Genomic DNA, 70,569 nt, shown 5'->3' with positions numbered 1-70,569 from the left:
CACTGTCCCAGCAACGTTTCCCAGAAGTCAATGATCAGCCAGAACAGATAGTGTGTCCCCAACGATAAGGAAGGGAAACAGTAAACAATGCTGACGTCAGCACACAGCAGTCCTGTGTTTTCTACCAGAAAGGAAAAAAAAGAGCATTTGTAGGACTCACCATTCTTTGTTGGAGGGCTTCTTGACTCCATGCTTCTTCTTGCTGGTCATTAATGTGAGGATGGAGGTGACCAGGGTGTAGTAGACGCCTGCAGCTCCCATAGCGTGACCAGAGGGGCTTCCTGGGTCACAAAGAGGACAGATATCTTAAATATCAGGGTCTGATCCACTCACACTGAGATTATCTTTAAAAAGAAAGCCAAGAGATGCTCATCTAAATCAATTAAAGGTTCTAGTTTTCTGCCCGTTGCGACTCCAGAACTATCCAATATTTCAAAAAAATGAGAACCAATCTGAAAATCATCTATAAATTTGTCCAACAGACCTAACTTCATACAAATTAACTCAGCCTAACTCGAACTGGACTGAATGTAACATCAATATCAGCAATTTAATGTAATATACAATATTGTATGGCAACTTTTGACCACGTTTGAGTTTTACTGCTCTTTTAAGTACAAAACTTTGGGTACTTTTACTTAAGGAAAGGTTTTGAGTACTTTTTTTTCTGATTGTAGGTTTATTGTGGAATATAATATTCAATATTCAAGCAAAATATCAGCTGGCATCATGAGGTTCTTGAGATTCTTACCTGATTTTGAGAATCTGTGTCAAAATCTAGACCTCCGATGTGTAAATTAACCTGCATTCAGTCATTTTACTGCACAGTAAACCTGCAGCCTGATAATATTCCAGGAGAAAAACATGGACCTATGCATGAACTGTGAAATTTCTCACCTGGTCCGGTCTCACAGGTCATGGGATACTGCTCGATGTGAGGGCGAACGCTGTTTGCATAATAAGGCGTCTCGTGAACCCACCAGTAGGGTCTTTCTCCGAACAGGATCCTGCCAAAAACAGCAGAAACAAGCACCCGGTTAGACTCTAAAAGTGTTTAATGCCACTTTGTTTAGTTTAGATAATAACTGGACTCACCATTTGAACACCAGGTTGAGCCAGTCTCCGATCACGGCCACCCAGATGAGCTTGATGCCCACCGAAACCCGGAGGTGGAACCACAGCGGGAAGAAGATGAAGAAGGTGTTCCTGAGGTCGGCCGCCCAGGAAACCCACAGAAACAAGCCCTGGGCGTCTTTGTAGTTGGTCTGCAGGTAGTGGGTGCTGCTCACCCCGAAGCCCTGCAGGGCGTCCATCACTGCGTCGAGCATCTTCTAGTCTGCTGATGTGTGGAACAACAAAAGGGGACTGTTGCTATCAGTGACACAGCTGGTTGGTTTTATACTGGACAGACCCACAACCCAAACGCATGCTCACTCCGATCTTTGGACCTGACATGTGTAATAAAACACTGAGGCTTTAGTCATGCAAACAGGTTGAAAAGATAGCGGGAGAACGTCAATCGGCATCATTGTCACAGATTTACTGTACCACCGACGGTTATCTTTCACAACCTAAACCAAACATCTTGCAGGGAGACGTTTGCTTTCCTCTGAGCCACAATGCTAAGCTTTAGCCTCACTGCTAAGCTAACTTCCTCACATTTTTTCTTCATCTTCCACTCAACTAATAAGTTTCTAGTTATGTAATTGTTTTTCTGATGATTTGGTGAAAACATCCCACCGCTCAGGACGATGGAGTAATCCTCCAGTACGTTACATAAGGAGATCAATGGTTAAAAGTCAGGCTGAAGGAGATAGTTGGTGATAAAACGGGAAAAGCAGATTGGCAGGTTGTGCATGGGCTCTGTTATGACATATAGATCTGGTTCACGGGGACACGAGCTCACATTTTGTTCTGTTCTGGGGGGAAAGGTAAAGAAAAATGTGTCCCACGTTGGGGTTCCCAAGCACAAGCAGCAAAAAAAGACGATCCAAGAGCCAAAATCGATGGATTTCACAAGCAGCTGGCTTGAAATTGGAACAGAAGCTTCAGTGATCAGAGGTAAAAAAGGGTTTCCTAGAAATATGAGCTCTGCATTCTGTAGTGACGGATTTCAGAGAGGCCCTCAGGGGTGTAAAGGTTAAGGAACCTGTCTGCACTGTCCTAAAGGCAAACAACATTTTGCTAGCCTTGAGTAAAGTCCAATGGGAATCACAGAGAGACAGAACAGCCTGAGAGGCAGCAGCCAAACCGACGAAATAGAACCCAGATTCCTCACATCGTCCTCAAACGGAGGTCTTCTATCATGGATCTTCTCCACAGCTGGGGGGTCCAGCTGGCCGTCCACCTGCAGACGACATACAGCAGCTACCAAGGCTGGTTCGACCTGGCGTCCACGGTGGCAGATCTGCACACCACCTTCTTCTGCTGGTTCCCCGTCTGGTTCTACCTGCAGAGGAACACCGGACTCCGGCTCATCTGGGTGGCTGTCATCGGAGACTGGCTCAACCTGGTCCTCAAATGGTAAATTCTGCTCAGTTGCAACTCTAGAGACACAAAAAGAAGAAAACAAATGAAGGACCAGCTGTATTTTCTTGGTTTCTTAGGGTACTTTTTGGGGAAAGACCCTACTGGTGGGTTCAAGAGACCCAGTTTTATGGAGCAGGACCAAGACCTTCACTGCAACAGTTCCCCATCACCTGTGAAACCGGACCAGGTACAGAGAACTGATTGATTTAGTCTGTTGTAATGAATTTATCTGACACAGTGAACTAAACTAATAACTGATGTCTGGCAGGTACACTTGGATTCCTGTGAATGGGTACGACTTAAACTGTGATAAATGGGTCATAAACTCTACAACCTTTGGCCTTTTGTAGTGGTTTTTATCTTTTTGTCAATGGATTATTGATTGTATTTGCTCTTTTTTTTCTTTTGCACATCTGGATGTATGCACCAGATGAATGTTAACAGATACTTGTATACAATCAAAATTAACAGCAATGCAAAATTTAGATTTATATTGAATTTTCCTATCAGTTCAATGGGTTTCTTCTGGCTAGAAATTACATAAACAAGTGACGAAAGATGGTGAAACACTGTGTTACTGATGTTAGTGATGAATTTTAACAAATGCTACATAATTTTTTCCATTTTTTACCAAGATGGCCATGTCCAGATTTCTTCACACCCCTTGAAATCATCCAATTTTTGAAAAAAATGCAGCTTCCATACCTTCCCAAGTGCTCCTGGTAGTTTTTACCAACACAACATAAAGTGAAAACAGCTGATTCATTAGTTTTCTAGTCAGTTACAAGCCGATTATGAGTCATTCATAGCTGCGCAGCAAAAGGGCTATAAATGGGCTATAGAGTGTTTTTAGGCTTCAGTGGCCACAGTTCAAAGTTTAATTAAAAAGTACAAGGAGTTCCACACTCAAAAAACGCAAAGGTCATGGAAGGAAGACAAAAGTGGCCCAATAAGAATCCAAGAATCAGCACTAAGATTATCCTGATGAATGTGAGCAGTTCTGGTTGAAACATCTCAATCAGACTCTGGACAGGGCTGATCTCCATGAAAACCAAGGAGGACTAAAGTTCTATTAAAGCTCAGCTGGACAACGAAGGAAACTGCTGGTCTCCAGTTCTGTGGTCAGATCAGATGAAAATCAAGGAAAGGAGAAGAACTCAACCCCAAAAACTCCATCGACACAGTCAAACGAGGTGAGAATGTAATGATTTGAGGAGTTTTTCAGCCTCGTCAAAGTAAAACAGCAACGTGAGAAAAGATGACGTGTGTGAAGATTACAGGCGAAAACTTGAGACAATCTACAGAAAAACTTCCAACAAGACAAAGATCTGAAACATGCAGCCAAAGTGGTGAAGAAATAATGAACAGAAAACAATCTGAAGATGTTGGAGTCCAGAATCTGTGGAGGAACTGAAGACCAGAGTGACGAAGAGGAAGATTCAACCTCAAAGAGCTGAAGATCATCACAGGAACAAAACCCAGAGGAGACCTGAAGAAAGACTGTTTGTGATCGGAACAACTGTCTGACTGATGTGGAAGTAGTCAGAATTCATGTTGAACATCTCCAGTGTTTCACCATCTTTTGTCACTCGTTTATGTCACTTCCACCCAGGAGAAACTAACCAGTCAAACAAACATCACTATAAATCACAATTTAGCATTGGAAAAACATGAAAACATGAAGTGTGATTGTTGCAGGAAGCCCTTCAGGTCATGCTATGGGTGCAGCTGGTGTCTGGTATGTGATGATAACAGCGTTGCTCGCTGTCGCAACAGAACAACGATGTCCTCCTTTACTATACAAGTGAGTTTGTGGAAGTTCAGTCATTTATTTCTTCTTAAAAAACATGCTCCTCACCATCAGTGTCCACTCTGTCAGGTTTCTGCAGATGATCCTGTGGACGCTGATGATCCTGGTGATGCTGGTGGTCTGCATGTCTAGAGTCTTCATGGCTGCTCACTTTCCACACCAGGTCATCGCAGGAGCCATCACAGGTCGGTCTGCCTGAATACATCAAAACAATGACAATTTTTGAAGATTTTCATCAAGATCAGTTGAGTTATGAGGTACTTTACATTAAATAATAATACTAAAAACACCAGTTGCAAATGAAAATGCTTTACATCAATGCAGGAGGGTGAGAACAATGTATAGAGATGAAAATATGAGATACGGCAATACAGTAAAATACAAAAATCCATAATAAAAATAATAATTACTATGTCTAATGCCAGTAAATTGCATTTAAAAAAACAACACAAATGCAAGCATCAAAAGACAAGTTTTGAGGTTTTCTTCGGAACTATCTACTCAATCAGAAGCTCTGACTTCCACGGTTTTCCTCTGGAGACCTTTCAAGAGTGTCTTGTGGATCCAGAAGACAGGATGGTGTAATTTTGGTGATTTTTAAAGATATCCTGGTTTTCAAACATGAAGTTGCTGTGAAGGATGCTGCGGCTTTGAGATGAACGCTAGTTTCCCAATCAGACAATGTCGTCACTGTTGGGTGAAGATTCTTCAAGTAGTTCAAAAACCATCGGACTGTTGGACCTGCAGGGATTCCTTGTGTTTGTTACAGTTTCTGGCTGAGACAAATGGTGTCATTTTGTTGATTTTTATTAAAGATAACCTGGTTTTCAAATATGAAGTGACTTTGAGACAAATACTAGTTTCCCAATCAGACAATGTCTTCACTGTTGGTTGAAAGTTCTTCTCTGGTTGTTTCTCAGGCGTTCTGGTAGCCGAGGTCGTCTCCAAGGAGAAATGGATCTACAGCACCAGCATGACCAAGTACTTCTTCATCACGCTCTTCCTCACCTCCTTTGCCGTGGGCTTCTACCTGCTGCTCAGGTTTCTGGGCGTCGACCTGCTGTGGACGTTGGAGAAGGCCCAGAAGTGGTGCGTCCATCCGGAGTGGGTCCACCTGGACTCGACGCCGTTTGCCAGCCTGCTGAGGAACATGGGGTCTTTGTTCGGACTCGGACTGGGCCTCCACTCGCCGCTCTACACCCAGCAGAAGAACAGTAGCAGCAGTTTCAGGATGGGATGTATTGTGGTGTCGTTGTTCCTGCTGCAGCTGCTGGACGGATGGACATTTTCCTCTGAGAACCACATGACTTTCTATGTTCTGTCCTTCGGTAAGAGTGCCGTCGCTCTTTTAATCCCGACCACTCTGGTGCCGTGGGCTCTCTGCAGGATTCTCACGGAAAAGCGAGAAGACAAAAACATGTGATTTAGGTCAATTGCAAGTCAATTTTTTTATATTTACCATCATAGTCTCTTGTCATTTTTAAGATTTTAGAACATTTAGAGTTTCAGGATAATGTCACTGAAGGAAAAAAAACGAATTTCCACTGCAGGAAGTGATGTGGCGTGAATCTGCCCAGGAATCGACTCTTTAACTGCAATGTTGTCAGAGTGCCCCAAAACAAGAATAAATAGCAGTTCCTGTAAAAAAAAAAAAAAAAAAAGGTGAAATAACAGCAAATATCGATGAAATACTGATATTTCAGCAGACTTAAACACAGTAAAACAGTATAATTTCAATTAACAACAGACTCAATAACAAGCAGACATACAACAACTTTCTCTAAATGTAATGTCTGGAAATAAATTTAGCATTTTGATGATTAAATAATAAGTAAGGAAGAATATGAATTGGATCAAACATTCAATGACTGGTAAAATATTTGATGGAATAGCAACATTTTGTTTGGTACAAAATACAGCTGTAGTCAACTAAAGAGAATCCTGATTAACTGAACGTCTGCTCCAAAATCAAGAAGAAGAGTGGACTAAACCACAAAAAATTAGAGTTTTATATAATTTCTGAAATATTTTCTAGTCTAGATTTTCGTGACAATCTGCCCAACCCAAATATAGCGCTACAGTGGTGCTTCGGATGTCAGACCATTTTTGAAAACACAAAACTTTGAACCCATTTTTCTCAAAAACTATAGAAAGTGAGTTAGACCACTCTGCTTCCAAACCTTTCAAGTCATAGAAAAACATTTACTATACAGTTTAAGTCATTAAAGACACTAACAATGTGGCTATGCCATAGAGGAAGGTAACTACACAGCTAAAGTTATAGAAAGAAGCTAACTACATAGCCAAAGTCATAGAAAGAAGCTAGCAATGCAGCTAAAGCTTTAGAAAGAAGCTATCTTCACAGCAAAAGTCATAAAAAGAGGCTCACTACATAGGCAAATTCATAGACAGTAGCTAACAACACAGCTAAAGCTATAGAAAGAAACTATCGATGCACCTAAAGCTATAGAGAAAAGCTATCTTCACCATCCATAGTCATAGGCAGAAGCTAACAACACAGCTAAAGTTCTTGAAAGAAGCTAACTACATAGCTAAATTCATAGAAATAAGCTAACAATGCTGCCATAGCTACAGAAAGAAGCTATCTTCACAGCTAAAGTCATAGACAGAAGCTGACAACACAGCTAAAGTTATAGAAAGAAGCTAACTACATAGTTAAAACGATAGAAAGAAGCTAACAATGCAGCTAAAATCATAGACAGATGCTAACATCACAGCTAAAGTAACTGAAAAACAGGCAATTACAAAGCTGAAGTTCTAGAAAGAAGCTAACTACACAGCTAAAGCTATAGAAAACGGCTAACTACATGGCTAAATTAATACAAAAAACAACTAAATACACAGCTATGGCCATAAAAAATGCTAACTACATAGCTAAAGTCATAGAAACAGTTAACTACACAGTGGCGCTTTGGATGTCAGACCATTCTTGGAAACACAAAACTTTGAACCCATTTTTCTCATAAACTATAGAAAGTGAGTTAGACCACTCTGCTTCCAAACCTTTCAAGTCATAGAAAAACATTTACTATAAAGTTTAATTCATTAAAGACACTAACAATGTGGCTAAGTCATAGAGAATGCTAACTATACAGCTAAAGTTATAGAAAACAAGCTAACTACATATCCAAATTCATAGAAAGAAGCTAGCAATGCAGCTAAAGCTATAGAAAGAATCTATCTTCACAGTTAAAGTCATAGACAGAAGCTAACAACACAGCTAAAGTTCTAGAGAGAAGCTAACTACATAGCCAAAGCCATAGAAAGAAGCTATCTTCACAGCTAACATCATAGAAATAAGCTAACAATGCAGCTAAAGCTATAGAAAGGATCTATCTTCACAGCTAAAGTCATAGACAGAAGCTAACAACACAGCTAAAGTTCTAGAGAGAAGCTAACTACATAGCCAAAGCCATAGAAAGAAGCTATCTTCACAGCTAACATCATAGAAATAAGCTAACAATGCAGCTAAAGCTATAGAAAGAAGTTATCTTCACAGCTAAAGTCATAGACAGACGCTAGCAACACTGCTAAAGTTCTAGAAAGAAGCTAACTACATAGCCAAAGCTATAGAAAGAAGCTATCTTCACAGCTAAAGTCATAGACAGACGCTAACATCACAGCTAAAGTAACTGAAAAACAGGCAATTACAAAGCTGAAGTTCTAGAAAGAAGCTAACTACGCAGCTAAAGTAATAGAAAACAGCTAACTACACAGCTAAATTAATACAAAAACAGCTAACTACACAGCAATTCAGTTTCAGATATTTGCTGTTATTTTCACAATTTTTCCACTTTTTTTAACATGGATTTTCAGTGGGGTTTTTTTTTTTTTTTTACTTTAATGGAATTTTATTTTTGCAGTGTAGAGTTCGTCTACATTCAGTTAGAGATTAAACTAGACATATTTTTAAATAAAAGTTTTTACAAATATATGACAGACGGTTTGTGTCAAAAGAGGCATATTCTCGTAAAAATGAATTTTTTATAGTAAATCAAATAAAAGGAGTTTTTATGATCGTGTAAAGAGTCGAGCCTATTTTCAGAGCTCAGTTCTGCTCCTGATGTGTGTTGTTTTCTTTTTTACTGATTAATTCTTGTGCAGGAACAACCTTTAAACATTAACCAGAACACGCTCCCTCCACTCGGCCGCCTCCAACACTGACAGCCGCCTTTCACCGGCTTCTGAAGAGACACGGAGGGTCAACGATCAGACAACATGCGTGTCCCACAAGGCTTTAAACAGATATGAGTCAGCAGGATTACAGACATAAAAGCGACACACCTCTGTTTTTATGCTAATTAAATTATAAAACTACACTACAATGTTCAGCTGAATGCGTCTGTAGGTCACATAAAGTCAGAGATAACAAAAGTAGGAAAATGATCACTTGAGTTTTTTATGGATTAAATATTAATCTGTGCTTAATCTACTTGTGACAGAAGTTTTGTTTGTCATTTTTGTATCATTTACTATGAAAAAAAAATACAATTTCAACACAATTTCTCCTGTTTGTCTTGTTGCCATGAGTCATAATGAAAGAAAAACCAGAAGTTAACTTTACTTGATTTTACAGAAACTGCATCAGTTTTTCAAAATGTCCACAAATGTTACAAATACTGAGGAAAATAATAGTCACTTTACACATCATAAATATTTTATTGTTTACATTTTCAATTTGCTTCCTTACTACACTGCCTGCAGTTCTGCCGAGAACTCTGAATTTTTGCCACGTGATTGTAGGTCACACCTGAGTCGGTCAAGACTTCCAAATTGTGTTGAAAGTTGCAGAATGTTTTGTTTTTTGCAGAATCTGTTTATTGTAAATGGTTTGTTTTTGGTGAAACTTTAAATGAAAAGAATAAAATAATTTAGTGAAATAACACAATTTTAAGCATAGATTCAGTTGCTTTTTTCTGACAGAATGGCGCGTAAAGAACCACCAGACGTGATTTTCTCTGTTTTTACAGTTTCTGGCACTAGTATAAGTCATTTTGGGGTTAAAAGCGTTTAAAGCTAATAAGCTTTACAGTTGTGAATTTGTATTATTTTGTTGCTGGTAAGGATTCTGTGGCAAGTTTACCTGTGAAACAATAAAGTCTATATCGATCAAAACTCATCGTTCACATCTACTTCACTAACAGCTTCACAGATTGCAGAGTTCTTTTTTTTAGTTATTTTTGCAAAAACTGGGAAAACTTTGTTTGTACAGCTGTTTTAAAGTGCCCACAGGTGTTTCAAAGACTGGAAAAATTACACTGCCTGCAGTTCAGCCAAAAACTCTCTGAATTTTTGTCATGTGACTGTAGGTCACAGCTGACTCAGTCATGACTTCCAAATTGTGCTGAGTTTTGCAGAATTTTTTGTTTTTTGCAAAATCTGTTTAGAGCAAATGGTTTATTTTTGGTGAATCTTTAAACGAAACACGTGGAATAAAATGATTTAGTGAAATATTACAAATTTTAGGCTTAAACTTGGTGTTTTTTCAACAGAATGGCACATCAAGAATCATCAAAATGTGCAAAAATTGGTCCAAAATCATCCAAAATATGACATATAATTTAAAATGGCTGACTTCCTGTTGGGTTTTGGGCCTTTGAGCAGTTGGCTTTATGTGCTTCCTGATGTGTTCCAGATGTGAGCTAAATACTGTAGCTGTAGGTGAAACGCGGTTCGGGGGCTGAATTTCCATAATATTGCAGGGGGCGCTAATGAGCCATGTTGCCATATACATGTGTATTTCCCTTAAAATATCAAATGTTTTTGCTGCTCCTGATGTGTGCGCAAATGTTCACATGTTTTTGAGAATTTTTAGGGTGTTAAAAATGTGTTTCTGTCACTGAAAGAAGAAAGAAAAAAACCCATGGATTACCAGTGGTTCGTTGCACCGTGACGTAACTTTTACTGCCTAAAAACGTGCACGTCTCTTTTTTTACAGTAGAAATATCTGTTAAACCACACAGCAGACAGCGATGACATAATTTGTCCCAGCAGCCAATCCCACGTCTCCTTTCTGACCATCTAGTCGTGTTTTTATCTCTGCTGGTGGTTTCCTCTCTTATCTGTAGCGGTTCTATCTATATGGATCTATGGGGCGGGAGGCTGGAGGTCGTCACTAACAGATGTTGAGAAACTGTTTACTGGTTGTTTGTCTCAGTTATGATGAATCTGATCACCGCTGCAGAATAAACAACAACAGGAGAACTTAATGTCAAAGCATCGTATCGTCACATCTGTAAAACAAATAAGAATCGACTAGAGACATAAAACAAACTGAATCACTCGTGTCGACTATCAATACTTTACCTTGACCTATTTCATCTAAAAAAGTAGTTCAATTTAAAACAATCTCACACATGTGAACTTGTAGTTAATTAGTATTATTACAATTATAATAATAATTATTATTATTATTATTAGTAGTAGTAGAGGTATTAGTAGTAATAAAATAAAGAAAAAAGGCTTCATCTCAGTCTTTTGTGCTCTAAAAATAATGTTTGGGCTCAAAAACAATGAGTTTCATGACTAATTCTGTCAAAATAGTTGCAAAAACATTTTTTTTGCTTCGTTGAGTCATAATTGATGAGATAAAAAGTTAAACTGCATCTATTTGAAGTTTTCTTTTGCCTTTTTTGACATTTTATGCAGAATGAGTAGCCAAATATGCCTTAAATTTGGAGATGTTTAGAGTCCAAGTTGCTTGAATGCTCAAAACTGGAAACAACACTGACATCTGCAAGTCAAAAAGAAACATAACGGGTAGAAAAACTCATTTCTAAGAGGGAATTTACTGCATTTTTGCACTAAAAAACACCAGGAAGTGACACCAACATGCCCAAACCCTCAATATAGTTGCAAAAACTTTTTTTTTCTGCTCCGTTTAGCCATTATTGATTGGATTCAATGTTATACTGCTTCTATTTGAAGTTTTCTTTCACCTTTTTTGACATTTTGTGCAGAATAAATAGTCAAACGTCATAATTTTGGCAATGACATCAGAGTTGTCAGATTTTTAGTCAAGATGCTCGAATGCACAGAAATGGAAACAACACTGACATCTGCAGGTCAAAAGGAAACATAACGGGTAGAAAAACTCATTTCTAAGAGGGAATTTACTGCATTTTTGCACTAAAAAACACCAAGAAGCGACAACAACTTGCCCAAACCCTCAAAGTAGCTGCAAATCCACAATTTTTCTGCTTTGTTTAGGAATAATTGATGAGATTAAATGTTACACTGCTACTATTTTAAGTTATTTTTACATTTTATGCAGAATAAATAGTCAAATATGCCTTAATTTTGGAGATTTTTGGAGTCGAAGATGCTTGAACGCTCAGAAATGGAAACAACACTGACATCTGCATGTCAAAAGGAAACGTAGTTCATTTCTAATATATAATTTACTACATTTTTGCACTAAAAAAACCCCCAGGAAGCGACACCGTGATGCCCAAACCCTCCAAAAACAATCAAAATGTCTTATCAAAAAAATCTTTTATTCAATAGTCAATGCCCCGACATTAGAGATGCTTTGGAGACTTGATGCATTTTCACTGAAAACCATGAAGCCGTGGACCTAAAACCTGCTCAGTCTTTAGATATTTACGCTTTAACATTCGGATAACAGACGGAAAAACAAAACACATCCGACAGACTTTCAGCTCTACAAATGAAGCGATTCCACGAGAAGATCTGAGGACAAGATGTTTAATTAAAATTAAAAAATACATAACGCTTCTTTTTTTTCTGTCTATGATCTATCTCCCCGGGTTCGTACCAGAGAATATCCTCGAAGGGTTTTTAAAACAAGAAAAATATATTTTACATTTAAAACAAACAAAAAAAAAATAGAGAAAAGGATGTGTCCGTCTATGGAAGCTATGCTCTGGGCGGCTGATTGTATCGGAGGAGGTGAGTGTCTGGGAGAGTCCTGCCATGGGGGAGGCGGATCTGCTGGGTCTGGATCAGTACAAGGCGTCGGTGTTGCTGCTCCGAGGCCTCTTGATCTTCTCGATGTTCTTCAGGATCATGTCGTGTAACGTTACCTGTACACCAAGAACAAGCGTCATTCATCCTGCAGCTCTAAAAACCAAATAAATGCTGACAAAAAGTTGATGAAAGGTGACAAAAGTCTCGTACGTATTGATTTCTGAGCTCAGAAACTATGATCTTCAGGCTGATGTACTCCTTCTCATCGATCTCTGTTACTGTACGTCGATAGTCCTCCTGGTTAAAAAAAGTGGATTTGAAGTGAATATTTTTCTCTTAAATGCTTCAAAAAAGCTCAAATTCAGGCTGCATCATGTTAAATCTGATTAATGCAGAATTTTTTAACCCTGTAAAACCCACTGTTGCAAAAATACATCAGCAGCTTATATATATGTATATATATATATATATATATATATATATATATATATATATATATATATTATATATATATATATATATATGTATATACACACTTATTTCTTGCTCATTTTTTTCTGTACAATACATATATTTTATTATTATTATAAAAAATAATTTACATATGTACATACATATATATATATAAATGTGTTTTATTTTTGGCTAATTTTTTTATGATAATTTGAGTGTGTGTGTGTGTGTGTATATATATATATATAAAGTTGGGAGTGTCTGTTTGTTCAGGGGAGAAAAGAGTTAAAAACTTTATTTAATACATTTAGATTTTTGCCCCATTTTGTGTTCGCACCTGATTTTATTCCCAATAAATTTAATTTACTTTAACAGCGTGATTAAAATCAACACAAGTTATCAGACAGGCGCCACAAAAAAATTACATGCAAAAACTAAATAAAGTCATTTAAATATTAAAGTTTTAGTAACCTGGTGATGATTGACAAATTTTTTAGCTAATCTGACATTTGTCTTGTTGATAAAGAACTTTATTTTTTGAAAGGTGCCATAAAAATACCATTATAATTACTTTTATGTTTACCTTTAACGTTGGTTTTTGGGCTGAAGGGAACAACAAGACAAAATCCCATGATATAGCGAAGAATCTGTGACACCAAATACATTTTAAAAATCTGCGATACAGTGAGAAGGCGATCTGGTGAGGGACATTTAGGACGTCATCTTGACTGACATCTTTCACTTCATTCACCAAATAACTATTGATTAAATGAGAAATCATTCAGAGTTTGCTCTTTTTCTTTCTGTTCTCAGTGTAGAATATTAACTCACCACATGTGGATATTTAGCTATTTTCGAAACCAGCTTTGCTCGTGTGATGTAGTATCTGGAAGCAAACAGACAAACACAGAATGAATGTTAGAAGGTATAAAAGGCACCAGATGTGATGTTTTGCTCAGTATGTTGTGGAACATGAACCTGGATATCTGGTCGAGGTAAGAAGCCGCCTCTCCCTCCACCGTTCTGAGCTCAGCTACCGTCTCCTCCTGGATGGACACACCAAAGTTGTTTCCATCTTCTATCCTGGGGATGAGCAACTGAACCCACATTTTAACCTGCAGGGAGGAGAGAAGAAACCAACATCTGGAGGCTTTCAGACGAGTGAACAGAGAGAAAAGCTGCTCAGCGTGTGACGGTTTTACTGCCAGAGGTGAGCTAAGTAAACATGACACGTTCACTGACATCAGGTAAATCTGGAACTGAACAATAAACATTGAAATCTCAACAACAACAACATCATTTTGTTACAATATCTAATCTCCACGGAGACGGCTTTCCTTTACTTTGAAGCATCAGAAGAATCTAACACTTGGGAGCCATAATGAAGGGCAAAAAGTTAGTGAATGTATAGAGCAACTTTAATATAGAGAAACTTTAATTAATATAGAGCAACTTTAATACAGAGCAACTTTAATATTGAGCAACTTTAACTAATATAGAGCAACTTTAACTAATATAAAAGTTGATTTAGTTGCCATAATGAAGGGCAAAAAGTTAGTGAATGTAGCACAATCCAAGGTGGCGTACAACTGGAGAATGTAAACAAAACTGGCTTATAGCGCCGTGTGACGACGTATCCATCCGCTCCACTCATCAACTAGTTACATGGAACCAGTTCCAACGTAACACCATTGGTCGTAAACCTCCTGTATATTTCTAAATATCCTCAATTTATGCTGTAAAAATGTCAAGTAAATCAGACATTTGAGCAGAAAGTTCCTACTTACAATCACAAAAAAAATTGTAAATATTTATTATATAATTTATATATATATTTATATTTGAAAAACATCAACTAAATAATTTTGGCATTTTTCTAAAAAACAAAAAGATTAATGGACACCTAACTGATTTATTTTCTGCCAACAATGCGGTAATGTGATGCGTTTGTGGATGACTAGTTTTGCTGAATTGCTTAATTCTTCTTGCACATGAAGGAAAGTTCTTGAGTGGAATTTGATCAAGTTTGCAGCAAAACCTTCTGACGAAACGCCGTAGGTCGAGGACGTTGTAAACCGAGGACGTCCTGTACTTCTACGTGTATTTCACACGTCTTCTGCTCTAACTATCTGTCCCCAAACCCTTGAAACAATAAAACACGACTCTTACTAAAGACGTTTACTCACTGTGTTGCATTTCTCTATGAGCGTCCTGATCTCCGGTTTGACCTTTTCGATGAGATCGACGAGGTTCCCGTTGCTCTTCATCATCCCGCCGGGCATCACAAACACCTTGGTGCCAGTCACTGCACAGAAATCACAGGTAAATATTACGTCTCCAACCTTTTATCTGTGGCTGATTAACAGACTAAAGCTGCAGCTCTCACCCATGTCCTCCCCACTTCCATCCTCCAGCTTCCTCTTTTTGGCATTTTGCTGTAAAACACAGAATAAAACATTTATTACCTCCACTGTGCACACAGTAGCTTCATGTTTGTATCCTCTGCAGGTTTAAAGCTGAACTCACCGCTTCTAGTCCGTCGTGGAGGTTAGAGAGCAGGATGGGGTCCGGCACCGTCAGATTGATCTCCGAGTGGATCTCCTTCAGCTCCGTGATGTTTATACTGGGATCCTAGAACACAAGGACAACATCTATTGTTTACATTTGTCAGATAGTTTACCAACAAACTAAATTATTCCATGGTAGTGTAGTAAGTCTGCATACACATCCCCGGACACCACCGATTTTTAATTTCTTAACTTTACCTCACTTGAGAGCAACTTAAACGAATGTAGAGCAGCTTTAACTCGTTTTAGAGCAACATTAACTAATATAGAGCAGCTTTAATTCATTTTAGAGCAACTTTAATTCATTTTAGAGCAACTTTAACTAATATAGAGCAGCTTTAACTCGTTTTAGAGCAACTTTAACTAATATAGAGCAGCTTTAATTCATTTTTGAGCAACTTTAACTAATATAGAGCAACTTTAACTAATGTAGAGCAACTTTAACTCATTTTAGAGCAACTTTAACTAATATAGAGCAACTTTAACTAATATAGAGCAACTTTAACTAATGTAGAGCAACTTTAACTCATTTTAGAGCAACTTTAACTAATATAGAGCAACTTTAACTCATTTTAGAGCAACTTTAACTAATATAGAGCAACTTTAACTCATTTTAGAGCAACTTTAACTAATATAGAGCAACTTTAACTCATTTTAGAGCAACTTTAACTAATGTAGAGCAACTTTAACTCATTTTAGAGCAACTTTAACTAATATAGAGCAACTTTAACTCATTTTACAGCAACTTTAACTAATATAGAGCAACTTTAACTCATTTTAGAGCAACTTTAACTAATGTAGAGCAATGTTAAGTTATTTTATCTGTAAGCTGCAGCTCTTCTGGAGCTTTTTCTAGCCACCAACATCTTTCACATCATATAGTTAAAAAAAAAAACATGCATTGAACTTTACAGCCAACATATGCATAAATTAATTGTCATTCTCAACTACAACAACAACTACAACGTGTTTTTAGTTTACTGAACAAGCAACTGACCTTAAGAAAGTGATCAAGCTCCAGTAACTTCTTTGGGAAAAAATTTGCGACTAGATCCTCTGCCTGCAAAGAAACACATTTCATAAGTTTTTATTTTAGATTTAGAGCATTTTTAGTGCATGTTTGAAAACAATTTAAAAGATAAACAACACTTACTTCTGCAGTGATACGTTCCCTGAAAGCATCAACCTGCAAACACAAACACACATGAGACAAGACTCTGATACACAAAACAGCTCTTTTTTTGCCCACCCCTTTGCTAAGAAGCAGCTGTGGGATTAAGTTTAATTAGCCTAAAGTGGGTTTACTTTGGTCTAAATGATCACCACAGATTCTATAAACATGGCTCTGTAGTCAGTATAAGACTTAAAATGGAAAATATCATGTTCTCTACATGATGCCAGTGTTGCTCCAGAAAGTAATTTTAGAGAGTAACTTTAACTCCTTTAGAGCAACTTTAACTAACATAGAGCAACTATACCTAATATAGAGAAACTTTAATATAGAGCAACATATTGAGCACATTTAACTAATAAAGAGCAATTTTAACTAATATAGAGCAACTTTAACTAACACAGAGCAACTATAACTAACACAGAGCAACATATTGAGCAACTTTAACTAATATAGAGCAACTTTAATTAATATAGAGCAACTTTAACTAATATAGAGCAACTTTAATTAATATAGAGTAACTATAACTAACATAGAGCAACATATTGAGCAACTTTAACTAATATAGAGCAACTTTAACTCCTTTAGAACAATTTCAATTATTATAGAGAAAGTTGAATTAATATAGAGCAACTTTAACTAAAATAGAGCAACTTATATTAACAAAGTGCAACTTTAGCTAATATAGAGCAACCTTGTGTCAGCTTGTTTGTCTTTGAGTTTATCTACAGCTGCTTTTATCTCCATCAAACATTCATAAAATGCAAATATACTGAAGTTAAGTTCTCAGGTGAGGGCAAAGGCAGGTCTTTGTGAATATTTATTGGTTCTTGTGACTAAATCAGGCATAAAAAACACAATATAATGGCACGTTTCCAGTGTTTAGGCTGTACGTGTTTAGTATGTTGACTATCATTGTTTACATTTGGAAACCAGACTGATGACACGATTTATGGATGAGTTATAATCTATTAAAAAATAAAAACATTATCTCCTTTGCAGTCACCCTGTGAGCTATAATCTTTAATATAAGGTCCTATTGAGTGAAGTCAAGTCTTTTTGTTGTATTAATAACATCACAGTCCTGATGTATGGGCTGGAATCACTGTTGACAGGCGGATTTTACATAAAGCTGCAGCTGCTTTTATCTCGGTCAGACAGTCGTAATGTGCACATACACAGATCTGTGTGTTTGTGGTGATAGCGAAAGTGTGTTTTTGACAAAGTTTGTTGTAACCGAACAACTGTGACCAAAAATAAATAAACATACAGCACAATCGGGCCTGATGTTTAATATAGAGAAGTCACGTGTTTATATAACATTTAATTTCCAGACGAAAAATAAGCCAGGTGCTGTAAGTTCACCTAACTAGTTTAATAATTGAGGTTATTAATGATGTGAATTCAACAGTAATTTACATATTGAGGATTAAAGCACTACAAAAGCTTAAAAAAACGTAACTTTACCTGATTATAATAAATATTATAACTACAATTAGGCACACAAGGCTGAAAATATAGTATTATTAATGATGCAGTTAGCTAAATTAACTTGAATAGTAAGGCTTTAACGCTCCAGTATTATGAATTATGGAGATTAAGCTGACTAATTTAGAACTAGAGTTAAAACACTACAAAAGTACACATGAAAACCCAACCAATCAAAGGATTATCTAGACTCTTGTTTTAAAATTTAACATTTTAATAGGTAATAGTATACTTCTATAATATACATCATTTCCAATTTTAAAGCTGTATGTGTTTAGTATGTCCAATATTCTTGTTTAGACTGTTATTAACATAATTTAGGGATGGGTTTTACTGAACAAATACAGAAATTAGCTCTCTTGCAGCTATTCTATGGGGGTGTAATCTTTAAAATACAACCCCCATTAATGAAATTAAGTCATTTGGATACATTTATTACACTTAATTCACAATGAATGGGCTGGAAACTGTTTTTGGCATATAGAAAACTGCATTATACGAGTTTAACTAGTCTTTTAAATGTATTTTAACCAGTAAAACGAACAGGATTGGTTCTAGACTGAGAAGGTAACTGTTATAAGAGATATGAGGATAACAGCTAAAGAGATATTTTCTGCACCAGATAAAAGCAGTTGTGGATGTAAATAAAATGGGCACTGTAGCTTCACTAATCAGTTTTTGGTAGTTCAGGCTGCTATTAATATGATTTATGGATGGGTTTACTTCACAAATACAGAAATTAGCTCTCTTGCAGCAATCCTATGGAGGTATGATCTTTAAAACATGACCCTCATGAATTAAATTAGGTCACCTTGATGCATTTATTATACTTAATTCACAATGTATGGGCTGGAAATAGCGTTTGGCAAGTAGAAAACTGCATTATATGAGTTAAACTGGTCTCTTAAATGCAGTTGAACCAGTAAAACGAACAGGATTGTTCTAGACTGAGCACGTAGCTGTTTTAAGAGAAAAGAGGATAACAGCAAAGGAGCTCATTTCTTTTTGTTTGTCTGCACCAGATAAAAGCAGCTGTGGACGTAAATAAAACGGGCGTTGTAGCTTCACTAATCAGTTCTCGACAGACGGTATGACACCGGCAGCTCGCTGAGCTAACTCAGTAGCTCCGGCCTTCTGTTCTCCATGTGGTCCCCCGGTATTAGTTCCGGTTTGTACACACCACGCTGGAACACAAACTCTATTTGGCTCCCCGTGAAGCTTAACGTCACCGTGACACAGCACCTGTCGGCCGGTTCGACGGGTGTAAAGTAGCAGGCGGGAAACAAGCCGGTTAGCCGCCGCTAGCTGCTATTAGCCGGCTAGTAGCTATTAGCGAGTAATAGCTCGGCCTTATCAGAGCGCTCACATCATGCGGCTAACTAGCATGCTAACTAGCAAAGCAAAATGCAACAACAACAACAACACGTCGTCGAATGATGAAGTTTCCCCCGAAGCGCGAATCTCACCTTGGTTTTAATTTCATTGTCCACCTTGAGGAGTGAAGACATCTTATGTGATCAAATATGCGCAGAACGATTGTCCCGACAGCATCAACTTCTCTTATGAACGTGTGGCTTAGTGCTGTCAGCCACACTGTGTGAGCTTAAAGATGACGACGATAAAACGCGACGGAGGCGGGACTGTCACTGCTCCTGCGCGAAACGTCGCCACGCCGGAGAAAGGAAAACAGGAGCGTTAATGATGATAAACAAAACATTTAAGTTAGTCAGGTTAGTTTATATTATATCAAGTTTACCCTAATATTTAAATTACTTACGTAAATATGTATGTTGTGTAGTTTTTGAATCGGGTCTCAACTACAGTATTTAAATAAGTCAGATAAATCTGTATTTTATATAATTGTGTAGTGTCTTTAATAATTAAATTGTTCAGGGAAATTTGTATTTTGTCTAATTTTGTAGGTTCTCAACCTTAACATTCATTTTAGTAAGGTAAATTTGTAATGTTTTAAAGGTATTTTAGGGCCTAAACCCTGATATTTACTATATGTAATTTCTTTAGCTTTAATATTTAAATTACTCAATAATTATTTTTTAATTATGTTATATAATTTTGTAAGGTCTCAAGCTTAACATTTACATTAGTCACGTACATCTATTTGATTTTGTTATAATAATACTACTACTAATAATAATAATTATTATTATTTACCCTAATATTAAAATTTTTTTTAGATGCATTTTGTGGTGTCCTCAACTTAATATTTAAATTAGCTGGGTAAGTTTGCATTTTATATATTTTTCTTATGCCTTAAAATTAACCCTGTAAAGCCTGATCCATCATAAGATAGCCAGAAAATGTTATTTTTTTTGGAACTGAGATGTTTATTAACCCTTTTAATCATAATTCACCATAATTTTGCCATATCATTTTGTTTATGATATATTATTTGCATCAAATTTGATCCATTGGGTGGTTTTGGCAACTTTTTGCTCACAACAATCTAAAGCAAAACTCCACTTGCTCCAGTCTACTAATAGCATTGAGTGAGCTTATTAATATTATAATAATAAATAAAATTAAAGAACAAAACGACAAACTGCAGGGAGCTTTGTCTCCATCTGCCAGTGGGTTCTCATACTGAACATCTGGACTAATCCCACTAAATCTGCTCTATCTCCTCCTTATCCTCATCTTCTCACTGCTCCATGTCACTCTTGTTTTCATCCAGGATCTGGTTGATGGCATTTTAAATGTACTTTCTTTTTCTCTCTTCCTCCTGTATTCTTTTTGACATCTAAAAATGCATCAATATAGTATAGCTATTATGATTTCAGAGGAATTGTTACTGTAAAAATAGTCCAAATGCATTTGAAGATGGCACACACACAAATAGTGTGTGTGTGCATTTTCATAGGTATAATGTAGATTACATTACAAAAATGCTACATGATGATTCAGGAAAAAAAGCACGTTATAAACCTGTAGTATCACACTTGATACAGACATTTAACACGAGTTAATTGAAATATAAACAATGAATAGCTTAGTAAATATGCATTCTTTCAATGCAGAAAATACTTACTGAGTAACAATTTAGATGTTATTTTTACCTTTACTTCTAGAAAGTGAGCACTGATTTTCCTTAAAAAACATATATATATATATATATATATATATATATATATATATATATATGTAGGATAAGATAAACTTTATTGATCCCACAGTGGGGAAAGTTCACCGTTATAGCAGGTCCAAAAGAAAAAGTATAAAGGCAGTGCAAGAATAAATAAGAAAAAAACACAGTGCAAAAATTGCAGAGAACATTATATACAGATCAATTTTTTTAAATACTATGTTTTAGACTATATACAAGAGGATGAGGTATCAGTTATTGCACATAAGTAGGTATATATGTATGTATATATACATAGAAATATTTCGTGTGTTTTTATTCTTATTGTTTCGGTTTGGAACAGGTGCACAAAGCATTTCACTGCGCATTACACTATGTATAATTGTGTTTGTGATAAATAAAGGTCTTGAGTTCTGTTTTTAACTGGACGCTGTAATTCCCATTTGTCACCACTTGATGGCGGAAACGCGTCATTGTGGTGTTTTCCGAGCGCAATTAAACGTCCACGAAAAAGAAGCGGAAACGTCACCGTATTTTTGTGACGATGTAAACAAGAGCAGAGTTTGGAGGGCAGCAGGGATCAGACAGGCCGTTATCACCGGTTATCCGCTGCTGGACGGCCGACATGGGGCTCCCCGTTACCATCAAAGTGAACTTCCGGGGGAACGTGAAGAGGTTTCTGGCTCAGGATCTGGATAAACTCGAGTGGGAGTCCGTGGAAGCCTGGGTGAGCAGCTAGCCGGCTAGTGTTAGCTCACCGCTGGCGCAGTTTGGAGAGAAGGAGGCCCAGCCGGGGCCCGAACAATAGAGCAGCTGAAGGACGGCCTTTCCCGCCGAGAAAACCCGATATTAATACAGTAGTACAGTAATAATACAGTAATTACGCTGACGGGCCGTTAATTAGCACATAAAGTGAGCTAAGTCTGCTTTAGTGCGTTTGTACAAACTGTATCCGGCTGTCGAGGTGATTCTGATCCTGGATCTGTTTTTACAGCCTGAGATCATTAGTCACTCTGAGGTGGGACAACAATGGCTTAATCTGATTTTTAAGCAAATCTGTAGGCCGAACACTCAATATTTTGGTTGTTCTTTGCGTATACAGGCCAGAGTGAGGCGTAGAATCACATACAACAGCTTTGTTTATGAAGTCCGGAACCAGAGTTAGCATTTTCTGAACTCTTGGTGAACATCATAACACATTTAAATGGCGTCAGAAGTGTCCTTGTTCCGCCACAGAGTTGAGTCATCGTTTGTTTTGGATCAGTCTGGCATTGTTCAGCAGTTTGTAATGCTAGTTTTAGGAGCTTTTTTAAAGGAGGGTTTTATCCCCATAATCTGTACAAGAAGTTTAACTAAATCTACAGCAGAACACATTAGTTATTTGCTAGAGCCTGACATATTTTAGTAAAAAAAAAAAACACATATTCTTTATATATACATGTATTTAATGAGTAATATTGGAAAATAACATGATGTGGTCATTGTTTATTAAGTTTCCAGTAATAATGATCACATGCTAATTGGCAGCTTATATTGAAGTCACCAGTTGACTCGGCACCACCATTTGCTCTGCTGAAAGTAAAATAATTGAGTATGAGCTCCCTCTGCTGGACAAACTGTGTGATGACATGTTTCTAAATTACTTTAACTATATATTTTGTGTTGTTTATTGTAGAAAAACTTTTCACATTGATGTATTTTGGATAATATATGGGTTGTTTACATGTTATGTGTTTTGAAGAATGAATTTTTATACAGTCTGAACACTTTCTAATTTAATTTGAGTAAAAAAGACCTCATATAATCTTTGTATATCCATGTATCTTTTTGAGTAATATTGGAAAGATAACATGATGGGGTCGTTGTTTATAAAGTTTAGACTAATATAGATCACATATTAATTGGCAGCTTACATTATAGTCACCAGTTGGCTCCACACCACCATTTGCTCTGCTACATGTGCTGCAAATAGTGCTGAGAGGAAAAACATGGAGATTGAGCACCCTCTGCTGGACAAACTATGTGATGACATGTTTCCAAATTACTTTAATCATATTTTTTATTTTATTTATTGTAGAAAAAGTTTTCACATTGGTGTGTATTGGATAATATGTGTTGTTTATGTGTTAATTTTTATACCAACTATACACTTTTTAGTTTAATTTTAGTAATTTTTGTTTAATAAAAACATATATACGTGTATTTTATTTTAAAGTCACCAGTTGACTCCGCACCACCATATGCTCATCTGTGATTTGTGCTCCGCTACATGTGCTGCAGACACTGCTAAGACTCAAATAATGTGGGGCAGTGGTGGCGCAACGGTTAAGTCTCTGGACTACTGATCAGGAGGTCAGAGGTTCAAGCCCCCGACGTGGCCACTGTTAACCCTTCCTGCTCCAGGGGGCGCTGTACCGCGGCTGACCCGTCGTTCTGACTCCCCCAATTGGGGAGATATGTGAAAATCAGAATTTAATAAGGGATAATAAAAATTTTTAAAAAGTAATAGCAGCACCCTCTGCTGGACAAACTATATGATGACATGTTTCTAAATTACTTTATAATTTTTATGTTGTTAGTGTGTAGAAAAAGTTTTCATATTGAACAATATATGGGTTGTTCACGTTATGTGTTTTTAAAATGCTTTTTTATACCGTCAATACACTTTTTAATGATTATAACATGAACTGTTTGAGTTGCTAAAACATCAGAGTGAACATTTTCTGATTTGCCAGAACTTCCTGGTCATATGTGGCTGAATGAAAGTTGACTGCGTTGCTAAAATTAATCTGTATGGAAACAAGAGGAATGGTTCCACTAAATAGCGTTATATTCCTCAGTAGTAACTGTGTGGGTTGATCAGACTTTAAACTTTGGTCATCGTCACACCACTTGGCTGCGCTTCTGCTGCCATTATCAGCGTTTTCGTGATGATCTGATTTCATCAGAGAGTGTTTGCTATAAGTTTATATCATGTTTTCTATTTCAGATCAAAGCCTCATTTGGGATCAACCACTTTCAAGTTAAATACTTTGATGAGGACAATGAAGAGGTAAGAAGCTGCCTGCAGTTATGTAATGTTTTTAAATGTTTGTGAAGATGTCATATATGGAAATTTAATCATTCTCTTTTACTTTTTATTTCAGATTTGCATAAACAGTCAAGGTGAGAAAAACATTGGTTGTTTTTCTATGTTAAACGTACAGTTTAAGTTCATTACACATGTATGAGTGTAAGTAAGATTACAGCTGTAATTGCAGGATATATTGTGGAAATGTTAATTAAATTGTTTGTTGTTTTTCAGATGAATATGAAGAAGCCATCAAGGTACTGAGGGGGGCTTCAACTAGTGATAATTTGCATTTTTGATTATTAAAATTGTTGTTTAGTTTATAAAATGTCAGAAAACAGTTTAAAAAATGACAGTCAAAGCCGAAATGATTTCCCTAAAATGTCTTTTTTTGTCCACAAAGGCTGCAAATAATGATTATTTTTTATTTTAGATGATTTTTTAAATTAATTGATCAGGTGTTTGTTCAGTAACATGTCAGAAAATGGTAAAAAAAAAAAAGGAGGAAGCTAGAATGAGAAAGTTAAGACTTTCTTTTATTTAGAAGAATGGTTGTCAGAGTAGTTGGTGAATATTTTGATATATATAGTTATATAATAGTTTATTTTTAATATATAGTTGTGTTATATAGTAGTTGTTAGATTAGTTGTTGCAGCTATAAACAGTAAAAGTGCCATTTAGCAAAACACAAGTTGTTGTCATTACTGAGGGATATGACAAAGAACAAGACGTCATCTTCATGCAGAGCCATCCTATATTACTGCACTGTACAAATATGTCCTGATTCCGGTTTAGCAGCATTCTCTTAGTTACAGGACAACAAATAGCTGCTGCCTGTAATATTCTACAGTTTAGCTTCACCCTGCTGTGGTTTATGTGTTCCAGAGTGCAGAGAAGCAGGGGAACCAGCTGCACATGAACGTGTACAAGATGAAAGGCCAGGCCTGTGGAGGTCCTCTGAAGACCGAGGTGAAGGAGCTGAAGGGGGATCTCCGGCCGGCTCCTCCTTACCCGTCCAGGGTCAAAACGGTGGACAAAGGCACCCAGGTCACCCCGGAGCGAGAAGCTGTAAGAGCACGAGTAGTCACGCGTGTAGTGTTTATAGTCGTTGCAATACAAAGTCCTGCGTCTCCATGGAAACAGAACGACGACGACTACAAGCAGAGAAAACTCAGACTTGTATTACTGTGCAGTAAGACAGAATTATTAAGAAGTACAGGATAAAAAACATAGAAAAAATGAAATTTAATTGATTTGAAGTTCAAATTTTACTACTTACTTTTGAATTTGTTTCCGTGCTTTGTTTTATCTGTGGAAACTGTCTGCAGTTCAGCTGGAAAGTCTCAGAACTTTTGTCATATGACTGTTAGACATAACTAAGCCAGTCATGGTGTCTCAGTCTGTTTTTTTCAGAATCTGGTCAGTACAAACACTTTATTTATGACAAATCTTTAAATAAAACATGTAGAATAAAATTATTTTTGATGAAGTATCACAATTGTTCAAGCTTAAAATTCCAGCATCCTGTTTTTACTTTTTCTTTTGCACTTTATTATTTTTCCAGACAGAACTGCATCTCACAGATAAATTCAGCGATTAAAATAAAATAGAAACTATTTGTGGCAATAAGCTTGAAATCATCCTCACATTTCCTTTTATTGCCTAAAAATGTGTGCACAGATGGAAATATCTCTACAGCAACCGATGCAGACATTTTATTTTTTAACCAGTTTTTTAAATTTCCAACATAGAATATAGTAGAATATAGTGGTTTTAATGAAGGAAAACAATCATGATGTTCACTTAATGTTTGGTTAATTTTTCTAACAGAATGGCACTTAGTTTGAGAACCGTTGGGAAGTTGAAAATCCAACAATTATTTCTGTGTTCAGTGTTTCTGACTTTAATAAATGCTGTAGATTATTTAAGTGATAACAGGCCTTTCAAACCACCGGCAGGTTTTGGGTTTCAGAGGGTTCATGTAGAGTTTTGTAGGGACAAGTACTCCTGAATGCATGCTGGAAAAACAGTGTGCCTAAGTATTTACGACTAGCTGAACTCTAATGTGTCAGATAAAGTGACTAAACTGATGTAAATATTCTGTATTTGATTCAGGTCACAGTAAAAGACAACAAGGGGAGCAAACCTGAAGATGAGCCTCCTCCCATGTGGTTTAGATCCTACATGGAGAAGGTAAAGTTAAACGTCTGATGCATGCTTAATGTTGTTTTCTAATATAAAATGACGTTTTTAGATTCTTCTTACATGAATAAAACTCTTTTTTTTTCATAGTTTAAAGACGAGGTGGTGAAGGAGGTGGTCGAACGGATGTGCAGCGACTTTTCCGGTCAGTGTTGCACCCACAAATCTCCTGATGGGCCCCCCGAGGCCGACGGGGCGATGGGCGGTCCGATCGGACCCAGACCCGGACCCTCCACCTCCAACGGATCGCTGGGCTACACCCCCAACTGCAGCAGCTGCAACAAGCTCACCTCTGAAGGAGCCTACAAGTGCAGGTAGGAATCAGATACGCTCTGATTTATGACATTACCACAAAACAACACAGGAGCCTAATGACCATGATGCTGTTTTCTAGAGGTTAGTATGTGTTGCTAGGCAGAATAGAACATCTGCAGCGCTGAATACAACAAAAAAAATTACATACTGAGGACAATGAGTAACCGACAGTTCAGTTTCCAGATGCAGAATTTGACTAGGCATGACACAGATTTTGTAATTTAAAAAAAATAAATAAAATTGTCTGATGCTTCGAATACGTAACACTCCAAATTTTATCGTTTCTTTTGGCCTTTGTGTTTTTATGAGTTTATGTCTTTTGGCTTTTTCTTGCATGTTTAATGTTCTTTAACCCTTTGAACCCCAAAACTCTCTGGAGGCTTTGAAAGGCAGATTATCTTTAAATAAAATGCCAAAATTACAGCATTTATCAGAGCAAGAAATTGTAAAAACAAAGAGAACCGACATATTCTTCTCTGAACCAATCATATGACGTGTCGCTCCTTTAGGAAAAAGAACCAAACCTACTTTACATTTATTCTTTGTGTCTCATTTGAAAATCTGCCAGAAATATACAGTTTGCTCCAGTCAGATTCTGTAAAAAACTAAAAATTCTGATGTGCTTGGTGCTATTGTAAATCCATGATTGACTCAGCTGTGATAAACAGTTACGTCACAAAAATTCAGGAACCACTCGGCTGAACTGCAGGCAGTGTTTACACAGCGAGGAAAGCAAATAAGTATGGAGACAAATAAAAAATATGAGTAGTGAAATACCTATACTATGGATAGCCTCCATATTTTCTGTCTTTATTACACGTGTGGATGCTTGGAAAAATGTTGTTTTTTTGGAAATTAACCAAAGAAATTAAAGTTTCATTCTCTTTTTTTCCAGAGTTTTGGGATTATAAATGTGTCATACTTCAAATCCAACTTTTGTTTTTGCATTTTTTTTAGGATTTATGTTAAAGCACTCGGAATCAGAAATACTTTATTGAAAGCCAACGGGAAACAGCTTATAAAGCCGTGAAAACAGTGGCTCAGCTCAATGAAAAAACTGTCTCCATCAACATGCTTGGAAAGAGTACAGCTTAGATAATTTGCTGTCAAATAAGAAGCTAAAAGTAGAAGACAAAGCAGCAGCGACCACAACAGGCATGCAGCATGGTGACGCATGTAGACTAAAATAATATAAAATTGGGTTTTAGCAGCTTTTAAAGTGTCCATATTGGATGTTTTTGTTGTTTGCAGTGTGTGTCCTTCCTGCATCCTGTGTGAGATGTGCAGACATAGCCATGACCCGAGCCACAACCTCGTCAGAACCAAGACTCCTCTCTCCATCCCCGAGCACGGGATGTCAGGAGAGTTAAGGTAAACCGCCAGAACGGAGGATAAATCCAGTATTTTAACTTACTGCCAACACTGTTAGCCCTGTTTGCTCTCACTTCTCCTACGTTAATGCAGGAAAACATAAATGTAAATGCACACAAAGCAGGAATGCAGAATATTCTAGCAGCTAGATTACTGTCATTCTTGAGCTAGGACTGGGGATGTGTCTTGTTTTTTGATAAATAAACTTTTGATAGTCAACAAATAGGTGTTCCTGATGACATTTCAAACCAGGTTCCCAAGGCGAGGAGACAGGACAGTGCGCAAGGCCGAGCGACAGCGTCTCAAAGCTGAAAGAAGGCAGCTAAGAGCCGAAGTGAAGGAAATCAAGAAGAAACTGAGACTGGAGAAGAGGGGGCTGCAGTGGAGCGGGCCCTCTACCTCAGGCAGAGCCACCCTGACAAACATGGCCTCGGCATCCACCCAGGTCCCAGCCCTGCCCCCTCCTGCTGCCTCAGAAACAGCCTCAGGTCCAGCCCCAGCCCCCGGCTCCGTCCCCGCCCCGGTCCCCGATCCCCAGGCCTCCAGTCCAGAGTAAGCGCCACCTCGGAGAAGGGCGTCCGACAGTGCTGGGTACCAAGAAACCCAGCATGGATGCAAAAAAAAAAAAAAAAAAAAAGTCATTTTTTTTCCAAGAAAAGAAATCAAAATATGCCATCTTTGTAATCTAGTCTGTATGAGTGTGTCGCTGGCTGCTCTGGGGTGTTGGAAATGTTGGAACTACCTCAATGTGAAAACTGCTGCTGCTGCTTCATAGATTTTCTAAGAAAAAAAATGCTTTTGAGCTGCAAAACAAACAAACAAAAAACAAATCTGGGGGTCCTGCTTTTTTGATTCGTAGAGAACAAAAAGAGATGGGTGTTATAAGAAACCAGGGCTATTTTCAACAATGCTCTGTACACTTGAAACTAGGGGTCCCGGGGTCTCGCACACGTCCTTGGTGCCCACTATGGCTGCCTTGTTTCTGGATGAAAATCTGCCTGACGGCACCCGTCTGGAGCCTGGTACCAAGTTCATCAAATACTGGAAGATGAGGAACTCGGGCACTATCAGCTGGACCTCAGAGACTAAGGTACCCTCCCACTCGTCCAGAGGAAAGGCTCTTTTTGCCCCCCCACCCCCTGCTTCACTTCTTTCAGCCCAACTCATTGCCTCCTCTTAACCACTAACACCAGCTAAGATCTCGAGCCCGATTGCTTTTCTGTCCTGAGATTGTTTTACCTCATCGTGGTTTGTTGTTTTTCAGTTTCCTGTCACCATTTCTGTCGTTTTTTTTCCTTTTAAATTTCCTTTTCTTCTTTTTCTTTTCTTTCCGGTTGCATGCGGTCGTCCTTGTGCCCTTTTTCGCATGCGTATTTCCTATTTTGTGTTCTGTGTATGTGTGTGTACGTGCACCCAGCTAGTGTTCATGTGGGGGAACCTCGGCCTGGCCTCGGAGGAGAAGAGGGAGGTGCCGGTGCCCCTGCTGCTGCCCGGACAGGTGGGAGTGGTCAGTGTGGCGTTCGTGGCGCCGGTGATGGAGGGAACCTACACCTCCCACTGGCGGCTGGCGCACTGCGGCTGCCAGTTCGGCCCCCGCGTCTGGTGCAGCATCGTGGTCGACCCCGGCGACGGACGCGGCGCCACCGGGCATCCGAGCAAACGACTGGCAAGTCTGCAAAAAAACGGACATCTAGATCAGCGGTTTCAGCCCTCGATTTCCAAAAAATTACACCATAACCGCTATCCTCAGAGGTGTTTGAAGCATGCAAACGTTAACGTTTGCATGCTTCAAACACCTCTGAGGATAGCGGTGGCGTTGTTTCGCCTAAATTCCAGCATTATTTGCTTTTTTGTGCATGACATTCACCCATTTTTACACTGGAAAATGGATTTATGCAGGCTGCTGTGGCTTAAAATCTCAATATACTTCCTTATTCTGCTCTGTATTCAGTTGCATGCAAAATTATTCAACCCCTCTGATGTTTTTGACATTCTGGCAAAATGAGCAACTTTCCACCTGCAGGCGATTACTAAGTCATGTACGAGGTGAACAGTTAGTTTATTGAAAGATAATACCAAAGCAAAAATCAAGATTTGATTCAGAATCCATCCAAAATTTAAACTTTTTTACAAGAAGCAGGCTGCAAAATTATCCAGCCCCATATAAACAATGCTTGGTAAATACAGATAATTGCAGTACAACTCCAATCCATCCACCTGTATGTCTACATTATGAGGTGAATTCAACTGTGACACATGCTAAACACTGAGTGATACTCATGTCTATAAAATGGGGACACTTTGTGCAGTACTCCCCATATGCCTCTTGAAAGCAACACGGTTAAGACGAAAGAGATGTTCCTGCAGTTTAGAGAGGAGATACTTGCTTTGCATAAGAAAGGAAATGGGTACAAGAAGATCTCCAAGCTCTTGAATGTTCCCAGAGGCACTGATGGAAGCATCATTCATTAGTTCGAAGCCACCGGTACTGTGGCTACACTACATGGTCGACAAAGGAAGCTGTCGGCAAGAACATCAAGATTCCTGCGGAGACGGACTAGAACCCAAGGCTTACTGCCAAGGACCTGCAGGAAGATCTGGCTTGAAGAGGAACTGATGTTTCTGTGGACACAGTACGCTGCACACTCCATGCTGAAGGGCTCAATGCCAGATCCCCTGGATGGACACCACTTCTGAAGACAAGAAAAACGGTCTCCAGTCTGCTAGAACCAACCTATCAAAGCCACAGAAGTTCTGGGCGACTGTTCTATGGACTGATGAGACCAAACTAGAGCTCTTTGGTCCTATGGATCAGAGGAATGTCTGGGAGGAAGAATGAGTCCTACGAGAAGAAGAACACCCTGCCTCCTGTGAAGCATGGTGGTGGATCTGGGATGCTGTGGGGGCGTTCTGCTTCTAATGGAACTGAGAATCTCCAACGTATTGAAGGCACCATGGATTCAGGCAAGTACCAGGATATTCTGGCCAAGAATATCACTCAGTCCGTGAAAAAGTTCAAATAATTCAACCCTGTATGAGGCTGTATCTTCAGTACTTGGTGCAGCAGCCTTTAGCTGCAATGACCTGCTGTAGACGGGACGCATCGTCTCTAACAAGCTTCTGGCAGCACTTCTTGGGAATTTTAACCCATTCCTCGTGGGCAACGGTCTCCAGCTCAGCAATGTTCTCAGGTCTATGTGCTGCAGCAGCTTTCTTCAGACCAACCACAGATTCTCAACTGGGTTTAAGTCTGGAGATTGTGATGTCCACTCAAGAACCTTCCAGGCTTTTTTCTCTAACCGAGCCTTTGTTGATTCTGATGTGTGTTTGGGGTTGTTGTCTTGCTGGAATGTCCAGTTATGCCCAAGCTTCACCTTCTTCTGGGTACTTCTGTGGCTTTGATAGGTTGGTTTTAGCAGACTGGAGATGATTGTTCTTGTGGTGTGTCATAAAAAAGGATGGATTATGAATCAAATCTTGATTTTTTTTTTTTTTTTTTGCTTTGGTGTTATATTTCAATAAACTAACTGTTCACCTCTTAAATGATTCAGTAACCACTTGCAGTTGTGATGTTGCTCATTTTGCCAGAATATAATTATTTTGGGCCTACTTGTGATTCATTTGCTGTGATATAAGTCGCCAAGTAAATATTTAGTAATTTAATACATGCTAGCAGCAGAATACATCAGTCTGAGTACGTATATATATTAAATTTTAATGTTTTGTAGCAATTAATGCTAAAATATGCTCTTTTTTGTGATTTCTAAGTAATATTTTAATCTTGTTAATCATCTTGCAATCCCTGCTTTTGGAACCACTGATGTAGATTATGTTATTACTGCTTTTATGTATTGGAATTGTGCTGTTTGCGTTCTGTTTTTCTCAAAAAATGTATATTTAATTTAACCTGCTGCAACAGTTTTAGTGATGAGTCACACAGAAATAGTAGTTTTCTGTGTAAAATTAAGGGAAAACAGGAGGTGAGGATTTGCTGCTTTCTGTGTCTTATATCACAGCAAATATCTAGAGGAATAATCAGAAGTAAACTAACTAAATTATTCAAAATTCAGTATAGATATGGATAGTATATACAGATTTCAGGCCTCATAATTGACCCATTTTTGTCTACAGCAGTCTGTGTAAATCCATTTTTTCCAGCACAAAAATCTAAAATATGCTTTTTTTTTCATTTTTTAAATGTTCAAATGTCAGTTAACAGTTCCAGCATTTAAATCATGTGAATTAAATGAAGGTTTTCTTAAAAACACTTATTTAAAGTCTGAGAATTTATTGATAAGTTAAAAAAAAAATTCTCTATAAAAATAAAGTAAAAATGGAAAATACTCACTATCGACTGTTCTCAAAACATGAAAATTTGCTGGGTTTTTTTCTAATATCAGAAGTAGCTTTAAATTAATTTAAATGAAAAAAAATCAACATGAATATAGCAGAATTGGATGTTATATTCAGATTTGAGGCCTTGTACTTTACTAAATTTACTCAGTGCAGCCTGCAGAAATCCAGTTTCCAGTGCAGAAGTAGATGAATTTAATGTTAACTGTACAGCTGGTGTTTGTAATTAAGGATTTTAAGACGCATAAAAGTAAACACTCGTCAATAATGCTGGATTTTAGGAAAACTCTGCTTTATTTTTTCCTGATAAATGCTGCAAATGTGTCCATGGAAGTCTTTGTAATTATAATAAGACAGATAAAAATAGAAATCTGAATTAAGACTGCATTTTTGGATAATAGATGCTTTCAAACATCCCAAACTACCAGTGATTTTACTTTTCATGGTCATAATTTGTGTGTAAGTCTGTCGCGATGCTAAAGATGCTGTTTATGCTTCAGAAGGAGGAGGTGAAACCAGTGGAGAAAGAAAAGGAGGGAAGGAAGGACGTCGTCCCCGGTTTGTCCGTCGACCTCCACCATGAAGACTTCTACTTCCCCTCCGTCGACCTGCTGACTGCACAGGTGCATGCTGGGAATAATCTCCCGTTCAGCAAAATAGAGCTTGTTTTAAAGCAGCTTCAGTAATAAAATCTTCAGTTTAAACTTAATGTAAGCTCAGAAATAACAAATAAGTGACATTTTCATAGAAATTGGATAACAAATCGTGCTTGGTTTTTTAATTACTATTTTGTACTAAACAGATACTCCACTTTTCTGCTTGGTGTTTTAGGATCTTCTGTCATTTGAGTTGCTGGATATAAACATTGTTCAAGAGCTGGAGAAGGTTCCCAACAACACTCCTGTGGGTGAGTAACATCTGATGCTTTAAACTCCAAACGGAACTGTACATACAGTATCCCACAAAAAATGAGTACATCCCTCACATTTCTGCAAATATTTAATTTTGTCTTTTCATGAGACAACACTGAAGAAATGACACTTCGATACGATGTAAAGTAGTCGGTGTTAATTTACTGTCCCCTCAAGATAACTCAACACACAGCTATTAATGTCTGAACCTTGGCAACTAAAGTGAGTACACCCCCCAGGGAAGATGTCCAAATTGGGCCCAGAGTGTCCATATTTTGTGTGGACACCGTTATTTTCCAGCACTGTCTGAACCCTCTTGGACATGGAGTTCACCAGAGCTTCACAGGTTGCCACTGGAATCCTCTTCCATTCCTCCACGACGACATCACGGAGCTGGTGGATGTTAGAGACCTTACGCTCCTCCACCTTCCATCTGAGGATGGACCACAGATGCTCAGTAGGGTTTAGGTATGGAGACATGCTTGGTCACTCCATCCCTTTTACCCTCAGCTTCTTTAGCGAGGCAGTGGTCATGTTGGAGGTGTGTTTGGGGTCGTTATCATGCTGGAATACTGCCTAACAGCCCAGTTTCTGCTCCAGTATGTCCCAGTACATGTTGGTGTTCATGGTTCCCTCAGTGAACTGTTGCTCCCCAGCAGCACTCATGCAGCCCCAGACCATGATGCTCCCACCACCATGCTTGACTGTCGTCTTTGTACTCCTTAGCTGGTTGCTGCCACTCACACTTGACACCATCTAAACCAAATAAGTTTATCTTGGTCTCATCAGACCACAGGACATGGTTCCAGTCATCCAAGTCCTCAGTCTGCTGGTCGTTAGCAAACTGTTTGCGGACTTTCTGGTGCATCATCTTTAGCAGAGGCTTCCTTCTGGAATGACAGTCATGCAGACCAGTCTGATGCAGTGTGAGGTGTATGGTCTGACTCCCCACCCCTTCAACTGCTGCAGCAATGCTGGCAGCACTCATGCGTCTATTTTCCAAAGACAGCCTCTGGAGCTTCTCTGGTGGACCACGACGAAGCCTGTTCTGAGTGGAACCTGTCCTGTTAAACCGCTGTATGGTCCCACCGTGCTGCCGCTCACTTTCAGCCTGTTGGAATCTTCTTGCAGACGAGGCCATCTTTATGTAGACCAGCGATTCTTTTTTCAGGTCCTCAGAGAGTTCTTTGCCATGAGGTGTCATCATGTTGAACTTCCAGTGACCAGTAGAGAAAGTGTGACAGCGATAAATTTAACTCACCTGCTCCCTGTTCACACCTGAGACCTTCTAACACTAACGAGTCACATGACACCAGGGAGGGAAAATGGCTAAATGGGCCCAATTTGGACATTTTCCCTGAGGGGTGCACTCACTTTAGTTGCCAGCGGTTTAGACATTAATGGTTGTGTTGAGTTATTTTAAGGGGACAGTAAATTTACACTGTTATACCAGCTGTACCCCGACTACTTCACATGGGATCGAAGAATCATTTCTTCAGTGTTGTCCCATGAAAAGATAAGATGAGACATTTGCAGAAATGTGAGGGGTGTACTCACTTTTGTGAGATACTTTATTCCTATTTTGTCGCTTCTTTTCTTCCAAAATCTCCTCGGTTATTGTAGGAAAAAATCTGTCCGCACTTCTTTTTTCCTAAACTTAAATTATGGCTACATCAGGGATGTAATACATTAACATTTAAGCACATAATCTGTATTGTTTGTGTCTCATTTCCAGATCTGACTCCCTGCATCTCCCCTCTGCCCCACGATGCTCCGGTGCTGGAGAAATCCATCACTTCACAGATCAAAGAAGACGCAGAGGTCACAGGAGTCCGAAAACTTTTTGGTGAGTCTCTTTGAGTGATAGAAAACTTAGAGAATTTAGTCTTTTTAATATTATTAATTATTGAAACGTGTTCCAGTTGGCCTCATTTTCAGAAATATTTAAAAAATTGATGTGCGAAGGCTGGTGAATATTTAAGAAGAAACATTTTTCGGCCTGATTTTTCACCACATAAAAACGATAATAATGTAGGCAGCAATTTCTGACGAGAAAGACGAATGATCACAATTGAAAAGATGCTTTTTTCAACTGCTCACTGAGTCTGAGAGAAGTAAAAGGCTAAATATTTGAATGTTTTCATCGTCTTCTTGCCCAGGAGTGAAGCTGAGGCCTCAGAGGGAGGTTGTGGAGCAGCAGGAGGAGGAGAAGGACGAGGAGATCAGTGGAGCTCAGTTCCTCTGTGAGACGGTGATCCGGTCCCTGACGCTGGAGGAAGCCCCCGACCACCGACCCCTGAGGAGGACCCAGCACAGCAGCCTCAAGCCACAGCGTGAGAAGATCAGAATCACCTCCACAACACAGTTTCATCTTGAACAACGGCACATTTCTTCACTCAGCTCTCGTTTTTTTTCATCCCAGTGGTTTCCCGTGGTCCGGCTTTCTGCTTTGAGAGACCGGTGGAGGCTGAGAAGACCCAGAAGGTCCAGGAAGTAAACGAGGAGATCTGCGCCGTCAGACTGGAGAGTTCAGCTGTTCATGCAAACTCTGGACTCAACCAGATCCCCAGAGAGGTGGAGACCAGGCCGGGTTAGTGGAACACTTAGTTTAAGCTCATTTCTTGTTGAACTTCTGGTTTTTCTAAATCGTTTTTCTCCGATTTCCACGTTTACTCAGCCCTTTAAAGGGATAATTTGGTTCCTCTGAAGGGCTCCACCAGTTCACAAAGCTGAGCTCAACTGGAGCAGAACATATATTAACCATCAATTAAATCAGTATTGATTTAAGTGTTTGCTGTATTTAGAGTAATTTCACTACTTTACCTGCACTCAGAGAGCTGTTTACAACACGAAACTGAAATAACTTTAGTGACTCCATTGACAAAAATCTCTAATTTTACCTCAGAACGCAGGAATTGTGTTGGTGTTTTATAGCGTGAACAAAACAATCTATGTCAGGTCAGTTTTACACTTTAATAAGACGTTTTCACAGCTTTAATTTTTAGATTGCTATCTTCAGATCCACCAGACTCCATTGACAAAATCAGTAATTTTACCTCACAGAAGACAAGAATTACTGGTTTGTTACTGTTAAATGTTGGTGCTCTAACGCCTGAAAAAGACCCAGTTAAAAACTCTGTATCAGTTTAAGTGTACGCTATATTTACATTATTTTCACAGCTTTATCTTGCAGTTTGGCAGCTTTTTCCAATAGAAATTGAAGCTTTTATATCATTATTTTCAGATCCACCAGACTCCATTGACAGAATCAGTAATTTTACCACCCAGAGGACAGGAATTGTTGTTTAGTTACTGTTAAATGTTGGTATTTTAACATCTGAAAAAGACCCAGCTACAGACTAGTCTATATTAGTTCAATTGCTTTATTTAGACTATTTTTACAGTTTTATCTTCACAGCTTTAACTTTTATATTGACATTTTCAAACAACGAGACTGTGTTGACAAAATTGGTAATTTTTCCTCGCAGAACATCAGAATTACTGGTTTATCTCTCTATGATTTTTTTGTTTTCATGCCAAAAAAAGACCCAGCTAAAATAAATAATCTATATCCGGTCAATTGCACATCATATTCAGACTTTATTCACAGCTTTACTTGTTCTCTTCAGTGCCACCAGACTCCATTGACAGAATCAGTAATTTTACTTCGCAGAAAGCAAGAATTACTGGTTTGTTGCTGTGTGATTTTGGTGTTTTACTCCTTAAAAACCACCAAACTAAAGAAATCCATATTTATGTTTTATTCACAGCTTTACGGTCACAATTTTAGCTTTTATTTTGTTCTGACCAAAGCCACCATCGAAAAAATCTTCATTTTAAAATTGCTGAAAATGGCACTTGCTGGTCTACAGCTGCCTCGATTAATGAGTCTGTTCATTTTACTGAGCGGAATTGTTGTTTTAAGACCATATTTAGGATGCAAAGTGATGTTTTATGCAATTAAAACCCAAAAACTCTTGTGTTCTGTGAGGTGAAATTACTGACTTAGTCAACGAAGTCTGCTGGTTCTGAAGAGAGTGACGTAAAAGGATCAGTGTTCCTTCCGAAAAAACTGTCTGAGGGCAAATTGAACCAATGAAAATATTCTAGATGTAGCCTACACTAGAGGAAATATGACTTTTTTAAAATTTTCATTATGTTTTGCCCTTAGTTTCAATGCTAATCCTCATGTGGGCTCTCAAATAAACCAAACTGTTCCTTCAAACTCTTGTGCTTGCAGCTCCATGTCGTAATAATAATAAATAATAATCTGTTATTATCTGCAGGATCTAGATGCTCATTTCTGTGCTTTTTTTCCCCACCTTTAAGTTCTTCTTCTGCAGCCAGAGACTGAAAACCTTCACGTCGCTTCACATCCCGGCAGCGAGGACAAAGAAGTCCTGAACGCGATGCAAAGCATGAAGGAAAATCCAGACGAGAAAGAGGAGGGAGGAACCAAAGGAGAAGACTGGGACGAGGTGAGTTTAACCAGTTTAGACTAACAAATCATAAGATCTGTGGGGAGAAGATGTCAGACCCCATAGGGTTAGTGTAGCGGTGCAATTAGAGCCTTTTTTTAACTTAACAATATGATAAATTCAGGCAGCAGGGCATGTTCTGCTTGAACAAAGACTGGTTGGTTCTAAAAGAACAAATAACACTTTGACCTGAGAACAACTCACAGGAGAAACTTAGAAAAATGTCGACTATTGTCTGTCTAGAGGACGTTTATTGGTATTTTTTAACTCCTGGTGAAATAAATTAATTAAGAAATGAGCTGCTTTATCAGCTCCACCAAACACTGGAGGACAAAAGTTGAGAAGTTCCTGTTTTATTTCAACTTGATAGAAAAGCGTGGACTGTGTCGTCATGACCTCTAGTGGTGAAGTCTGTAACTGCATCATTAACCCTCCTGTTGTCCTCATTTACAGGCACCAAAAAATATTGTTTCCTTGTCTGAAAAAATCCAAAATTCAGCAAAAAAATCCCCAAATTTCTGAAAATTTGCAAAACCTTCAGGAAGAAAATTCCAATAATTCCTTAAAAGTTTCCTTTCCAAATTTTATTTAAAAAAAAAAAAATCCCTCAAATTTGGCAAGAAAATTCATGTAAATATTTTCAAAAAATGAGTAAAAATCTTCCAAAAAAATCCTAAAAATATCTAAAGTGATTACATATATAGCAGTAAAACTTCTAATATTTTCTGTAAGAACATTCATATAAAAATCAACCAAAATCCAGCGAAATTCACTGGATTTTGGTTGATTTTTTTAGTGAATGTTCTTAAAGAAACATTTTTTTAGCATTTCTTTTTTTTTCCACCAAAAAGTGTTCAGAAATTTCCCAAAAATGTTGAAAATGTGGACATCAGAAGTTTTACTGTGAAAATCTATATTTTTTTCCACATTTTCAAACTTTAAAACAGGTCATTTTGACCCGCAGGACGACACGAGGGTTAAATTTGTCCACAACTTTTATGTATTTTTATGTCTAACTTTAATACATTTACAAGGCTGAGGGATAACTTAACCTCCTTAATAGTTCCCATTTCGTTTGTATGATTTGGTGTCAGGATTATGACAGATGTGGGAATGGATGTAAATTTAAAATAATTTCTATGTCTTAAGTTGTTTTGATCATAAAATAAAATCCTATAAGATTCAGTTCCAGATGACTAAATGTTGTGTTCCTTTGTAGACATGTCTTTATTCGTGACATGTATTTAATAGTATTTTGAACCTTTTCTGTAATATTTTAGGCCTTTATTGTTTGGGGTTTTTTTTGTTTTTAAATTGTAATTTTTATCTTTCTTACACTAAGATTAATCAAAAACCAACTTTATTTCTGTATATTATCCTACTAATATAAACACTAGAGCACCAGGGAATCTCAAAATATTTTTACCGTGCCCTTTTTTTAATTAAAAAAGATAAATTTTGGCATGTTCTGTATTCATACCACACGTATATAATAGTGTTTTAACCCGTTTTGCTTTGATTTGGATGATTATGTTCTTGCCAAATTTGGGAGATTTTTTAAAAATAAAACTTTTAAGGGAAACTTGTAAGGAATTATTGAAATTTTCTTCCTAAAGGTTTTGCAAATTTTCAGAAATTTGGGGAATTTTTTTTTTTGCTGAATTTTTGGATTTTTTTCAGAGAAGGAAACAATATTTTTTGGTGCCCGTAAATGAAGACAACAGGAGGGTTAATGGAATATCCTTATAGAGGTACAGAGGAACATTTCCAGCAACCATCACTCCTGTGTTCTAATGCTACATTGTGTTAGCTAATGGTGTTGAAAGGCTCACTGATGATTAGAAAACCCTTGTGCAGTTATGAGTGACCCCAAACTTTTGAACAGTAGTGCATGTGTCTCTATGTTTGACTCTGATATAAAGACAGTTTGTCCTAAAGTCCATAACTGTCTCCGTGGTCTCAGGTGAGCAGCCAGACCTCCTCCGTCTCCTCCTGTGACGACTACATCATCGTCCTCCCAGACTGCTTCGACACCAGCCGTCCTCTGGGGGAGTCCATGTACAGCTCCGCCATGTCGCAGCCCGACGCCGTCGCCGCCTCGGCCGATCTGGATCCAGAGCAGGACCAGGACCAGGAGGAGGACCGAGACCGGGACCAGGAGGAGGAGTCTGGCCGGGCTTCGCCGCTGACGGAGAGGAGGGAGGAGACGGAGGCTGCCGAGGACTCTCTGAGCAACACCTGGCCTCCTCCTGCTGCCTCCATCCACAGCAGCGTCAACCAGATGCTCTGCGCCTCCCAGACTCTGGACGCCGTCACTCTGACCCCCGAAGTGGTTCCACAGCCGGTCCTTCCTCACCCCCTGCTGTCCCCACCAGCCCTCTACTCCCCCAGGTCAGACCGGGCCTCAACCACATCATCTATTTATAGTTTAAATATGAGTTAACCCTTAGATGGACGAGTGATCGGACCCTACACTCTTCTATTAGTGGGTCAAAAATAGGAATCGGTGTGTTTTTATGACATTTTTCATTCAGAATAATAATTTGTATTATTGTTTTATATTTTTGTCCACACAAGAATGATTTCATGTTTGAAATTTGTTTATTTTTTACTTTATAGCAGATTTTGAACATTTTGATGATTGAAAAAGAAGAATATTACACAGAACAGCAGTAGAAGAATAAACAACATCCATTTTGTTGACATTTTTCCACTTTTTCCTCCAAATCTGTGCACTGCATTACCTCTTGTATGACATTATCAGTGATAAAGAGCTTGGGGTAGTCATACAAATATCACAATTTCTTTAAAGGTATGAAAGGGAACTTAAAAATTTAAGTGGAATGATATAACATGTTTTTGGAGGAATAGCTGGAAAATGAAATGATAAAAACTTTCCATTACAAAGATTGCTAGAAAACGTCCACATCTAAGGGTTAAACAGGCAGAAAATGGACTTTTCCACACGTCTCACCAGAGATATTATAGAAAATTAGAATCTTAGTTAACCCTCTGAACCTGTTTTTTGGCTCCTGTCATGTTTTTACTCACTGTGGGCTCATTTTTTACAACAACATAAAGTCCTGAAACTTTATGGAAACAGAACAACCACGACTAGAAGGAGAGAGACTCAAACATGTGTTTTGTGCAGAAGAACAAAGTTTAATACCAAAATGTAAAAATGAAAGTTGAATTCCTCTGAGTGTAGGCTTAACCACTACTGGTGGCTCTACATTCCATGTTTTTACAAACTCTACAAACTTTTTACACAACTGTGCGCATCAGAAAGATGTTTCACCATGCTGAATGTATCTTTCATTTGCTCCTCTGTTCACTGTTTCTGAACCATGCTACATTTATTTGACTAAGATTCTCCAAAATTATTGGAAACTTTTCCAAAATAACTTAAAAAGCTGTCCAAAATTACTTGAAACCGGTTCCAGATGACGGCTTTTAAGTGATTATGGGTAATTTGAGTAACTGTGGACAAGTTTTTTATGACTTTGGACCATATTTAGTCCAGTTTTGAGCCTCTGGTCATCATCTGTAGAAGGATGTTTCACCATGCTGAATGTATCTCCAACAACTCACTCCTCTGTTCACTGTTTCTGAACCATGCTACATTTATTTTATTCATCCATTAGGCTTGATTTTCCTCTGTCTCTCTTTTCGTCTCAGTTTTTTGTTTTTTTTTGTCATTTTGTCTCATTTGTGTTGTTTTATTTCGCCTTTTTTGTTGTTCTGTATCTTGTTTTTGTTATTTTGTGTCTCTTTTCGTCATTTTGTCATCCTTTTATGTCATTTTGCATCTTATTTTTGTTTTGTGTCGTATTTGTCATTTTGTGTCTCTTTATGGTGGTTTTGTCTCCGTATTTTATAGATTTTGAACTATTTCCATGTTTCCTCTCCAGATTTTTTCTTTCTACTCTGCTCATCAGCTGTAGAAAGATGTTTCACCATGCTGAATGTATCTCCAACAACTTCCTCCTCTGAGCCATGCTGCATTTATGTTATTGCTCAAATATAGTTTATTCTGCTCTCAGTGTCAATAATTTCTTTTCAAACTTATCTCTGATCTACTCTTTGTAAACACTGCCTGCAGTTCAACCGAAAAGTCTTTGAAGTTTTCGGTCAGCTTAGAAATGCAGAATTTTTTGTGAAATTGTTCGTAAAAATCTGTTTCTTTTGGGGGGGATTTCTAAATGAGACATGATAAATATCATTTTTTAAGCTCAGATGTGGTTAATTTGTCATCCTTGATTAGTTTAGGGACTGCTGAAAAGTTGAAAATCCATCATATTTTTCTGTTTTTATAGTTTCTTGCTGTGACAAATGGTGTAATTTCTGTTATTTTTTTTAAACAGATTTTGGTAAAAGTTTGGAGTTCAGAGGGTTTGCAAACGTTTTCTTGGTTTTAACCCTCCTGTTGTCCTCATTTGGGCTACCAAAAAATATTGTTCCCTTGTCTGAAAAAAATCCCAAAACTCAGCAAAAAATTCCCCAAATTTATAAAAATTAGCAAAATCTTCAGGAAGAAAATTCCTTAAAAGTTTTATTTTTTTTAAAAAATCCCCAAATTTGGCAAGAAATAAAACTTTAAAAAATGATAAAAAATAAAAATTGTAAATATTTTCCAAAAATGAATAAAAATCTTCCAAAAAAAATCCTAAAATATCTAAAGTGATTCCATAGATCAGTAACACTTCTAATATTTTCTTTAAGAACATTCGGAAAGAAATTAACCAAAATCCAGCGAATTTCGCTGGATTTTGGTTGATTTTTTTGTGAATGTTCTTAGAGAAACATTTTTTTTTAACATTTCTTTTTTCCCACCAAAAAAATGTTCAAAAATTTCCCAAAAATGTGAAAGTTTTCACTGTGAAAATATATATTTTTTCCACATTTTCAAACTTTAAAATGGGTCAATTTGACCCGCAGGACGACACGAGGGTTTAACATTCAGATTGCTTGTTTTTGGATTTCTTCTTTTTAATAAGAGCCACAAAAAGCCTTTTCCATTCTAATAAATCTCTGTGTTCCCATTAAAGGTGTCATTCTTGCTGTTTTTGTGTTCCAGGTCTGAGGCACTGTACCTGGCTGAGGATCCCAGTCCTCCAGCCTGTGAACCCTATGAGCCACACCAACCACGGGTCCATCTGAACGGTACAGTTTTAATCGTTACCGTTAGTCTCCCTATTAAGACCTGAGTGAGACTCTGTGGCTCTGCTGAGGCAACAGAGGAAACACATTTAGCTAGAGGACAGGAAGTCGAGCTTTGGGGATTTGTTGGCTCAGCAGACGGCTGTGTTCCTTCTCTAATGTGTGCTTTTGTGTTGTCGTTTCCCCTTCTTGTTTTTCCTGTTAACCTGCAGTATCGTCTGGTCTGTCCAGATCAGCCGGCTCAGCATCCAGTGCCTTCGAGACGTATAATCCCAGACCCAGCAACGCGCTGCAGCCAAGGTGGAAGAAAGACTCAACATGACAGAAAATCCTTTAGTTCCTTTAGTCTTTGTTTAGAGTGTTTATGATCAGACAAATTTCATGTTATGTATGATTTTATGGTCATTTCCGCCATGTTTGGGTCGTTTAATGCATTATTTGTGGCTTTTTGTGGTCATTTTGCATCACATTTTGGTCATTTTACTCGTTTTTGTGGTTATTTTGTATCACATTCTCAATTTTGCATCTTTTTGTGGTCATTTTACTTGTTTTGTATTCATTTTGCTTAACATTTTGGGAATTTTGTGCCTCTTTATGGTCATTTTACACCACATTTGGGTCGTTTAATGCATTTATTGTGGCTTTTTGTGGTCATCTTGCATCACATTTTGGTCATTTTACTTGTTTTTGTGATTATTTTGTGTCACATCTGGGTCATTTTATGCATTTTTTTGTGGTCATTTTGTGTTACTTTTTAAATTCTTCATCTTTTTGTGGTTATTTTGCTTGTTTTGAGGTCATTTTATGTCACACTAGTCATTTTCTACATTTTTTGTGCCTTTTTGTGGTCATTTTACACCACATTTGGGTTGTTTAATGCATTTTTTGTGGCTTTTTGTGGTCATTTTGCATCACATTTTGGGAATTTTGCATCTTTGGTGGTCATTTTATGTCACATTTGGGTCATTTTATGCATTTTTTGTGGTCATTTTGTGTCAGTTTTAATTTTGCATCTTCTTGTGGTCATTTTACTTATTTTGTAGTCATTTTGCATAACTTTTGGGAATTTTGTGTCTTTTTATGGTCATTTTAAACCAAATTTGGGTCGTTTAATGCATTCTTGTGGCTTTTTGTGGTCATTTTGCATCACATTTGGGTTGTTTAATGCATTTTTTGTGGCTTTTTGTGGTCATTTTGCATCACATTTTGGTCATTTTACTTGTTTTTGTGATTATTTTGTGTCACAACTGGGTCATTTATGCGTCTTTTTATGGTATTTTAAACCACATCTGGGTCGTTTAATGCATTTTTTGTGACTTTTTGTGGTCATTTTATGTCACATTTTTAATGTTGCATCTTTTTGTGGATATTTTACTTGTTCTGTAGTCATTTTATATCACATTTGGGCCATTTTATGCACTTTTTTTTATGGCTGACAACAACTAAACCACTTCTTTAAAACGTGGTTTTGTTGTGAAAATGAAGCTAGCCGGTACACTGTGTTCCTGTTGTGTAATCGCAGCTCTGTGTTTGTTTCAGGGGCCAAGGAGGCATCACAGAGGGACTCGTCAAAGGGGCCCTTTCTGTGGCAGCATCTGCTTATAAGGCTCTATTCACTGGACCAAACTGTTCAATTCAGGTACAACACTCTGCAGGGTACAGGCTGAAATTAAAGCTAACATGAATACTTGCTTTAAAACGACAAAGGCAACATTTACAGCAAACACTGAGCAGAGATGTGGAGTAAAGATTAATAATGAGTCAGTATCAGGGAAACATGCTAAAATGAACTGTACTATAGATCTATAGATCTGCAGCAATTAATCAGTAACTTTGATAATTATTTAATTGATTTGGGTAATTAAAAAAAAAATAAAAAATCTAAACTTTCTGATTCCAGCTTCTTAAATGTGAATATTTTCAGATTTCTTTGCTCTTCTGTGATAGTAAACTGAATATCTTTGAACAAAACGAGACATTTGATGGCATCATCTTAGACTTTGGGAAACACTGATCTTTTCTAACATTTTAATTAATCAATTAATTAGGAAAAGAGCTGACAGATTGATCAACAATGGCTCTGCTGGGGCTGGTGTCAGTGCAGCTGGAACTTGTTTTGCTGACAGTGCTAGGCTAAGGCTATGCTAAGAGGTTAGCTGTGCCTCTTAGCTTGCAGCTAACGCTATCTAGAGCACTGTAACATCTTTCTTAAACCAGATTAACTTGAATAAAGTGTTCTAATCGCTCTATCTTAGATATAACCTCAAAAACTGAACAAGAAGCACAGCCATCGACACAGATCAGAACATTAGCTGCTTCACAGTGGCCAAGGCTATGCTAAGGCGTTAGCTGTGCCGCTTATCTTGAAGCTAACGCTATCTAGAGCACTGTAGCATCTTTCTTCAATCAGATTAACTTTAATAAACTGTTCTTTATCTTAGATATAACCTCAAAAACTGAACAAGAAACAGCCATCAAACATTAGCTGCTTCACAGTGGCCAAGACTATGCTAAGACATTAGCTGTGCCTCTTTGCTTGCAGCTAACGCTATCTGGAGCACAGTAATATCTTTGTAAAGTCATATTACCTGTGATAAACTGTTCTTACTGACAGACACATCTCTATAACAGAGACACAGCCTGCAAAAACTGACCAAGAAACTCAAGCCATTACCACAAATCATAAAATTAGTGATTTTCGTGGTGGCTAACACTGTGCTAACGGCTAGTGGCTAACTACGCAGGTTGCCACAGATCAACCTGAAACAGTTTCTTGAAAACAATAACTAATAATGCTTTAAGATATGGGGCTTAGTAGACAACAAAAGTGATTAAACAGTGAAGGATTAATAGAGTAGAACAGCAGACAGAACTACAGAATACAAACTGCTATTGATCTCGATCGATCAGGAGGCTAATCAATAGAGCATCATAGCATCATGTGATGCTCTGACATCATTACTCCTGTTTCTATTCTACCTGTTAAGTTACAGTAATCCTTATTAATGAAGTCATGGATTTCCCTGCTATCATCTGCTGTTAATACTTAGAATTTAATGTATATCAGACTATAATGAGCTCCAGCAAAATTGTACAATTGAGTTGTATTTTTTTTGGCCGAGCAGCGTATTTAGTTTGAGAACTGAGCAGCAGAATAATGTGTGTGTTTTGGATGTATTGCTGTAATGCTGATATATTGGTGTCTTGTAATCTTATGAGGGTTGAGAAAAATAAATTAATCAATCAATCATGTGCAGCTAGCACCTGGTTAGCTTAGCTTAGCTCATAAACAGGAAACAGACTAAAGCTAGCAGTTTGTCAGATAAACATCCTCCTGATCGTCTTCCGTCTCACCGTTTCCCCAGCGAGGCATCGACCCAGCCACCAGACAGGACCCTTCCATGATGGCCATGCTGCTGGAGATGGGCTTCAGAGACCAGCGGCTCAACCAGCAGCTGCTGAGGAAACACGGCTACAGCCTGCTGCACACCGTCAACGAGCTGGTCCAGATGGCCGAGGACAGCCAGAACGAAGCCGTGGACGCTCTGCACTGAGGGACGATCACATCCGTCACCCTTTACAGCGTTTAACTTATTCAAAATAGACACAAGGGTTGATTTTACAGCAGGGCGGATAGTTCATTTGGACCAGTAGTGTCGCTATAAATACGGAACAAAAAAAAAAAACAAACGAAATAGCAGCATTTATTTCTGGATTATTAGAGATAAATGATCACGAATGGCTTCTCCTGCCTTTTGCCTTTAATTTTAGCTTCACCATTTGATGAAAATAAGGCATATATTGTAAATTACTCTGGATAGCGGTTAAACCTTCGCCGTGGAGCTTTACGAGGCTGTAGTTTGGATCAAAGTGTGTGTTTCAGCTCTTCATCTTCGTGTTCGTATGGCTGTCGTAGCTGCTTCCTCAGCGCTGATAAATAAATGTCTTTCCGACGGGGCTCGGCTTGATTCTAATCAACGAAAAAGAAGGTTGTTGAATGTCATAAATAAATAAATAAAAAGACAGAAAAGCCAGCTCTGGATGCTAGTGAAGCTAACGTGGATATCCTGGGTCAGAGTGCAGTAAAGATCAAGAAAAAAACACATATTTAAGACCTTTTCTCGATTATTATCGTAGTAAAATCTGCCTAACAATGCAATCTTTTTCTGTATCAGAGTACTGTTATTTTAGACGTTGACATGTGGAATGTACACAAAAATACTGTCCGAACGGGGCTGTTCAGACCAGACATGTTTTCTACCGCTTTTTAGGAGACACCTGCATGACAGGTAGAGGCTTTAGAGATGAGTCGTGTTCTCGTGGTCTTAGCAACAGTGGAGGAAAAACGTCCGCTTTGCGTCATCTTTCGCCACCTCCCGCCTGCGTTTTCACATCCGAAGCCGAGCAACCGTCACCTGGCACTAACAAAAACACATTCCTGTCCCATAGTGGAACCAAGTAGAGTTAATTTACTCATCATTGCCTTTTATGACAAAAGAAAAGGACAAGAAAAAAGCTGATTTGTTAGTTTACTGAAACATACCTGTGAGTTGACATTGTGGTGTGTGTGTGTGTGTGTGTGTGTGTGTGTGTGTGTGTGTGTGTGTGTGTGTGTGTGTGTGTGTGTGTGTGTGTGTGTGTGTGTGTGTGTGTGTGTGTGTGTGTGTGTGTGTGTGTGTGTGTGTGTGTGTGTGTGTGTGTGTGTGTGTGTGTGTGTGTGTGTCAGGGTTTAAGTTAATGTCGTTCTGAATGATTCCGGGGTTTTATCCAACCATCGTTTTCTTTAAGGTGTTCTAAAGAAACATGCTCTAGAGAATAATTCTGAATATATCTTCAGTGCTTGTCAAATTATTCTTCTTCTGCAACAGAGTGTATCCATTAAATACCTTCTGTCAATCCGCCAATAAACTATTTGCACATCTGTCTCTGCTCTACGTCCGTCTGTTGGAGGAATGTAGGTCGAACCGCCCTTCATTTGCTGTACTTTATATGTAGTCAAACTCTAGCTACGTGGTTTTATAGGTACAAAGGTTAGACCAGGGGTGTCAAACATGAGGCCCGCGGGCCAAAAGCGGTCCTCCAGAGGGTCCAATCCGGTCCTCAAAGTGTAAAAATTCCAGAGAAGACATTAACTGTAGATTGTAAATTAGTAAAACCATAAATTTAAAATTTCTGGACCATGACAAGTTGTTTTGATCATAAAGTAAAATCGTACGTCGTTCATTGTTCTTTTGTCATTTTGTGTCTCATTTTTATAATATTTTGTCTGGTTTGTGTTATTTTTTTGTCTGACTTTCGTCTCATGTTTTTGTCGTTTTATGTTTCCGTCTCGCTTCTGGTTTTTGTCTTGTTTTATTCATTTTGTGTTTTGCTTTATTCATTGATTTGTGTGCCATTTTTGTCATTTTGTGGGTTTTTTTGGTCTCGCTTTTGTCATTTGTCCATTTTTTTGTCGCTTTGTAACTTTTTTGTCAAATTTTTTGTTTTGTTTCGTATCGTTTTGTGTCTCATTTTTTGTCTGACTTTTGTCGTTTGTCTCGCTTGTGTTTTTTGTCTGATTTTTGTCATTTTCTGTTTTGCTTTATTCATTGTTATGCGTGCCTTTTTTTGTCTCATTTTTGCCGTTTGTCCATTTTTTTTGTCACTTTGTAACTTGTTTGTCTAATTTTTTGTCTCTGCTTTATTTTGTCATTTATCTCATTTTTTTGATGTGTTGTGTCTCATTTTCACAATATTTTGTCTTGTTTTTGTTGTTTTTTGTCTTTTTTAATCTAACGTCTGTCGTTTTGATCATATAGTAAAAACTGGTCTGACCCACTTGAGATCAAACTGGGCTGAATGTGGAACCTGAGCTAAAATGAGTTTGACACCCCTTGGTTAGACTGTAGTGATTATGCAGCATTTTGACAAATGAGGTTTGCTGATTTCATTAGAAATAACTGATCCTGTAATGTCAATAACCTGCATAACCTAAAGACTACATCTGGTGTTAAATTCTATAGTTGTCGGACATGAAATGTTTTAACGTCTATTTTTAAAATAAAGTTTGTTTTTAATGCTTTTGATCTCTCGAGAAAATGAAAAGAGTGATACCATTTTTATGAGTATGATCAATGTGAAGCTACAGCCAGCAGCTAGTTAGCTTAGCCTAGCTGAAAGCAGAAACAGTCAATGCTCATAGATTTCAAATGTTGTACATTTTCCTTTTAATTTATACAAAAAGCACAAACATGACTCAGTTTTTACAGTTTGAGATAAAATAACATGTCAGTCTATGATTAGATATAAATGCAGGTAGCAGGTGCTTAGCTTAGCTTAGCACAGATGCTGGAAACAGGAAACAGTTAGCCTGGCTCGAACAAAAGCTAGCTTTTTGTATATCTTGATTTTTAAATTGTATAAAAGGTGAGGTGTTTAGGTACAAAAACAACTTGATTAGGACTGCTGAAAGAGCATTATCAAGGTTAAAATAAGGACTTTTTTAGGTACCTGGTTAGCTTAGCTAAAAATAGCTATTACAAAAAATACAAAACAGCCAAGGCTCACAAATTAAAATGTCATATATTATCCTTTAATTTTGTGCAAAAGGCAGAAAAATAAAATTGATTTCGTAAAGTATCATGTTTTGGATAATTAACCTGCTTCATATATATGTGGCTAGTTAGCTTAGCTTATCACAAAGACTGCAAACTGGGGGAAACAGCTAGCCTGGCTCTCACTAAAGCTAGCGGTTTGTATATTTTGCTTTTTAAACTGTACAAAGGGTTAAGGTTGGTGAAAAATCATGATTTTGATTAAAATAATGACTTTTGTTGAAATCTATTAAATTACAAACACAACCAGTTAGCTTAGCTTAGCTTAGCACAAAGACTGGAAACGGGGCAACAGCTAGCCTGGTCTGTGAACTAATACCAACCCCAAAACTCTAAAAAACAGTAAATTATAGCTTTTATACTTCAGTATTTCTATATATTACTTGAAAAACAAGATAGAATACATCAGTTTGTGGGTTTTTGGGTTGCTAGTAGGCCACATAAATAAATTTAGAGTTCTAAATAACTGTTCTGGCACAGAAAATGCAGTTTTTTGGGGTTTTTTGCCATTTAGGATATTAGAAAGATGGGCTAACATTTTACAGCAGAGAAGTTGTTTTACATGCGTTTGATTGAATATATCACAGTAAGTAATTCTTTTTTAACTGAACATAAAGTTAAGTGACCATCTTGATACTAAATTAAGCTAATTTGGCTGGATTATATCAGTTTCTAAAGAGAAAACATCAATTAATCGCAATATTATTGCAATTATAATGTCTAGAAAGTGACTGCGGCCTTGTAGTTTGTGACTGAAATGTTATTAATGCATTAAAATGACTCAATTTTAGTCATTAGGTTATATTTTAAAGATAATAGCATATAGGATAATGGCAAAATAGATCATTTATTTTCTATATAAAAAATAATCTATGAATCATGTTGATTCCAGTTTAAACAGAGATATTAGACACAACAAACACATCCAGCCTGGAAATTCAACAAGAATATTAGATATATTCATTGTAATGTCATGCCTGATGACAATATAAACATATTTAGGGTCATTTTTTTGGTGCATTTTTGTTTATATTCTGCTCTGATAGTCAGATAATTCCTTTATTTGACAGTGTACCTGCAGATTAAACCTACTTTCACGGTTGAAAGTGCTTTAATTGTGTTGTATTTGTGTATTTCAGGCCACATCTGTGAAGATCCGCTGTCTCATGGAGGAAGCAGGTTCATGAACATGTGACCAGCTGTTGCCTCCAAACGAGGAAGTTCCTCCTGCGTTGCTTTCTGTTTGTCTGGAAGCTGCTGTCCACCGTCCACATGTCCGTGTTCAGTTTAAGGATCTTTCACTGATCAACCAGCGGAGTTTGGAGTTTGTTTCTGGAGGATTTAAGCGGAGTTAAAGTGAACCGAGGTGAGTTCAGGTGCGGAGAGAAAAAAAAAAAAAAACCGACCCCACAGATCAGACGCGATCTGGGCCTGATTTTAGTCTTTAGCACACCAGAGCAGCACGAATATTAACGTTATTTATGTTTACTAAGCTGTAAAAACCCGCGTGTACGTGTGCAACTCATGCATTTAATAATAATAATGACATTAATGGAGTCTGAGCGTTTTAAAGTTACTCAGAGGTCCTGAAAGATCAAAACAGCTGCGTCACAAATCTGATATATTAATATTAAGATCCACTGTTAATGATTAATTTAGTTTTAACCAACATCAGGCCTTCTAATAACCACTAAATATTAATTTACTTTCACGATTTGAACTCTTTGAATCCCGGTTTGTTTACATATGACGCTGCTGTTGTTGTTTTGGTTTTTAAAGTGAAGAAAGAATTATAAAGAATTATTTTAGAATTTTTTAAATAAAAGCTAAGTGGAATATTGTTTTTATTATTATTATTATTATTATTATTATTATTATTATTATTATTATTATTATTATTATTATTATTATTATTATTATTATTATCACAGTCTGGGATATGTTAATGATCAGCATGGACATGGATTTTAATGCATCATTAGTTTTATGCAGTGTTGGTTTTAAAATAGATAAATAAATAAAAATTAAACAAGTCATGCTGAGGACCCTAAAGACTGAAATGTGGTTATGATGACTAAATATTCCTTTATTTTACAGTGTTTAACCTCACTGTTGGTCACTGTTGATTTATATGTAAATACTGACCTTTTAATTTAAAATTATTATTATAAGTGGTGAGTGGAAAAGTAATAATTTAATAAGCAGCTCCTGCATTGATTTTGATGCTTTCTTTTTTCCTGCTGTGTCAGATTTAAAGAATAAATAAGCAAATAAATAATAAATAAATCACATTCAGGACCTTAACCCTCCTGTTGTCCTCGTTTACGGGCACCAAAAAATATCCCCTAATTTCTGAAAATTTGTAAAACCTTCAGGAAGAAAATTCCAATAATTCCTTAAAAGTTTCCCTTAAAAGTTTTATTTAAAAAAAAAAAAAAAAAATCCCCCAAATTTGGCAAAAAATAAAAATTTAAAAAATAAATAAATAAATAAAAATTGTAAATATTTTCAATAAATGAGTAAAAATATTCCCAAAAAAAATCCTAAAAATATCTAAAGTGATTCCATATATATCCGTAAAACTTCTAATTATTTCTTTAACAACATTCACAGAAAAATCAACCAAAATCCAGTGACTTTCGCTGGATTTTGGTTGATTTTTTTTGTGAATGTTGCTAAAGAAACTTTTTTTAACATTTCTTTTTTGCCACCAAAAAATGTTCAAAATTTTTCCAAAAAATGTTGAAAATGTGCAAGTTTTCACTGTGAAACTATATTTTTTCCCCCACATTTTCAAACTTTAAAATGGGTCAATTTGACCCGCAGGATGACACGAGGGTAAAATGTAAAAATGTCTGTCACCGTATTCCTGGTTAAACTACATCTTTCTACATTTGTAAATATCTGTATATTTAGTTTTATTTTATTTTTCTATAGTTGTTTTATTATTCTATTTTTCTTTTATTCCTACAGTGATGCCAACAGCTGAAACCAAACTCCATATATTTTCTGTACCTTATATTAAAATGATTACTATATTATTAGTATTTTCCATATAAATGTAAACAGTTTGGAGAAATAAATTAATAATTAGCACCAACATTGATTTTGATGCTTTTTTTCCCCTGCAGTGTCAGATTTAAAATATAAATAAAAATCACACTCAGGACTTTAAGGACAAAAATGTTTGTTGGACAAAACTGCTGTAAAAATGTTGTATATTAATATTTTTCCTCCTTTTAATGATTTAATAATTTTTACTCCACATCAGTGAGATCATAAATACAAAATATACAGTTACTTTTGGGGATTTTAATCCTTGAAATGCCAGTTTGTTTACAAGATGCTGATTGTCATTTTTCATGAAAAAATAAACACCAAAAAATGAAGTATTTTCCACATGATAGATGGAAAATAGGATGTCTCAGCGATTAGCACCAACATGGACTTTAATGCATTATCATTTTTTTATGAAATTGTTCTATAATAAGATTATTCTCCACTTTTATAAACAATTTATTTTACCCAATATCACCTTTGATCACTACTGTCAAATAATAATTCATTTTGGGGATTTTAACTGTTTAAATGTTTGTTAATATAATGCCGTTAATGTTTTTATGAAAAAAACTACTTTTTAATAATTTTTTTTTTATCCCAGTCTGGGATGTGTCAATGATTTGGACCTACACTGATTCTGATTTAATATTAACTTTTCTGCACGTTTTTAAAATAAAAATTCTCACTCAGGATCTTCAAGACAAAAATATTATATGTTGTATTAAAATTTATAATTTATAATGTAACATTATTATCACCAGTGTCTTTATGTATAAATGGAAATTTACTGTAGTTGCCCTAAAATCTTAACCTGTAAAATAATTACCAACTATATCTAATATATTGAGTAAAGTGGAGTAAAATATAATTATTTACACTGAACTATTTGCAGATTTAAGATCAAACTTTGCACAAGAATCATTGACATCAGTGAGGATTATAAACTCCACATAAAGCTGAAAAAGCACATTTATTTTATTACAACATGAATATTTCTGCACTTTGTTCAGTCTCTTATATAACATCCTGAGATGTGCTGCTTTATACGACTAAAACTGTTCGCTTGCACCGTGTTAGAATGCTTCCTGAACGTTTCATGTTTGCTTCCTGAATGTTTGCAGCAAAACCCAATAAAACATTCTTATTGAAATGGAAAACGTCCAAATCTGTTGGTGCAGCGTTTGACCTTAAAAGAAGTTACAAACCAACAGGAAACGTGCATTTCTTAGTTTTTATGTCATATAAGATGAATCACAGCTACTTTTAATACATTTATGATCACTATTATTAATAAATGAAGGTTACCAGGTGAAGTTTGGTTCCGTTTTTGCTGAGTGGAAGCTGTTGTGAAAGCAGAATGATTCACTGAACATTTCATTACTCACCGTTGCATCATCTGCAGAAATAAGAGGCAGCAGGTGACACTTTTTTCTACAGTTTAAAGCAAAAATCCAGAATATTTGACCTGAATTCTCTGTATTTAATATATAAAGACTTTTGAGTCATTTTTAGTGTTTTGGATCCTGCAAATGTAAGAAAATTCCATCAGAATTTTGCTAAAATCCTAATTCTGGGTCATTTTTCTGCTTCTGTCACCCGGTGGTCATGCTGTTTTACTCAGCTGCAGTAGAACCATAAAATAATGAAACTCTGGGAGGTTTTTCTTTGGACTCTGCTCACATCCTGACATTTAACACAAGAAAACGCTTTTACTGCTCATTTAAAGGTTCAACAGGCGACTGGACGGGTAGAACTGGAGGCTGCAGATGATCTGATCTCCTGTTTTTCGTCTTTTCTGAACAGGATCTGATCTGACAAAAACTGGATGGAGAAGAAGAGAACGATGAAGCATTTTCCTCCATATGGATCCTTGAATGAGAACTCATCAGGAGAAACCTGCCCGACGTGTCGCGGCACCGGACGGATCCCCAGAGGTGAGCTTAAAGCCTGAAAAATCTGTTTTAAATGTCACTTTTCACTTGTTTAACCAAATTTCATTCAACTTTAATGCTTCACGATACAAATTTCCTTAAATAAACTCCAGTATAATCCCAATTTCCCCCTTTTAGTGTCACAAAAAAAAGAGTAGAGCTGTGCAAAACTAAAAATCATGTTGAAATCTTCTTCTGCAAATAGCTTTCTTTTCACATGCAGCAATATTTCTGTCATTTTCCTCAATTTTAACCACATTTTGTTCAAATTCAATGCTTCAACATGAGCATTTACGCAATTACACTCAAGTGTAATCCCAGTTTTCTCCTTTTAATGTCAGATTTTTTATAAAAATCCTCATTCAGGACCTTTAAGACAAAAATGTCCTCCTCAAAAAAATCCCAGAGGTTAATTTTCTGCCTTTAAAATGAGTTTTAAAATGTCATTTTTTTACTATTTGAACCACATTTCATGCACCTTAAACCCCTAAATATGGGCATTTACTCAATTACACTTCAGTATATTCCTGATTTCCTCCTTTTTAGTATCACAGAAAACTACTTCAGCTGTGCAAAACTGAAATCATGTTAAAAAACCTCTTCTGAAAATACATTTCTTTTCACATTCAGCAACGTTTCTGATGCATTATTATTTCATGCAGTATCGGATTTTGAAGAGAAGCTCAGGACCTTTAAGACAAAGAAGCCCTTGCCAGTTAAATGTCGTTTTTTCAGTATTTTGATTCTATTATGTGCAAATTCAATGCTTATATAGACTGCCCGTCCCAAAAAAAAGTTGCACACTCTAATATTTCATTGGACCTCCTTTAGCTTTAAGAACGGCACTCGTTTGCTGTGGCATCATTTCCATAAGCTTCTGCGACGTCACAGCATTTATTTCTGTGCAGAGATGCATTCATTTTCTACTAAAATCTTGTATTGATGATGGGAGAGTCAGACAAAATCTTCTCCAGAACATCCCAAAGGTTCTCAGTGGGGCTGAAGTCTGGACTCCGTCTCATGCTCCCTGATCCACTCATTCTCAATGTGAACCCCATGAATCCTGGCATCACCGTCTTGGAACATGTCCATGTCATCAGGGAAGAAAAACTCCACTGATGGAAAGACCTGGTCATTCAGTATCTTCAGGTAGTCAGCTGACCTCATTCTTTGGGAACATAACGTTGCTGAACCTGACCAACCCCAGATCTTAACCCTAACCCCCACAGGCTGGTAGGAACTAGCCATGATGAAGGCATCACCCCCATCTGCTGGTTTATCTTCAACTCCTCTGGACTCTATACCTACCATCAAGCATGGAGGTGGCAGTATCATTATACTATCAATTTAACTGACTCAAGTCTGAGACAGAAAGACGACAAATTCAGTGGAACAGCACCAATTCTGGTGCAATTCCACTACATTTGTCATCTTTCTGACTTGGTTCTTCACGTTCTTGATGGGTTTAAGTCAGGACTTTGGGGAAACCAGTCTAGAACCTTCATTCTAGCCTGATGGAACCATTTCTTTACCACGTCTGATGTGTGTTTGGGCTCTTTGTCTTGTTGAAACATCCAACTGTGTTCAAGATCAACCTTCTGCTGATGGTTTTAGGTTTTCCTGAAGAACGTGGAGGTGATCCTCCTTCTTCATTGTTCCATTTACTTTGTGGAAAGCTCCAGTTCCACAGAGCATAATAATGCCACCACCATGCTTGATGGTAGGTTTGGTGTTCTTGGGGTTAAAAAAAAGTCCACGACCTGCCTAAGATAGTCTGTAACCAGTCCTCAAAAAATCTTAAACCAGGACCAAAATCAAACCTAAACTACTCCTAAAAAAGTCCAAGACGTTGTAGAACCAGTCCTAAACCAGTCCTTAAAAGGTCTAAAACCAGGACCAAAATCAAACCTAAACCAGTCAAAAAAAATAAATTTCAGGACCAGTCAGAATACAGTCTGAAACCAGTCCTGAAAAAGTCAAAAACCAACTCAAAGTCGGGACCAAAACCAGACCTAAACTACTGCCCCCATCCCTCTGGAACAGGGTAAATCTGGACCCATCAGACCACATGACCTTCTTCCATTGATCCAGAGTCCAATCTTTATGCTTCATAGCAAACTGAAGCCTTTTTTTCCCCCACTTAGCCTCACTGATCAGTGGTTTTCTTAGAACTACAGCTGTTTAGTCCCAATCCTTTGAGTTCCCTTCATGTGGAAATATTCTTACTTTCACTATTAAACAGCTGTGAGTTCTACTGTTGGTTTCCTATGATCATCTAAGACTTTGTTCCTGAAGATGATGGTTCTCCACTATCCTCCAGGTTTTAATGATGCGTTGGACGGTTCTTAACCTGATTTTAGTAGTTTGATCCCCATAGTCGTTTTCTTTGCTTGATGCAGGCCAATAATTTGACCTTTCTGAGACGGATTAACATCCTTTCCATGAGCCCAGGATGTGTCTTCTAACATGGTTGTTTAAGAAATGAGAAGCTCCTCACTGCATCAGCTAGAGTTAAATAAAACGTATTCATCATTGCAGTAATTATCCAATGGAAGGTTCTCACCTATTTGTTTTGTTAAATCCAGGTGGAGACTTGTTTTTGGACAGGCAGTGTATTCATATTTACTCAATTGCATTAGTTTTCTGCCTTAAAAATCTGTTTTTGAATGTGATTTTTTTTTTACTGTTTAACCACATTTTATGGAACTTCAGTGCTTCAACATAAATATTTAATTAATAAACCTTCCGTTTAATCATGATTTTCCCCTTTTAGTGTCAGATTTTTCATAAAAATCCTCATTCAGGACCTTTAATACAATAAAACAACATAATAAATGCTTACTTTTTAAGAATTCACTTAATTACATTTCAGTATAATCCTGATTTTCCCCTTTTAGTGTCACAAGGTAAAAGATATCAGCTGTGCAAAACTGAAACTGTGCTGCTTTCCTCTTCTACAAATAACGTTCTTTTCGCATTTAGCATCGAGGGAAGCGAGTCAGACTGAAAGACACAAATGTAAAAATGCAAATGACTGTTCTGTTGCTTTCACATCATTTTTGGGGGTAAAAACAAAAATTTTCCTTCTATTTTTTGTCTCCTGACAGGTCAAGAAGATCAGCTGGTTGCTGTAATACCGTGCAACGATGTCAGGCTGAAACCAAGACGCACGTAAGAAACGCCTCTGAACCTGCATTTGCACTGTTGCATCGTGTTGTTTAATATTTAACGTGCTAATTTACATGCATGTGTTGTGTTGCAGGAAGCTCTATGTGTGCATCTCCATGGGTGTGTGTCTGTTTCTGTGCTGCCTCATCCTGTTCTTTCTTTTCCCGCGGAGCATCACGCTGGCGCCGGCGTCGGTGGTGTCGGTCATGGTTTACTTCAGCCCAGATACCGTTTCCTTGGAGGTCACAGTGGGTAGCAGCGACGCCACGCTGCATAAATCACACATACAAATATATAAAACACACCTTGGTTGCGTCAGATTCGCTTTTTTCGTCATATATTCGCACCTGTCAGCCCTTTTGGATGCATTAAATTTTTAAAAATATATTAGATTTTAACATTTTATGTGAAAAATCACCAAAAACCAAAGTCCAAATGTGTTATTTTATGAGCAGAAAACAAAAATCATGTATGTGAGACATCAAGAAATCAACGTTTGATGTGTAGCCATGCAAAGGAACATTTTAAATAGAAACTGCGCCACAGGAATAGATATATTTGATGTTTATATGTCCCACATCTGATGCCCTGACAAATGTAGTCAGGAATTCATAGCTGAACACAATCTGCTGCTTTTCTTATGATGCTTATGACTTCATGTAAACATCCAAAAGAATTGTATAGTGGAAAATCCTTCTAATTTACAATAATTTCATATATATTATATTGTTAATATAGCTAAACTAGTTCTGCTAAAAGCTAACAGGTGGCTACTTAGCTAGACACTTTTTAGTTTTTCCACCTAGAAAAACAGCAAATACATGATCCAATATATTTGTTATTCACTTAGAAACTAGATCCAAACACAGTAAACAAATAAATCGTACATAATCAGCAGGGCTAATGAAGTAACTAAAGCTAGCTGTAGCTAAACTAGCTCTGCTACAAGCTAATGAGTAGCAATGTAGCAACTGCTGCAATAACTGTCATCAGTTTCTCACTCTAGAGGGATTCAAGTGATTTGTTGTTGGTAGTTTACCTTTTAATCACACATTTAAATACATTAAATTATACATTTATTTGTTATGCAAGTTTAAAAAGTTAATTTTCCTTGTAGCTCCTGTATTATCCCTGCTGTCTGAAGATTGATAGTTTTTAGCTAGGTTTTAAGGTTAGTAGCCTTTTCTTTGTACAATATATGATGATTTTGGAAAAAAATTAAGAAATTACCAGCCTTTATGTTACACACTTTCGCTAGCTAGCCTCAAAACTTCAAGCCTCGTGTCACATGTCAGCCCTAAAATGACACATTTAGCTTTAATTTAAGGATGTTTTAGTTAGCGCTAGGCCCTTTCAGAGCAGTAGCCATTATATTCATGCTTTGTTCAAAACTAAGTATATTATATGACTCTGTGGCTGCCAATTACTACTAGAAGTAAGACAACTGCATTTATGCCACACAATTCAAATCATCTAGTCAAACTCCTATTTATCGCTTTAAAAAATACATCGTTCTGAGATATATAGATCTTAATAAACTATATTTACGCAACATTAATGTCAAAGTTCTTTGTCGTATGCTGCATCATATATCAAATGAGTCAGTATATAAAACTATCTAATATGAGATGCATTCAAAAGCCATTTTATTAGGTACACTTGTGAAATCTAATGCAGTCCAGTCTAACAGCGCTGCCTCTACATTTAGGAAGACTTTTAGGTTTTATTGATGTTTTTAGGGAGGTAGTACTTTTACTAATCAAAGTCATAGCTTTGTAAAAATAGAATGATGCCATATTTGTTGTTTTATTGCTTAGGTGTGTCTGACACAGCGGCCAGTGATTGTACAGTTTATGATTCTGACTACTAGATAACTGTTTCATAAAATTCTTAGAAATCTGTTTGTCACAAATGTGTTTTGCTTGATTTCAGTAAGTTAAGGCCATAATAAAAATTTAACAAACATACAGATGTGCATATATCATTCGACATTGTTATTAAAGAGCAATATTTTAATCCTTTGCAACCAGACTTCCTCAGCAGCTTTAGTTTTTATTGTTTTTGTCCAACGAGGCTCCGTTTAAACTGCCTTCACGTGACGTCCTGACACAGTTTTGTGACGGTCAAAGTTCCCTTTCCAGTCTTTTTAATGATGGAAAAGGTGTGTTAGCAGCACTTTTGTGTTCCCTCTTGCAGAACCGCATCAACATCACCAACGAGAACTTTGTCCCGGTCCAGATCACCGACTTCACCATCCAGGGTTTGGTGGATAAGTCAGTGGTGGGTAAGAACAAGACGACCAACATGACGGCGCTGCAGTCCAGAACGCAGACATCTGTGAGTTTACCACAGAATTTAATAGAAACTGTTGATAAATTCATCATGCAGCTCATTTTTTCAACCCTTTGTCTGAATCTTTGCAGTACACCTACCAGGTGGACCTGTCCATCACAGAAAAAGGCTTAAAGTAAGAAGAAACCCGTCAGAACTGTACCGTTTCTACAACACAACATCCATCACTGTTGTTTATTATTCATCTGAACTCGTTTTGTCTTTTTCAGCGCCTACTGCAAGTCGAAAAACATCAAGATTCACACGTTATTTTTGGCGCTGCAGTAAGTGTCGATGTAAACACCGACGGACCCACGGAGGTGTTAAAGGCGTCACTCCTCTGCTTCTTTTAAAATGAAATGTCCTCGTCAGACAAGACAAAGAAATGCAGTCCAGATCTGCTCTAAGATTCCAAAGGAACTGGGTTTAAATGACAGAAACAATCGTGGCTCTTTGAGTTTTCATTTCTGTTTTCTGAACCCTCAAAGAAAACATTTCTGCTTTCGAATCAACCGCTTTTTACCTCAGATGTGGTCCAGAGTTTGGACATTTCACCACTGACTGGATAAATTAAGGCAGAGAAACTGACAAAAGGGATGAAAAGGGTGAAAACACTGGAATTATTTGGCACGAAGCAACAATCCATAAGCACTCATGGCAACAGAACAACCTGTATTTACTTCTTCTATCGGCCTCAGAGCTCCAAAATAACCTCTAAAGTTCCTGTTTTTTAAGCTGCAAAGCAAACAGCTCTAATCTCAGTCTAATTTACTTGTGAAAAGTTTGTTCTTCTTGATGCCATGAACTTTTAAACAAATGATCAAGGCACTGTTGAGCTATTAGTTATTTCAAACACTTAATAAATGAGGTCACGTGCTGCTTTGTGCATGTAGAAAGCTTATTTTATTTAAAGAAACTCAGCTGCTTTGTTCACTCTCTGAACCCCAAAACCCTACAGTAGCTTTGAAAGCTACATTGTCTTTACAAAATCTCCCAAATGACACCATTTATTGTAACAAAAAGCTGTGAAAACAGAGAAAATCACCAGTTCTGTGCCATTTGGTCGGGAAACTTACTAAATCTAAGCTTTAAATTCATAATGTTTCATCAAAATCACTTTAATTTACATGTCTCGCTTACAAATTTACAAAAATCTACCGTTTGCATGAACTAGATTCTGTAAAAACAAAAAAATCTCCGCTCCTCAGTTAAACCAAAAAACCATAAATGACTTGGCTGTGACCAACAGTCAAGTAATGAAAAATCTGAGAGTTTTCGCCTGAGTTGGGCTGAACTGCAGACAGTGTAAAAAAATACAAATGTAAGTATTAAAATATTTATAGAATGTAGAGTCACCATTTCTTTCCAGTTGTAACCCCTGTGGACTCTTGACCACATCTGATGCTAAGAGTGACAACTAATGCAGGAAAACCCTCTAATTGATGTTGACGAGACTTTTTGACATCAAAAGTGTCGATTTATATTCAAAGAGAGACCAAACATGCTGGTGCAGTGGGGTTTTTTAGTTCTTATAGGTCCCTCTATGCATACAAAGTTCACATTTACCAAGAAACATCTGATTGCACTCATTTAACAACTTTAGCATTAGCATGGAGTTGTGCCAATATGAATGTAAGCCCAATGTTTGTTCTTCTTTTAGCTCTGTTTTGGTCTCCACCAGCTCATTAAAAAGATTCTGGCTTTCTAGCTGCTAAATCCTCCACTATAGCTTTGTTTCCATCTTATATATAAGCATTGTGAAGGATAGCTTTAGAAAAATTTAATGGAAATTCACAAAAAATATCCTTTATTTTGCAAAAATTGATGAATTGTTTAATGTAATGGAAATCCCTTTTTAAAATGAATTTTTAGGTGGCAAACATCTAACTGACATGACTATTCAGCTGTTTCTTTCTTTATTTTTGCCTCCATAATACATTAAACATGGATGATACCAGATGACATAAGAGAATAATTACATCTTGGCTGATTGAAAACACTTCATGAACACATTGCACCATTTTTCTGCCGTAGAAGGACAAAGTTTTGTTTGTTTCTTCTTTATCGAGATTTTTGTTGGCATTTTTCAACCATTTTTGAGCCACCTTTCTTACTTCTTCTACTCTGTTTATTACAGCTAATATAGCCTCCAGCGCCACCTGCTTGGCATTCTATGTAGCTTAGATTATACACCACTAAGCCTAATTTCTCTTAACCCTCGTGTCGTTCTGCGGGTCAAAATTGACCCGTTTTAAAGTTTGAGAATGTGGAGAAAAAAATAATTTTCACAGTGAAACTTCTGATGTCCACATTTTCAACATTTTTGGGAAATCTTTGAACATTTTTTGGTGGAAAAAAAGAAATATTAAAAATGTTTCTTAAGAACATTCACACAAGAATCAACCAAAATCCAGCGAAATTCGCTGGATTTTGGTTGATTTTTATGTGAATGTTCTTAAAGAAAACATTAGATGTTTTACTGATATATATGGAATCACTTTAGATATTTTTAGGATTTTTTTTGAAAATATTTACAAAAATTGTCTTGCCAAATTGGGGGATTTTTTAAATAAAACTTTTAAGGGAAACTTTGAACAAATTATTGGAATTTTCTTCCTGAAGGTTTTGCAAATTTTCAGAAATTTGGGGAATTTTTTTGCTGATTTTTTTTGCTGACAAGGAAACAATATATTTTGGTGTCCGTAAATGAAGGCAACAGGAAGGTTAATGTTTTATGAAACGTCTCAGAAGTTTGCTGCAAACTGGCTTGAAAGTGGTTTCTGTGTCAGACTACAGTTGGTTTTTGTCATTTGGATGGAAAATAAAGTAGACTGGTGAAGTTTGGTAGCTCTGATATGTGTGGATTTATGCCTACAGCCATTTGATGCCTAAAATATACTGATAATTTCTCGTTTTCCACAGAATGACGATGAATATTTCCTACCTGGCACACACGGAGCAGCTTTCTCTGGACACCTTCGAATACATCGACTGCGGCACCAACTCGACCATCCCTCATCCTGTCAGGTCCCAGTATGGAACCATGGACATGTGGCATCGCAGCGCTAATGACTGAACAAATACGGAGAAAAATGCTCCATAGGACTTTAATGAGTCACTACAGAGTCATAATTTAAACCTGTGATGCTTCAAATGCACTCATATCTCAGCACAAGGTTTTATTTTGCCTGTAAATCTAATTTCTGAAATGTGAAAATGGTTTTATAAGTTGTGTATGTTTTGTAATGTTTTGTAAAAAGCTTAATTTTGCAATGCAATGAGGAGCTGAACTCTGATAATCTGCTGGTTTATCATTTGCACTTTATTAAACTGAGGCATTTAAGGTTCCACATGTTGGATTTTCTGCTTTTTTTTAAAAACAAAACAGGACTTTAGTCTGACATGAAACATCCATCAGCACACTGAAAAGTCCATTTTATAAACTATTTCCAGTAAAAGTTGTCCCTATTAATGTGGATAGTCCACTTTACAGTGTAAAGTTTAAATAAGAAGCACTTTCTGGTCCCTATAAATTGTTGACAAAATGCAATTTCACCTTAATTATTTACGTAATTCATGTAATTGATTAAAAACTGCAAATTAAAGGTGCTAAATGCCGGTTACAGTACATTTTTTGCCGCCAAATACTTTCAATTTTATTGACTTGGATGAACAAAAAAAATGTTAAATGAAATATTTAGGTCCTTTATTGAAGAGAAAATACTAATCATGCACTAAAATACAAATATGTAACAATAAGTTGAATTATCTTAGGTTTGCCACCAAGAAAAGACACAGAATTAGAATAAATTTACATATTTTCTTCTGCTTTCTGAGAAACTGAACAACCGGTGGAGCTAGAACACCAACAGTTGAAGTATAATAAGAAGCTTATTTAATAAACTGTCCAAGAAAAAAATAAAACTGCATTTAGAGACAAAAAAACTGAAGATAGACACTACAGAAGGTTCTAATTTATATATAAATACACCTTATTAACTGACAAATTCCTAAAAAATCCTTGACTTTATTTCCCCTGTGGCTTTTCTAAACATAAAACAGAAACAGTTTATAAACCAAAGTTAGTTTAATATTAAATATATGATCTATTTGTAGTAAGAATAAGTCTCAATCTATTGAATGAAAAGGGAATATTTATCACAGTTGTTAAGTTTTATAGATATTCTCTTTTTGTTACCACAATATAAAACTTAAATTTAACAGTTTCATCTAATAAATAAAAGGGAAATATTTAAGAATTTTCCAAATCGACTTTAACAGTCTTTTAATGTTAAGAAAAATTTTATGCTTACTCCAATTCAGCTGTCACTAATTCTATCTCATTTAAGTATTTATTTAAAATTTTAAACTTAAATCATCTGTCAAATTCAAATTAACCATTGGTGAAATTATGATAAATAAATTTATTCTAACTATGTCAAAGCATTTACATTTACATCTTTAAAAAATAGGAGTTTTATAGTTATTTTTTAAAATAATTGAATCTACTCTTTAAAATATATTTGCAGCATTAAACTTGAATTAAAAAATCAATGTTTGTGCTATTACAATAAATATTTACTTGTATTTTAACAGTCATTTTATGTAAAAAGAAAATCCTGTAAATATTTTAGAAAAATTCAACAATTGTGAAAAACCTCAGTACATTTTAATAATAATAATAATAATAATAATAATAATAATAATAATAATAATAATAATAATAATAATAATAATAATAATAATAATAATAATAATAATAATAATTATTATTATTATTATTATTATTATTATTATTGTTATTATTGTGATTTTATTAACATTTTGTGTAATTTAAAAGTCGGTAGAACGTAAGGGAAAATCATGTTAAAGAACTTTTTATTTATTCATTTTTTAGGGTTCTAAAGCCTATTTATTATCCCTAAAACAATTTACGCCTCAATTAAACATTATAAATCTTTGCATAAGGTGCACTGGAAGTTGAATCTACTTTTCTATATACTTGTGTTTATTTCCTTGAGTGTTTTCAGGGCTGCTGCTGTAGATTAATGCCTCTTTTTTTCCTCTAAATAAACAAAATGTTTGTTCTTAAAGCCGTGAAAATATAGATTTATGTATCTGAGGTATTTTGACTAAAAATCTGAATTAAATCCAAGCAGCTCCCTGCAGTAGAACCTCGGTAGAACCTCAGGAAACTCCATGGAGGGCGGAAGTTGTGCATTTCCTGCTTCCTCCTGCAGGTGTCGCTGCTTCTCCGCGGCCCCCAGGTGTCCGGTCACGTGTCCCCGGGCTGAAGGTGCTTCGTGTCGGATCGTCGGGAGCCTCAGAGCCGCTCAGAGAACCGGAGAGGAGAGAGACATGGAGGGTTTTATCTCCGGAGGATCCTGATTCAGAGGTAGGAACGATTTAAAAACGTTTATTTTAATGTTTGTAGTCGATTAAAACCTTTATTTTGATGTTTTTAATCGATTAAACTGCACGAATCTGAGCATTTATTTATAGAAGCTTCACGTTTAATCCCTTAAATGAGTCTCAGAGCTCTGCTGGTGGAGACACAAGTTATTTTAGAGCACAGATGATAAAACAAACCTAAAGCTCGCGTTTAAAGCAGAAATTAATCTGAATTAGTCCTTTTATATGCATTGAAATGAGATTTAAGTCCTAAAAACAGCAGCTCTGAAGCGTGACTCGTACAAAAGCCAACATTTCCAGGATCGAGCTGTTTTCTAGTAAAACCCTGTTCAGTGTTTAGAGTCCAGATGCAGCTTCAGATCCAACAACAACCGGATTAAATATCATCCATCAGATCAGATCAGGAGCTGGACGAGGATTAGAAGCTGGAAACACGAATTAAAGCTGCAAAAACACCAAAATAAAGCTACAAAAACACCAAATTAAAGCTCCAAAAGCACCAAATTAAAGCTGCAAAAACACCAAATTAAAGCTGCAAAAACACCAAATTAAAGCTGCAAAAGCACCAAAATAAAGCTGCAAAAGCACCAAATTAAAGCTGCAAAAGCACCAAATTAAAGCTGCAAAAACACCAAATTAAAGCTGCAAAAGCACCAAATTAAAGCTGCAAAAACACCAAATTAAAGCTGCAAAAACACCAAATTAAAGCTGCAAAAGCACCAAAATAAAGCTGCAAAAGCACCAAATTAAAGCTGCAAAAGCACCAAATTAAAGATGCAAAAACACCAAATTAAAGCTGCAAAAACACCAAAATAAAGCTACAAAAACACCAAATTAAAGCTGCAAAAGCACCAAAATAAAGCTGCAAAAACACCAAATTAAAGCTGCAAAAGCACCAAATTAAAGCTGCAAAACAACAAAATAAAGCTGCAAAACAACAAAATAAAGCTGCAAAAACACCAAATTAAAGCTGCAAAAACACCAAATTAAAGCTGCAAAAACAACAAAGTAAAGCTAAAAACAACAAATTAAAGCTGCAAAAGCAAAAAATTAAAGCTAAAAACACCGAATTAAAGCTTTAAAACACAGGATTAAAGCTAAAAACACCAAATTAAAGCTGCAGAAACACCGAATTAAAGCTAAAAACACCAAAATAAAGCTAAAAAAACCTAATTAAAGTTGTAAAAACACCTAAATAAAGCTACAAAAACAACAAAATAAAACTTAAAACACCAAATTAAAGCTGCAAAAGCAGCAAATTAAAGCTCTAAAAACACCAAATTAAAGCTGTAAAACACCAAATTAAGTGCAGTTTGTGACACTAAATGCTGTTTTCTAGAATCTGAGGAACAAATCAAGTCCTAATGTGACTTCCTGAAGCTCCAGCTGCTCTTTAAATATATTAAATATATTAAATATTAAATACAGGAAATCTAAGAAATTCACAATAAATAAATAAAAAGGAAATATTTGTCCAAAACAACAAAACAATCTTAAAAAAAATAGGAATGTTATATTTATTCCCTGCTAATTGTCAATGATTGTGTAATTTTACAAATATTTTACTGTATTAAACTTTCAAATGGAATCATTTAATCTGTTAAAATAAAAGAAAATATACATGAGAATTCACAAAATGTGCCAATGTATTTTACCAGTCCTTTAATGTAAAGATATAAATAAAATAAAATAAAATAAATTAAACCATATATTATTGTTATTCGTCACTACTTTACATAATTTTAGAATCAAATTTATAGACTTAAACTTGAATTTAACAGTTTGATCCAAAATTATAATATTTGTCAAATCAGAATAAATGAATAATTAAATATATATTTTTAATTTTATATTTTTCTTTATATTTTTATGGTTAACCAGTAATAAACTTGATTTTTAAAATTTCCATAAAGAAAAAAAAAGAAATATTAGAAATATTAGCATTTATTAATATATTATTCCACTATTTTTATGTGACACATTAAAAATCCTTTAAAAATTTCAGAGAATAATTAGTCTCTGCTAAATGTCAATGATTTATTTTACCAATCCTTTAATGTAAAAATAAAATAAATTACATTTGATGGTTGTTCTCTGTTAACTGTCACTATTTGTACATAAGTGAAGAAATAAATTTACAGAATTAAATTTGGATTTCATTCAAAAAATAAAGATCTAATATTTGTGAAATCAGAATAAATGAATAATTCAATATTATTTTTTAAAAACTTCATTCATATTTTTACTTTTATACAGGGTTAAACTTGAAGTTTTTTCATTTTCAGAAAAAATGACACATTTGTGAATTTATTAATGTATTTTCCAGACTTTTTATCTTTTATTTTCAAATTTCTTTAAAAATTCTAAAGAAAAACTTGTCTGTTAAATGACTATTTGTTAGTTCTGCAATATATTCACAGTATAAAACTGAATTTACTGGTTTTGTCTCTTAAATAAAAAGAAATATTGGGATATTTACAAATATATTTTAGACTATGGTTTATTTACAGTTGTAAATCTTTATTGTTTTTTAAACATTTTTAGTGATGGTTTTATGTTAAAAAAAAAGCAGGAAAATCTGTAAAATAAAAGGAAAATTTTAAGAAATATATTCACAGTATAAAACCTGAATTTAACAGCTTCATCCATTAAATAAAAAATATTATGATAAATAAAATATATTTTAACCATATTTCTATGTTTGAAAATATTAATTTCTTTTTTAAAAAATGTAGAATTCTATGTTTTTGTGGATGTTCACAGTTGTAGATGTTTTAGTGTTATTTGATACTAATACTGATATTTTTGTGTAATTTAAAGAAAAAACAGGGTCAATTCTGTAAAATTACTTTTAGCTTTTTTATTTTACAGTGATGGATATTCAGTTTATGAATATGGAATTAGGAAAATGTGCTTTCAGCTGTTCTCAGAGGTGGACTTTCCTGGATTAGACAAATTTCTCACCTTAAACATGAATTTAATGATTTCACCTGGAAAATAAAAGGAAATATTTGTAATTTTTGTAATAATTGTAAATCCTTCTGTGTAAAAGAAAAAAAGAAGAAAATAAAAAAGTATGTTTCTTTCAAGAATGTACATTTTATGGTTATTTTCTAGAAATGTAGTTTTTATGTAACTTAAGACATATTTACTGTATTACGCTTGAATTTAACAGTTTACTTAGTTAAATAAAGAGTAAATATCTGTAAATTTCTGATCGTATTTTATTTTATGTAAAAGAACTTGAAGCTTTCTTTGAAGAACAGCAGGAGGCCCTTTAGTTTCTGCCTCTATGTGTTGTTTTATCAGCTGCTGAATAGATCGTAATCTGCTCATTGGATGCTAACCGAGCCTCTGTGTGTCCTGATAAGGTCTAACTCCGTCTGCTGAGAGAAGATCCCACCAGGAAGCCGTCTCCTCCTCCAGAAGGTTGGAATCATGGGGAACCAGCTGACGGAAATCGCTCCCAACACGCCGTTCCTCCCCAACTTCCAGGCGCTGCACGTGGTGGTGATCGGCCTCGACTCGGCCGGGAAAACCTCTCTGTTGTACCGGCTCAAGCTCAAGGAGTTCGTGAAGACCATCCCCACCAAGGGCTTCAACACAGAGAAGATCAAGGTGGCCGTCGGAGCTTCTCGGGCCATCAACTTCCAGGTGTGGGACGTGGGCGGCCAGGAGAAGCTCCGTCCGCTCTGGAAGTCGTACACCCGGCGGACGGACGGGATGGTCTTCGTGGTGGACTCGACGGAGACGGAGCGCATGGAGGAGGCCAAGGTGGAGCTGCACAAGATCACCAGGACCTCGGAGAACCAGGGCGTCCCGGTGCTGATCCTGGCCAACAAGCAGGACCTGGACTCGGCGCTGTCGGTGGCCGAGGTGGAGAAGCTGCTGTCGGTGCACGAACTGAGCATGTTCACGCTGTTCCACGTGCAGAGCTGCAGCGCCGTGGACGGCCAGGGCCTGCAGCCGGGCCTGGAGAAGCTCTACGAGATGATCCTCAAGAGGAAGAAGACGGTGAAGCACAACAGGAACAGGAAGAGATGAACTTCTTCCTGTCTGGAACTGGTTTTAACGGGTGCCAACAAACCAGCGGTTAGACTTGGCCACGGGGTCGCCTCAGACGGATTAAGAACTGGAGAACGTTGTTTGTCTGCTCCTTGAAAGTTCTAGATTTAACGGAAACCTCGATAGCGGCTAGTCTCCACTCCAAGCTTTTCTACACAAGATCTGCCTGCTAACTTTACTCTACGAGCACATTTCCATCCAGGTGTTTGGTGAAGAACTTTCCTCGTTTTCCTTCACTGGTTGCACAGATTCTGCTCCACGATGTTCCTCCAGATTATTTATTCAGCGTTTCTGTATTTGTGCTGGACAGAGAAGCATTTTTTTTTCTTGTTTTTGTTCTTTTTTTTTGTACATGATAAGAAAGGAAGCGGACGACAGAGCAGCGGTGATGTTTAGTTTGATCCTAAGTGCACTCCCTTCATAGACACAGATGTTAAGTCTCACTTAGTTTAATAACGATAATAATAATAATAATAATAAAGATAATAGTGTTTATACAGATTGTACATTTTTTTTGCAAACTGAAGACTTAATAAATCTACGCACTGTACAGATCATTTACTGCTTCTTTAGTAGGTACTTGAATGAATGAACATGCTCATATCTGGGGGCTTTTATAAGTAACAGGGCTGCAATTAACGATCATTTTCATTATTTTCTGTGTTAATCGATCAGTTGTTTGGTGGAAAAATAGTGGAAAATGTCAATCAGTGTCTCTCAAATCTTCAAATGTTAAATATATGATTAGTTTTCTTTCATAAAAGTGGAAAAAAATGGAAAATATTCACATTTAAAATGGTGAAAAATGTCAATCAGTCAATCCTCAGATGTTCAATACATTCAGTTTACTGTCATGGAGGAGGAAAAAAATGGAAAATATTCACATTTAAGAAGCTGGAGAAGCTGTAGGATTTTGACTTATTTACTTTAAAATTGACTCAAACTGATTAACCAGTTGGTCACTAATCGAACACACTGATATCTTTTGGTCAACATACTTTTATAAGTAGCAAGGCTGCAACTAACCCGTATTTTCAGTATTTTCTGGGTTAATCGATCAGTTGTTGGCATAAAAATGGTG

General features: G+C 36.7%; 6 protein-coding genes across 8 annotated transcripts in view; 4 read left to right on the top strand and 2 right to left on the bottom strand.

The window, feature by feature from the left end:
- The window catches only part of g6pc1a.2 (glucose-6-phosphatase catalytic subunit 1a, tandem duplicate 2), a 4,927-nt gene extending 3,550 nt beyond the window's left edge, over positions 1 to 1,377 (bottom strand). The window contains exons 1-3 of the mRNA XM_023270198.3: positions 1,096 to 1,377; positions 898 to 1,007; positions 161 to 281 (exon numbers count right to left, since the gene is read on the bottom strand). Coding sequence (XP_023125966.2) covers positions 161 to 281; positions 898 to 1,007; positions 1,096 to 1,328 — 464 coding nt within the window. The 5' untranslated portion in view covers positions 1,329 to 1,377. The remainder of the gene's footprint in view (positions 1 to 160; positions 282 to 897; positions 1,008 to 1,095) is intronic.
- Positions 1,378 to 1,832: 455 nt separating this feature from the next.
- Positions 1,833 to 9,475, top strand: g6pc1a.1 (glucose-6-phosphatase catalytic subunit 1a, tandem duplicate 1). The gene is made up of 5 exons (XM_023270196.3): positions 1,833 to 2,523; positions 2,607 to 2,716; positions 4,228 to 4,333; positions 4,409 to 4,524; positions 5,260 to 9,475. Exons 1-5 carry the CDS (start codon positions 2,306 to 2,308, stop codon positions 5,760 to 5,762), a joined length of 1,053 nt encoding a protein of 350 aa, XP_023125964.2. The 5' UTR covers positions 1,833 to 2,305; the 3' UTR covers positions 5,763 to 9,475.
- A 2,362-nt stretch (positions 9,476 to 11,837) lies between these two features.
- On the bottom strand, positions 11,838 to 19,585 carry psme3 (proteasome activator subunit 3). Its single transcript, XM_023270201.3, has 10 exons — positions 19,435 to 19,585; positions 16,463 to 16,495; positions 16,307 to 16,369; positions 15,269 to 15,373; positions 15,129 to 15,177; positions 14,929 to 15,047; positions 13,721 to 13,857; positions 13,574 to 13,628; positions 12,500 to 12,586; positions 11,838 to 12,405 (listed from the first exon to the last, which is right to left on the bottom strand). Exons 1-10 carry the CDS (start codon positions 19,474 to 19,476, stop codon positions 12,325 to 12,327), a joined length of 771 nt encoding a protein of 256 aa, XP_023125969.1. The 5' UTR covers positions 19,477 to 19,585; the 3' UTR covers positions 11,838 to 12,324.
- A 2,007-nt stretch (positions 19,586 to 21,592) lies between these two features.
- nbr1a (NBR1 autophagy cargo receptor a) lies at positions 21,593 to 47,849 on the top strand. Of its 2 annotated transcripts, XM_023270194.3 has the most exons (22): positions 21,594 to 21,795; positions 24,058 to 24,120; positions 24,215 to 24,233; positions 24,373 to 24,395; positions 25,024 to 25,206; positions 26,254 to 26,331; positions 26,431 to 26,654; positions 27,907 to 28,026; positions 28,279 to 28,578; positions 28,957 to 29,116; positions 29,444 to 29,692; positions 32,880 to 33,002; positions 33,211 to 33,286; positions 35,026 to 35,136; positions 35,450 to 35,623; positions 35,713 to 35,880; positions 37,620 to 37,768; positions 39,732 to 40,159; positions 42,846 to 42,931; positions 43,141 to 43,228; positions 44,468 to 44,567; positions 46,294 to 47,849. In XM_023270194.3, the coding sequence occupies exons 1-22, from the start codon at positions 21,694 to 21,696 to the stop codon at positions 46,480 to 46,482; spliced, it is 3,213 nt and encodes a 1,070-aa protein (XP_023125962.1). In that variant the 5' UTR covers positions 21,594 to 21,693; the 3' UTR covers positions 46,483 to 47,849. The 2 variants fall into 2 exon arrangements, with proteins under 2 accessions (XP_035804072.1, XP_023125962.1); XM_035948179.2 differs by lacking the exon at positions 28,279 to 28,578 and having other exon boundaries at positions 21,593 to 21,795.
- Positions 47,850 to 50,713: 2,864 nt separating this feature from the next.
- Positions 50,714 to 63,361, top strand: tmem106a (transmembrane protein 106A). Of its 2 annotated transcripts, none has more exons than XM_035948180.2 (8): positions 50,714 to 50,897; positions 54,385 to 54,515; positions 57,620 to 57,683; positions 57,775 to 57,928; positions 59,877 to 60,017; positions 60,104 to 60,147; positions 60,242 to 60,295; positions 62,934 to 63,361. In XM_035948180.2, the coding sequence occupies exons 2-8, from the start codon at positions 54,407 to 54,409 to the stop codon at positions 63,085 to 63,087; spliced, it is 720 nt and encodes a 239-aa protein (XP_035804073.1). In that variant the 5' UTR covers positions 50,714 to 50,897; positions 54,385 to 54,406; the 3' UTR covers positions 63,088 to 63,361. The 2 variants fall into 2 exon arrangements, with proteins under 2 accessions (XP_035804073.1, XP_023125963.1); XM_023270195.3 differs by having other exon boundaries at positions 50,716 to 50,887.
- A 1,914-nt stretch (positions 63,362 to 65,275) lies between these two features.
- Positions 65,276 to 70,045, top strand: arl4d (ADP-ribosylation factor-like 4D). Its single transcript, XM_023270200.3, has 2 exons — positions 65,276 to 65,406; positions 68,795 to 70,045. Exon 2 carries the CDS (start codon positions 68,862 to 68,864, stop codon positions 69,465 to 69,467), a length of 606 nt encoding a protein of 201 aa, XP_023125968.1. The 5' UTR covers positions 65,276 to 65,406; positions 68,795 to 68,861; the 3' UTR covers positions 69,468 to 70,045.
- The last annotated feature ends 524 nt before the right edge of the window (positions 70,046 to 70,569 follow it).

This window comes from Amphiprion ocellaris, chromosome 18, assembly GCF_022539595.1.
Source record: "Amphiprion ocellaris isolate individual 3 ecotype Okinawa chromosome 18, ASM2253959v1, whole genome shotgun sequence".
Classification (NCBI taxonomy): Eukaryota; Metazoa; Chordata; class Actinopteri; family Pomacentridae; genus Amphiprion; species Amphiprion ocellaris.
This window is presented reverse-complemented; position numbering and strand designations above follow the sequence as displayed.

Excerpts from the sequence above, each read along its gene's own strand:
- tmem106a (XM_035948180.2), top strand. The coding sequence starts at position 54,407 with ATGGAGAAGAAGAGAACGATGAAGCATTTTCCTCCATATGGATCCTTG. Across the intron at positions 57,929-59,876 it reads CCGTTTCCTTGGAGGTCACA|AACCGCATCAACATCACCAA; the intron begins GTGGGTAGCAGC and ends TCCCTCTTGCAG. Across the intron at positions 60,018-60,103 it reads AGTCCAGAACGCAGACATCT|TACACCTACCAGGTGGACCT; the intron begins GTGAGTTTACCA and ends GAATCTTTGCAG.
- nbr1a (XM_023270194.3), top strand. The coding sequence starts at position 21,694 with ATGGGGCTCCCCGTTACCATCAAAGTGAACTTCCGGGGGAACGTGAAG. Across the intron at positions 26,332-26,430 it reads TTAGATCCTACATGGAGAAG|TTTAAAGACGAGGTGGTGAA; the intron begins GTAAAGTTAAAC and ends TTTTTTTCATAG. Across the intron at positions 28,579-28,956 it reads CCCCAGGCCTCCAGTCCAGA|GGGTCCCGGGGTCTCGCACA; the intron begins GTAAGCGCCACC and ends ACTTGAAACTAG.
- arl4d (XM_023270200.3), top strand. The coding sequence starts at position 68,862 with ATGGGGAACCAGCTGACGGAAATCGCTCCCAACACGCCGTTCCTCCCC.
- psme3 (XM_023270201.3), bottom strand. The coding sequence starts at position 19,476 with ATGTCTTCACTCCTCAAGGTGGACAATGAAATTAAAACCAAG. Across the intron at positions 16,496-19,434 it reads ACAATGAAATTAAAACCAAG|GTTGATGCTTTCAGGGAACG; the intron begins GTGAGATTCGCG and ends TTGTGTTTGCAG. Across the intron at positions 15,178-15,268 it reads TCCACGACGGACTAGAAGCG|CAAAATGCCAAAAAGAGGAA; the intron begins GTGAGTTCAGCT and ends TGTGTTTTACAG.
- g6pc1a.1 (XM_023270196.3), top strand. The coding sequence starts at position 2,306 with ATGGATCTTCTCCACAGCTGGGGGGTCCAGCTGGCCGTCCACCTGCAG. Across the intron at positions 2,717-4,227 it reads CACCTGTGAAACCGGACCAG|GAAGCCCTTCAGGTCATGCT; the intron begins GTACAGAGAACT and ends TGATTGTTGCAG. Across the intron at positions 4,525-5,259 it reads CATCGCAGGAGCCATCACAG|GCGTTCTGGTAGCCGAGGTC; the intron begins GTCGGTCTGCCT and ends GTTGTTTCTCAG.